Here is a 60,948-nt window from a genome sequence, read left to right as displayed (position 1 = left end):
GCTGCTGGCTATTAACTCTGCTGCATGAAGTACCTTGCTCATCGTGCTGCAGGGAGTGGCAGCTTCTGATCCTTGAAATGAGAGCCATTTGGACGGGATATAGGCTCACCACATTGCCAACATTCAGATAATTAACTGTTCCCTGCTTTGACAGCACTGTAATGTTTTTGCAAGAGACAGTAACAGTATTGTCTAGGGAGCCATAATATGAATATGGACAACAATAATTAAATCTTCTAATGGCTAAGTGTCTTCATTATGCCTTTATACAAGATGTAGGGTGTATTCTTCACCCAGCATTAGACAGCTAGCCTGACTTCTGCTAAAAATAAACTGCACAACAAATGTATACACCAATGACAAAGATCCTTCAATTAGCCTCTCAATTAATTCAGTGTGAACAAAATTTCTCATTATCACCAATAAGCCAGCAGGGTAATAGTCTGGGATCATTTTACAGATTACAGCTCCCATATACGAGGTATCTGTTAACAGGCAGACTTCCATGCCACTATAGTATTCTTCCTATCTTACCTACACATGACCACTTTTGATGAAGTAAAAAACATTCTTATATAGTAGTGGTATATGAGCAGATATTCAGAATATCCACAAATACTCCCGCTATTCATGGAAACAAAAATATCAGGGAAATAAAATGTACAGTTAACAAAAATTTATTCCTTTTAGAAATAATATGTGATGTAGACAAGGGACAATACTAGATCTAATAAGAGTGAGTTTTTCACCAATTTTGCCATAATTTTTAAAGCATGGCTGTCTGAAAGAGGTTTTGAGATGTTTAATATGAAGAAAATCAATTTTGTTGAAGAAAGAGAAGAAACATGTTGTAGTATAAAGATCTGCTATAGGGAGACATTGATAATTAACTTTCCCAAATTTGCATTGCTTTGTGGAAGAGAGCAGGTATGCCAACAAAGCAGATGGCACAAATCAAGCAAATGGATTAGCAGTATTTCTATAGTTTCTTGAGGTGGAACATCATGGATAGCTCAGCTGTAATTATGGAAGAACTCAAAGAGTAGTTAGCTGCATCACCATTGTTATTCGTTATGTATTTCAAATACCATGTTTCTCCAACAATACGGACTCCCCCGATAGGAAGTACCAGCATGCTTTATAGGCATAAAATCAAATTAAGCCCCTCCCCCAAAATTAAGGCCTATATTAAACATGCGAAATGGGGGGGAATGGCAGGGGGGCTGGCCGTTAGGAAGTACTTTTGTTGCATACCCAGATATGGTGCTGCCTGCGTTGACCTCGGCGTTGGTGGGGCACTTCATATTGGGAGACCTTCTGCCATTACTTTCCCTTCTCCCCGTGCTGCCGCGGCATTTAAAGCAACGCCGTGGTGTTTGGCGCAACATGCGTGGCCAGCCAGGGCTCCTCCCTGCAACCGAAGCCCGGCGGAGACACTTGGCTTCAGGCACTCCCGTTGCTGCCTTCCCTTCGCCTTCAAAGGCAAAGCCAATTATTTTAAAAACAATGCCCTACTACCGTTACGACAAAGCCTCCCCTGCCCGAGAGGGCAGCTCAACCCCATGTGGGGAAGCGAATCTCCTGGGGCCATAGCACAGGATCAGCCCACCCTGGCCGAAGTGCCCAGCCACCATCCCTGCTTGGCGCCAGGCAGAGCACCCAGCACAGCTGACAGGTGGGCCGTCCTGCCCGGCGGTGGAGCTCTCGCCAAGGCAGCGAGCGCCTCCCCACTCATCCCGCCTGAGCTGTGCGGGCTGGGCAGAGCCAGGAAAGCGAGCCTCAGGTGCGTGCCCGCCTGCCAACCGAAAGAGCTGGGCCGACCTGAGCTTGGCTTCCTTCCCAAGTCCCTCAAAGCCTGAACCCGAAGGGGAGAGGCTACCTGAGGCAGTGATAGCGCCCACCTGTCCGTGGACAGGGAGGTGAGGTGACAGCAGCACTGCTTCCCTGGCCAGCAGGTCCGGCAGAGAGAGCCCGAAGCCGCCTGTCCTTTCCACCCCTCGCCCAGCCTGTCCCCATCCCCACACATCTCCAAACGCGCCAGCAGCTCCAAACACTGCAGCGGCATAGGCATCAGGCAGAGGAGCTCACATGGCGGGGCTCAGCTCGGAGGAGGATGTGGCGCAGGCCGTCGCCTCACCTCCCTGTCTACGGATGGGTGGGCACTATCACTGCCTCGGGCGGTCTCTCCCAGTGGCTCCTTCGGGTTCGGGCTGGAGGGACTTGGGAAGGAAGCCAAGCTCAGGTCGGCCTGGCTCTTTTGCTTGGCAGGCGGGCGCACACCCGTGGCTCGCTTTCCCGGCTCTGCCCAGCCCGAATGGCTCTGGCAGGATGAGCGGAGGGTCCGGCGGGGAGGCGCTTACTACCTTGGTGAGAGCTCTGCCACCGGGCAGGAGGGCCCACCTGTCAGCTGCGCTGGGTGCTCCAGGTGAAGCTCTTCGTGCTCTGCCTGGCGCCAGGCAGGAATGGTGGCTGGGTGCTTCTCCTGGGGTGGTCCAATCTTGCGCTGCGGCCCCAGGAGATTCGCCTCCCCATGTGGGGTTGGGCTGCCCTCTTGGGCAGGGGAGTCTTTGTCGTGCCGGTAGTAGGGCGTCGTTTTTAAAAGAATTGGCTTTGCCTTTGAAGGCGAAGGGAAGGCGGCAACAGGTGTGCCTGAAGCTGAGTGTCTCCGCCAGGCTCCAGTTGCAGGAAGGAGCCCTGGCTGGCCGCGCATGGCTGCACCAAATGCTGTGGCGTTGCTCTAAACACCGCAGCAGCACGGGGAGAAGGGAAAGCAACAGTGGTGGAAGGTTTCCCGATATGAAGTGCCCCACCAACGCCGAGGTCAACATTCAAGCCGTCGCTGCCTGCCCGCCCGAGGATGCAAGAGGGGGTAATTAAGTCACCCCCAAAAAGATGGCTGAGCCATTTTTTTTGGGGGGTCAAAAAAAAAATAAGGCCCGGCCTTATTTTGTGAGAAACATGGTAGGATGCATAATGAATCCAAGTAGTGTTGAACTAACTTGATTCATATCTCCTAGAACAATGTTTTTTTAATGTGTAGTTCTAGGACCCACCCTCAGGGGTCCACAAAATCAAAATTATTTGCTAGCCTATAGTGAATAAAAATATAATATTATAATACTATCAAACAATAGTGTGAGGTTTTAGCTGCATATTCTCTTGTCGTGCAGTTTTAAAAAAAGTCCCTGGGAACTTTCCCAAATTATACAAACTGGCTAGGAATGTCCTTTAAGCAGTGGTAAAAACAAAATATAATTAAGTGATTAATTGAATTTATATGACTGCTATTGCTATAGTGATACATTGTGATTCACAGCAACCAATAAAAACAGAAAAAAAGTAATGCACAAGAGGTCAACCTTCTCATCCAAGATCAAATATGCCCTTTAACCTTGTTGCTGCCTTCTCAGGTAAGAGCAAAGCTCTATTTATATACTGCCTCTTTCCCAGGGCCATGGATATGCCCACAAAGTCCCCTGACTGTAATCTGTATTCATCCCAAATTTGCCATGCCTTGTCGAACATTGTAAACCAGTCACATTGGTTGAACCTTATTCATGTATATTAAGAGACGGCCAAAAAAATTGCAAGGATAGTGGCTGTAGTGGCTTGCATCACTTTTTTTCTTTAATGGGAGGTCATAAATACACAGACACAGACATGCACACACACTTTGATATAATAACTTGAAAATTGAAATATAGTTTTGAATTCAGTCTGAATCATATGTCTGGGATATGGATTGTTAGAATTTAATTGGAATTCAGTTTGGCACTCTGATTGACTGTAGCATGGCCTGAAGGAAAAACAACAATATACATGAAAGATATATTGTAGTGTGTACACATTTCATATAAGGTCAAGCTGTTGTATTCCCAATGACCATTTTTATTTTTCCTGTTGACCCATCAACAGAGAATATTATGTTTACAGTGCAATTACTGGAAAGATGCCAGACCACAATGAAGGAAAAATTGTCTGAAGAGATTACTTACAATTGCTGTGAAGTTAGGATTTATAACCTCAGCAAGGTGAGGAATGGAAAAATACAAGATTCTGATGTGAAAAGAATTGCTATGTCCAACTATTGCTTCATATAATTTAATGACTATATGATGTGTTTACCTTTGTAATTGTTATATTTATAAAATACTTTGAAATATTATCCCTAATTTAGACAATGGGCCTTTTCAATAAAGGAGAATATATCATCAAACTTTGCTATAATTTCTGTTCTGAATTCAGGCTTACAATGCTTGCTTTGGTTAGTCTTGTACTAACCTTAAAAATCCAAAGTACTTCTTCCACTTTGGATCATAATACAAATAAAGCAACTTTCCCTTCCTGCTGAAATAGTGCAATTACCTACTAGCATCTCATCCTCTTTTCAATTATTCTTATACTGTCAAAATCTGCCTTAACATTTCTTTGTCAGAGTTTTCCTATTCAGAGAAAAACAATTTGATTTTCTATCTTTTTTTCCTGACTGCTGGAGACATGACTGACAGAACATTCACATACAGTTTTATGCCACCTCCTGGCTAAATATAAATTTTCTTGCACGTTTTCTCTGTCAATTTTCATTCAAAGTAGTGAAATAAAATTTGTTTTAGAGGTTTGTCAAAGGAGAAAAGAAATGTTTACAAAATTCTTATATAGTAAATGAGACAGGACATTCTTGAATTTGTTTAGTTACAAGATGGTCTCCACCACCAACTCAGCCACAAACTCAAGGGGCTTGGACAGGGCCACTGCTCTAACACAGGAGAAAGTTTCGTAGAAAGCCCAAATCTCAAGGGCCTCACATCTGTTTGTAAAAATAGCAATAACACTTAGACTTATACAACACTCCATAATGCTTTACAGCCCTCTCTTAGTGGTTTATACAGTCAGCATATTACAATCTGGTTCCTCATTTTACCAACCTCAAAAGGATGAAAGGCTGAGTAAACCTTGAGCTTGTCATTATCAAACTCCAGCATTGGGCAGAGTCAGTCTGCAATATTACATTATAACCACTGTGCCACCCTGAATATGTTGAAGACAGCTTCATAAAAGGCTACAATACTATTGAATGGATGTAAGAAGAATCAATTGCTACTGAAAATATATATATATAGAAATACAGGCAGTCTTCTCCCTTGAGGTAATAATTAACAAACAAAACTGTGTACTTTGGGTGCATAATGTGAGCAGATAATCAACAAGAAGAAAGACTATACTTGAAAAGATTGAAGAAAATAACAGAACAACAAGATTGGATAAAGTGAATAAGCAATATGAGAGATATGAAAATATCCTTGAAGAACGTATTCTGAGGATAGATTAAATAAATTTAGGATGTTCAGTTGGAAATAAAAATGAATTAGGAGAGTCATAATAGTTTTGTTCAGGTACATAAAGAGAAGTGATAGGGAAGATCAATATATTAAAGTGGTAGATCAATTAGCCTTTTAGCATCTATCATCAACAGGATCAAGCAACAAGTAGTCAGAAAATATACATTAGACAGAGTAGCCAGAGTAGCCTTGAATAGCATATTCAGATGCCATGGTATGTCTACAACAGGAGTGTCAAACTCGTGTTGTCATGTCATTGTCATGTGATGGATCATGAGTTTTTTCCCCCTTCGTTAAACTGGGCATGGGCGTGGCTAGCACATGATGCATCTGGCCCACAGGCCACGAGTTTGACAGCCCTGGTCTACACCTACAAAATTCAGAATAGTGTAAGCCAAAGCATTCTCTGTCACAGTCACATGTGTCACAGTCAATGAAAGTGAAAGTTGGACTTTGACAAAGTAGGCTAGGAGGAGCATTGTCATTTTTTAAAATTTTAGCGCTGGAGAAAATAGTCATGACCTATATTCCAAGGCCACAGAAACTAATATCAGAAATAATACAAAAATAATACATTCTAAAAATTAAATAGTAAAATAATGAAAAATACCTTTCCAGGGAATAAAACTTAGAAATTGTCAAATACATTTCTTGTTATTAATAATTCTTAAAAGGATGGAGGATACATTGCAAGTTCCCCAGATTTTATAGGATAATAAACATCACAAACTTTGCAATGTATTTTATTTTATACTAGCTCTATACCCATGCTTCGCTATGAAACTATGTGATCAGGCTTAGTTTTTGGGGAGGAAAATGAGGGGGGGAAATTCTTACTCTGCCTACCAGCATCCATCGGTATCCATCTGGCTAGTGTCCTGTCAGTGTTTGAGAGAATTGAGGGCTGTTTGGAAACTGAAACATGGAAACTGAAACAGTATTTGCTGTGTGAGCAAGGAGACAGCAAGGAGCCTGGGCGTATCTTAACTCAACTGTTCTGCACTAAAGCTGGTTGCTGCTGTTAAACTAAAACTGAAACTCCTCTCCTCTGCTTGTGTTTTGCATTTGGAACAGATTTCTTTTCAGGTGGGGAGGGGGTGTAGAACTCCTTAGGATCAGAACATGTTAATAATACTATAGGAAATATTAATGCTCCGATGGTCATTTTGAAAAATCCTTTCTTAGTGAGCACCTAGGAGCCAAAAGGACATACGTGCCAAATTTCAAGTGTGTAAGCTTTATAAGATGATGCCTGAGTGGAATTTTACTTTTATATATATATAGATAAATAATTTTTTTAAAATACAAATTTAATAATTTTCCATTTGAGATATCATCAGTCACTAATATCAATAATACTCAATAAATGAGGCATAATTAGTGACACAGAATCTATCTATAGGTGTTAGATGAATTCATTCTTAAGATGACAATAGTGTATGGTTACATCACTTGTATTTTTCTTCTGCTAAGTACCCATGTTCAATAAAAGGGGAAAATATAGAAAGGTAAATTATATGTGAACCAAAGTGCTGTAGGTGAAGCCAACTACGTTTGGCTTTTTCCTATCTTTATTTGTTTCCTTATCTTCTCTTGACAATCCAAATATCCTGAGTTATATTAGATAGAATATAACTAAACTGAATCCAAATCTCCAGTTGAGAAATCCAGAAATATTAACAATATCATTGCAATATCTATCTATTTATTTAAAAATCTACACTTCCTATCTAACCTAAGTGTCCCTGGGTGGTTTACAAACAACATTAAGCTTTATCCTACTTTTTTAGTATTTCCTTTTATCCCTTTGTTACAGAATCTGAAATCTAGAACAAATTCTATTTTATTTAAAATACTAATATTCTTTTAATATTGTTAACTGCCTTATCTGTAAATATATTTAATAATAACTATTCTCCATAGCTCAGAACAAAAAGCAGACATAAAAGAGCTTCAAAAATTTTAGCAAAGGGTTCTCTTCCCAGTTGCTGAGTGGGCATGGCCATGATGGGAATGGCCTAGTCAACCTCCTGCATCCCAAGGGAGGGGGGGCATTTTCCTCTCCCTGGGCTCCGGAGGCTTTTCTCGAGCTTCTGGGAGGGCGAAAATGGCTTCTCCGAGCTCCGGAGACTCACTGGAAGCTGGAGACGGTCCCATTTCTGGCCTTCCTGAACTTCCCAGAGACCTACTTTTCAGCCTCCCCAAGCCTCCGTGTGGGCCCTGCACTTACCTGCATGCAAAATGGGCCACGTGGGGACTCCTGGGAGGGGTGAGGTGGGGTGGAAGAGGCCAGCCAGGAGTGGGATTTGGTGGTTCTCCAAACTACACAGAACTTAGCTAGGGCCTCTCCCAAACCCCTGCAACCCCCCAGCATCCCACCCCTGATATAAGCAACAAAACCACAGTAGAGTTACAATGGATGATAAAATTGATATTACCATTGATATTATAAATACCCTTGGGAGTCTGTTTTTTTTTTTTTTGCAAATGATAGAATAAAAAACTCATCATAAAACAACAATAATAAAATAAATAGATAAACACATTAAAAAATTAAATTGGCATAAAATGAAGGAGTAGGAGGAGGGTTTCAAAGGAATGTATAAAGCATGCTGTCTACTATATAACAGAAAGAGGCAGAGTTAATTGATCCATGCAAGAATCTAGCAAGTCACAATTCTTGTCTTTAGTAATCAAGCGATGTTAACCACATTGGATATAAATAAATTGGACCAATCAGCTCTGAGATCCTGACAAGGAAGAGAAAAAGCAAGATTTATACAGTTCATTCTCTGGATAACCCTTTTCTGTTCTGCAATGCAATATCTCTTCAGAAAGTTCATTTTAAATTTCTCATTCTAAATAATAATATAATTAGCTATAACCAATAGTTTGCATCAGCAAGACAAATGGGAATATTTAAAAACAAATAGAAGAAAACTACCAAAGTTTCTGAGTGCAAATGGGGGCTATATTAACATAGAATTATATATTAACATAGGTTATCTTGATTTTTTGCTGACCTTAAATCCAAATGTTCCTCCTAGCAAGTAACTATAAAATGCAAACTATTCTTGGAAAAGTCAATAATCATAATGTTTGTAACATTAATAAAATTAATATTGATAAAATATTCACTCTTATCTATATTTGTTACTTTGTCACCCATAGAATAGAATATTAAGCATCTATTATATAAATTTCATTGTACAGAAATAATATATTAAATTAAATAATATATTAAATTAATTAAAATTGAGAAATGTAACAGTAGATGGTCTCTATTTCTAGGTTTAATAATAGGTTGAAGAACTGAGCTTGTTTTATATTAATACTTCATTATAGGTCACTCATTTAATTACTATTTTGTATGTTCTTTTTTTATTATATTAGTAATGTTGTATTTTGGGTGATGCTTTATCATATCTTCTAGTTGTTAGACTTCACAATAAAATTTTTAAATGTGAAAAACAAAAACTATTCTGAGAAATAGTTACAATTTTTGACACCCCTCCCCCCACAACTTACTTCTTCATCCCTGCCATTCATGTTTTTTTCTCTTTCAATGCTATATGTCAAGTGCTCCTTCCATTTCATGCTAAGAATATCTGATAAACTGAAATGCTTTGTACAGAAATAAACTGTCAGTTATACTGTGGAAGTCCCAAATCAAAATCCCATTTTGTTCCATTATGTGTTACTCTCACCTTAATCCTGTCAGGATTAAGCACCATACATTTAATGTAGATAGTAGGAAGAGTTGCAGCAAGTTCTTCTTTCATAACTTCTTTGTACATATTATTTTAAGCTTGTATGCTCACAGGTCTCTTTAAATCAATGTGAGGCATCTTTGTAATGTGTCATTAAATGGGTAACTGCAGTGTTATGCAAAATGCCTGGAGTCTTTGAATAGAAAACTTTGTGGAAGGATATTATAGTTGTATTCTATAAAATATTTTATGTTTATTTATAAAAATATTCACTTTTCTGTTTTACAGTACATAATTTCATCAAAAATAATCAGAAGATAATTAGAGTTGGGAGAAATTATCATTTTCTCTGCTGAAAGTTGGGACCATGGTTGAACTATTTCACAACTTGGTTGAATCACAAATCCTGTGGAATGGGGCATGGACATTGTTAGGGATAACATTGTTTACCCTAACTGGTTTGGGTAAAAATAATAAATATGGTATCATGGTTTGTTAATTAAAGTGTGTGTAACTTTAACTGCAGGAATGTAATTAAGGGAGTGGTTGTAAAAGCACTATATAAGAAGCGAGGCAATTGCAGCTCTCTCTCTCTCTGGCTTACTGATCCCTAATTACTGGATGGATTGATATCTGCGTTCTTGTAGGAGTGTTGATTTTTCTCAACGGAGAGAAGATAAAGATTGACTGATTTATTGTAAGTGAACTGACATTGGCTATTCAACACGGACTTTGCAAATAGAGTATCCCCGGCAAGACTTGACTGAAATTGATATATGACTAATGGACCATTTATTTTGACTATGCTATAATTCTTAAATGGAATAAATTATATTTTTGATAGCACAAGCGTATCTGTATTTTTACTGCGTGTTAACTAGAAAACTTATCTCACACATTTACCTGTCTTCCTATCTGACTTTGCTGCACGTTCTGTTTAGTTTGTTTTCCTTAACACCCGTTGGGGAATCCAGGCTTAACAGACATCATATCTACTTCCATGTTATAAATGACAGAAGCTAAAAAGTCTGCTGGTGAAGTGCTAAATTTATCCCTGAATATTTGGATCCCGAGACTTGAAAATTTAAGATAGTGCTTCTCCTACATTATATCTGTACTTGGCCATTAGTAAATGAGTAGTATCTGGAAGAATACGTTAATATTTTTCCATAACTTAAAAAGAGGGAACTCAAAACGTATATTTTATGGCTGTAATAATTTCATTGTTCTATATTCAATGATTTGCTAAAACTGGTGATCCCATTCTAGTGAAGCCCATCTTGTTCCACAGAGTAAAAGCAATAGAATTCTTGAATCAATCTTTTCTTAAGTGAAATCAGATTTTGTGGGAAGTAGTCTGCAAGCTACATAAGGATTCAATATTCCAGAACCAGAATTCAATATTCTGCATAACTATGAACTACCTAGACATTCTTGGGACATTCACAGTTTCTCTGTACAATATATTTTTGACACTGCCCTCTAAGACTTGTTGAAAAGGGGCAGGATAAAAATATAATAAAATAATAAAATCTCTGCTGCTTCTTTTCTTTTAGATTTCATGAAGAATAATAATGGTAGAGGTAGACTGGTCCACTTTATTTTTATGTACTGTATATGTATAAATGTGTGTGTGTGTGTGTGTGTGTGTGTGTGTGTGTGTGTGTGTGTAACTGTAATGGATATATTGGTATCTCTCTCTTTCTCTCATCTCTCTATCTTTGTTTTTGTAGTGAAAAGAGAAGGAGGAAGGAATATTATGTACATTCACTGCCTTGAGTTATTTATAAAGAAATAAAGGCAGGAAAGAAATCTAATAAACAAACAAACAAAATGTACTAATTTGCTCTCAGCTTTATAAATGGGAAAGAAATAATATTCAACAGTCTGCACCTAACTCTTCAACATCACTTTATCTCCTTTAATGGAAAAGGGTTTTACTTATTTTTTTCTGATTTTCAGCAAAAGACTTAGTTAAGTAGCTATTTTAGAACTGATGACTAATTTAAAGGATTTAGAAGCATACTTCGTACTCTTTTATGCAAATACATGCCACCCATGCTTGTCTGTGTCATTAACCTGGCAGTCATTTCATGCATGGCTTCCCATCTTATTAAGCTAGCAGTATGTAATATATGATATACTAAATGAGTATAAACTATTTAATGCACTAATCTAAGAATATAACTTTTACATTTCTTGCATAGAGCTGATTTGGGGGAAAATTGATTTGGGGGTGGATGGGGAGAATGGCAGGAACATTAACATTTATTATGACTTGCCTTCTCTTTTAGAAACTCTATATTAGGAAGCTTTGCATGACTAGGAGCAAATGTACCTGCATGAATGAATTATACAATAATTGATTACAAAATCTTAACACTGTAATTAGGAAACTGACACATCAGAAGACTGTTTCCATAGGATGATGCAGATTTCTATGTTATTGTGAATTTGTGGGTCTCTGTGTATGTGTGTGTAAAAGACAGAAAGAGATGGGAAAATAAATGAGCTCTTCTAAACCTGTAGGATGTCACCAGGCCTGCAGTATTATGTGATTCTACCGTACAATTCTTCCAGAACATTTTTTAAAAAAAAGCCCCCCTGGCTTTCCAGGCTTTCGTTGCCATAGCAGCATTCATTGGCCATGGGATTTACTGGGAAGAAAAAAGGAATGTATATTTGTGAAGTTGGTTTGGTGCCAAGCAAAGCTGGAATTGCAGATGGGGGACGCTGTGTTCTTCCTTTAGTGTCCATTTCAGATGGATTCTAATGTCACTCAGATAATTGCACACCGCTTTGTCATCATCCCACCAGCTGCATGCAACAAAACAAAAAGAAATTTAGTATCAAAAGAAAAGAATGACAATTTAACAGGCCTTTAAATGATGTTTTTCTCTGTTTTTCAATCACTGGTACTTAAGAGCTTTTCACTCATTTCCCTTGCATTGGCCTCCCCACACATTGATGTTAGCACTCATTTTATTTTTGAAGCTAAAGCTCTGTGACAATTCTTCTCCTAGTCTGGGTGGGTATCTCCACTCCCATCACCACCACTTTTTTGTGAGCTTTAGCTTTGGGGGAAAGTATCTAAACAGTATATAGTATCATATAGATTTCAGGTGCTACTTTAAAAGAATGGCTGATTCAGATGGAAAAAAAACCCACAACCGAGCTTATGATTATCTTGAAGAAGATGAACCACCAGAGGTGTTATTCAGCAGGTTCTGACCAGTTCTGGAGAACCGGTAGCGGAAATTTTGAGTAGTTCAGAGAACCAGCAAATACCACCTCTGACTGCCCCTCCATCTATTCTCTGCTTCCTGAGTCTCAGCTAATCAGCTGGGTCTTCTTTTGTTGCTCAGGTTAGTGGGGTGGGGAGGGAATGGGATTTTGCAGTATCCCTCCCCTGCCATGCTCACCAAGCCAAGGCCACCAAGTCATGCCCACAGAACCAGTAGTAAATTTTTTTGAATCCCACCACTGATGAACACATACTTTAAGAGTTAACATGATTTGTCAATCAGGCATCAAAGGCGGCCCCCGTGCTGGTGTGATACATGAGGGCCAACTATAGACAAGATAATTGGGTATGAGCAATTTCTGGGACACTGGCTGTATGAGGATTGTAGTTATATAAAAAATAGGCAGAAGAAGTAAAATTAAAGCATCAAACTAATTTTGACCAATGCAGCACTGATAAGAAGTCACATTCACCTATTGTATATAACCTATACACAGTTATACAGTGAAGACCGTGACTGTATAAGACAGTGGTGGCTAACCTTTTTAGGCCCCTGTGCCAAAAATTGTACACGCGGCCCCCCATTCCCCCTGCACATACGCGTGTGATTCTCTCTGCCACCCCCCTTACCTGCACTGCACCTCCCAGCTGATTTTGTCCCATTTAAGGCCTTTTTCAGCCTGCCAGAGGCTCTGCAGGCTTTGCAGGCCAAAAAATGGGCCCGTTTCATCACTTCTGGTATTTCTGGAAATCCAGGCTAAAATCCAGGCTAAAAAAGGCTCAAAAATCAGGTGGAAGGCATGCACATGCGCAGTGAGGTAAGTTTGCCTGGAGCCCGAGTGGCTGCACAAATGGCTCTGCATACCACCTCTGGCACATGTGTCATAAGTTTGCCATCATGGATATAAGCGGTAAAGGTAAAGGTTTCCTCTATCCAGTCATGTCTGACTCTAGATTGCAGTGCTCATCTCTGTTTCCTAGCTGAGGGAGCCAGAGTTGTTTGAAGACACTTCTGTGGCCATGTGACTGACATGGTTATATGCTGAGACACATGCAATACCGTTACCTTCCCACTGAAGTGCTGCTAATTTATCTACTTGCATTTACTGTACATGCTTTCAAATTGCCAGATTGGCAGGAACTGGGAGTAGTAATGGGAGCTCACCCTGGCACATGGTACTTGGATCCTGAAGTGCCAACCTTCCTCTGGCAATGTCCTGCTGAAAACTTGCACTATGTTTGTCACTGACTACTCCTAGATTTTTGGGAAAGAAGTCCAAGTGTGAATGGAGAAAATCAATCTTCAGGGACCTGCTGCACTTCATGGTCTTGTAAGCAATGTTAACCAGCTAAATGTAATTTTGCACTTTGTAGTTGTCAAGATAGTTCTCAATCACATCTTTGAATGTGTGCCTGAATTGTATTTCCATTTCCATACAGTGTCACAAGAAAAAAAACCATTATTTGCATGACTCTGAACTTTATAAGTACAAGCATATCATAGCACCTTAATATGTTTTCCATGACAACTTCCGGATGTCGTTGTGATGAGACCAGAAGCAGCAAACAGAGGTCTCCGTTCCTGCACTGGCTTTTCCCCATTTGTGGATTCCGGACAGAGCTGAAAGCCACCTTGGAGGGATGGTGAAGCTAAGGAGAGGTGCCTGGTGAGTTCTGAACACAACTCCCCTGTGGGAACCCTGAGCTTGCTCTCTATGCCACAAAGGAGACAAGAGCAACCAAGATGGCCACTACAAAGTTGGGACAGTCGAGAACCACCTAAGTGAAGTGCAGAAGGGAATGGAGTACAGAGAAGGGTGAGAAGAATCTATCTTGTTTTATTTACCCCAAAAAGACTATAACAGAGAAGATATATAAAGAATTGTACTAGTAGCAGTTTGGAAGATAGAAGAAGAATTGGGGAATACAAAGAATTTAAAAAGAATTAATTTGGAAGAACATTATTTTGGATTTGGTGATCAGACAGGATTTGGCATGGGAAGGAATTATTTTAAATGCTATTAATAATTGTTTTAAAAGAGAATAACATTTGATTTTTGAAAGAAACAGAAAAAGGGTGGCTGTGAAACTGGATTAAAAGTACCACCGTTGATGACAGAAAAATCCTGCAGATCCCTTCAAGCTAATGATTTACTCAGAAAAGGAATAAAAGGAAGATTTAAGACCTCTGGAAGCTGAAATATATTAAATCTAAATAGCAAGGAATATTAGAGGACATTACCCCTGGAATTATTGGTGACTTTGATTGATTAATATTGGGAAATAAAGATTGGAGGACATTGATATTAAAAGTTAAAAAGATGCTGGTTTAAATAAAATAAAATCTACTGGATATTGGACAATTGGAATAAGAAGTAATATAAAGATGAGTGATATATGCAAAGAAATACAGATGGATTTTTGAGTTATGAGATATATGGAACAGAGCTTTGGACTTATGCAGTAAAATACAGAATATAGAGATTAATTCAGAAATGGCGACGATAGTAGTAGTAGTAGAAGAAGAAAGAACAAAGAAGGGGTGGAGCTAGAAAAAAGAGAAACCAGTGAAACGGAACAAGAGGAACAACAAATAATACAAAAGAAAAAAAAAAGAAATTGAATTTGAGATATTAATGATTGATGAAATAAAGAGGGGTGGGTGTTAAAATTGGATTGCTGATAAATGTAATGGTTAGGAAATTACCAAAAGGAGATCAGAAGAGGGTGGGGACAAATATTGAGAACTGGGAGAAAAAATATCAGGAAATGGAGGAAGGATTAAGAGAAAAAGCCAAAAAACGACAAACTAAGACAGAAAAGAGACTTAGAGGTGATGGTTAGCAATGGAAAAGAGAGGTAATCCACATGAAGAGGTACCTTAGTAGTAAAATAAGAAGGATTAATTAAAATGGAATAGTTATGAAAATAGGACTTTAAAATAGGTTCATTAAGTAAGATAGATAAATGCTTATGGAAGATATAAGTGACTAATACTAAGGTGGGAAAGGGAAGGTTAAGTGGAGTCTGATAGATATAATTATATAGCATAGGATAATATTTCTAATGAATTATATATTTTGTCATTCATATGTATAAGGTAGTGAGTTTACATTATTATAAGTTTAATATTTTTGGCTAAAAATATAAGATGGAAAATATATTTGTGTAAAAATGAGGAATTAAAAGGAAGGGAGCATTTAGAAAATAAAAATACATGCAACAGTGGCAAATGCAACAGTGGAAAGGAATAATACAACTTAAGATGAAATTTTGAATGATTAATGAATTGACATGACTATACCAAACTGTAATTCATTGAATATAAAAATATAAGATCAAGGAAGATAGAAATTGATTTAAATAATAACATTAATCTATGAAAATATAAAGAAGAAAATTTGGTAATAGACAATGATGTGATGTTAGAAAGCTCTAATGATTAATGAATTGACATGGATTGATTCAATAGTAAATATGCTGAATATAAGAATATATGACCAAGGAAGATAGAGATTGATTAAAATAAAGGGACTGATATAAAGTAATGTATGAGAATATAAAGAAGAAAATTTGGTAATAGATAATAGTATTTGTGATTACAGATACGATGGATTTAAAATGTAAAACACCTGGAATCACACTATTTTCTCAAAGATTTATTTAGATAATTAAAAAATAAAAAACTTTGGAAAAAATATGTTTTCCGTGGCTTTCATTAGCACCCTTCTACATTTCCTGCCTACTTTTTCTTTAATGTTGATGCTGTAGTTGATCTTAAAAAGACAAAGCTATCCACCATTTCAACATCTTCATTGTAGATTGTAAGGCTGGTTGCTGTATGTTGTATGACATTGGTCTTCTTTACAGTTAATCTTAATCTCATGTTTTTACTATATTCCTTGACTTTCATTGCTAAAGCTTACAAATCAATTGTATTTTCATCTATCAGAGCAGTGGAGTCTTTGATGCATTTTCATCTATCTACAGCATAGCTCAATTATTGAAGTTTCTACCTCTAGTTTTTACTTCACCCTCATTTTTTCAATTTCTGCAATTTGGCTGGCTGATAGGAACTGATATAAGCTTCCCAATACCTATTTGGGCTTTAGCTGGACAGTGATTTCTTTCATGTTCCTATTATTTTACACGGTTGGAATGCTCAGATATTCAGTGGATTATTCCAGTGAACAGAATATGTGAGCTACTTCAAATTTGTTATTTTGAAATGCTACCAACTCATAATATTCTGAAGGAGTTTTTTGAATTAGCTATTCTTTTCTGAGCTTGAGACAAAACACATATGCCATTTCATATATGGCCCTATATCCTGTCTTTTTATAATTTAGGTTTCTGGTGATTTTGTAAACCTAGAAGACTTGATTTTTATTTTTTTCTTAAAAAAAGAAACCATGGAAAATAGCTTTTTATTTCAGGGTATTTTGTTCAATTTGCTCATAACTGCTGCTCTTCAAGTAGCCACTCATTATTAAGAACAAATTACCTATTTGCCACTATATGTGGATTTATTAAGCTAGTCAAAGAAAGTATCACATCTGTATTTTGAATAAGAAATAACCTACAATAGTTGAATGCATATATAAATGTGTTCAATATTTGAGTATTGATCATTTAATATTTATTATATGTGATTGACTAAGAAAAATATCTGTTAAGTATAAAGAAGAAATATAGTACTTTGGGAAGAGCTTGGAAAATTCCACATATGCAATGAGACTCCAACAAAACATCTGCAGATTTGTACAGGTACAATTAATATTGGCAGCAAATAAACTCAGTCTTCAATTTTATTGAGTAGATGGTCCATATTAAAACATATGGAAAGACTGCTGTAGTACAGAAATTTGCGAAGAATTCTGCAGCTTAGTTGAAAAATACATCAGATTTTATAAAGAATAACATCAGCATTCTGTACATTGAATACTTTAGTAATTTTATACTTGTGAACTAAACTAAGAAACAAATTATAATGGACTTATGTTGTTGCTTGGCAACATTTCAGTTAAAGCCGTTAACTGACTTTGCATCCCAATTGACCCCTACTATTAATCCTTAAAACTTCAAGGAGACATCAATTATTCTTGGATGTGATTCATACCATAGCAAAATAGATGATAATACTTTATATTGTTTTTATCTTCCAAATCACTGAGCTGGCTTTGTGGACCTTTTTATGTCTTTTATTTCATTTGTTTACAATGGATATTTTATTTTATTATACCATAGTGTATTGATTTCTTAATTCTCTGTTTCAGTGGTACATTTTCTTGTTCTTTTAAAAAAATATACCATAAACAGTTTGTTTGATTGCATCAGGTATATATCAAAGAAATCAAAACAAATAATTATTATATTAAATTGATCAGATATTGTTAGAAGTCTGAATATATTCTAAATCAGTACTTCTCATTGCTGAAGTGGAGGGTTAGGAATTTTTAAAATTTAAACTTACAATAAAAAAGAATTATTAGAAAAGTGACATATTTTAAAAAATTGCATACAAAATGTAATTAATTATTAGCTTCAACAAACATAAAATTACACTTCAACAAATATAATTAGAATAAGAATAATATAGGCAAAAATAATTGCTAATATACAGAAACACTATTACAGTTGTAACTTTTTATTGTTTTGTATTTGTAACTAAACAAAATATGCAGTAGTGTGGGAAATAGTGACTCCTCATAGTAGATGCCTATATGCACTTTTTGATTGAACACTGTAAAATTTAATAATTAATAACTTTAATAATTTAATGCAATGGAATATTTTAATAAAGTAACATTGAATTAATATTTTAATGTGACAAGTGAGATTGCTTCTGGTTTCTTAATTTATCTAATCTAGGTTGATGACAATCTACTTGTAGGGGATAATGTATATTTAAAGTGGCTCCAGTAATTTCATAAATTACATTGTTTGGAATTGAAGAAGAGATTTTAAAGCAGTTTTAGCAAGCCCAGGATATTTATTTTTAACTTTTATCTAAGATGGGGCAAGTGATGCTATATTTTAATAATTGATCTTTATTCCTTTATCAGTAGCCGATTCCAATCATTTTTCTTGTAAAATCACAGTTCAATTTAAATTATTTTTGATGACATAAATGGATTCTGAGTACATGAATTCCTTATGATGGATGTTCCTTTACAAATAAAAGCATTATTTTTTGAATGAAGAAATTTCATAAAGTTTTACTAAATTCAGAAGCTTTTTGGTAATAAATTTTCACAGATCTTTAAGACTTCATTGATAATTGTTAAATTTGGAAAAAAAACAATCTCTAGAAATATTGTTGTTCCAAGCCCCTAAATTTAATTTTTGCCATTTCATTTTATCTGTTGTTGAAAAACATATTGCATTTCTTCCTTGTATGTAAGCATTATGATAATAAAGACACCAAAGGTATCCGGCAAATAAGCAAATCTGAATATCGAATTCATATCTGGAAGTAAACTGGTTTCTTATCTTACAGAAACACTAAGAGTTCGTTCATAGTTAAATTTTTAATAGAATTTTTCTCCACATAGACATACCTCAGCATGCAAAACTCCCCTTACCCCTCCTCCTCATTATTACTGTTGTTATTAATTAATTTTTGCATAGGTCACAGTTTTCACTATGTCTCAAGCATACTATTAATTCAGCTGACTTTATATATTTATTAATGGGACTTTCTTGATGAACGAAGCAGAGTATTCATTTATAGTCTGTCCCAATCTTTAATTTAGCATAGTTAAATTAATTTAATTTTTAATTTAGCATAGTTAATTTAGTTTAGTTATAAAAATAGATAAATGTTTATATCCACTCTGATTGCATATACTTTAGTTTAAGTTGACAAAATAGCAACTGTAATGTGCTGTGTTTACATCACTTCTATTGTGCATGACTGTAACACAGCTTGCATCACATGTGATTCAATAGAAGTTTGACAATTGAAACTAAATTTATAAGGAAATCATTGTATGGCCCTTACTACTATTTGTCACTGACAATGATGGTAACTTGCATTTAGGATACAGCTAATATGAATTCCACCCAGCTAAAAATATTAATATAAACCCATGGTATAATTTTAATTGTCTGGGGAAAAATAGATATTTTCCTGGTTCCAGAAGAACATCCGTTGAATTCAAAAACTTGAATTCAAGGGTTTTTTTGGGGGGAGGAGGGGTTTGAGGGATTGTGTTTCACAACTGAGAGATCATTTCTGAGCAGCTTTTTTCTCACAGGCATTTACATTGTAATTTTGCATAGTGTTAGTATGTATGTACTTTACTTGTCAAGTAAAACATTTTGGCAATTTTCCATAAGGGATCTGGTGCAAAGAAAGGGGAAGGAAAGGAAAGGAAAAGAAAAGAAAGGAAATTATTCCCACAAAAAAAAATATGTTAAAATGGTTTCCCTTAATTGAAACATGAGAAAGCAGAGAGGTTTCAGTCTGCTAGAGAAATGATAGTTGTATAAGGGAAGATGGACTTCTGACTGAAGACTCTGCCATCTTTAAATTAACTGAGTATGAAAACTGCTTATGAACACATTTTTTTTCATCAGACTTGAATGAGAATGTAAAAAAAAATACAAAAGATAAAGTCAGCACCAGGATTAGTTAGAAGGAAACTTTATGAAACATCAGAAAATTCAGTAATGGATCTCTTGCAATCATATGGATCTCTTGCAATCATTTGTTTGACCATCAGAGTATCATCTGATGTGTTTTTCAAACACAAACTTGTTTACATGTTTGGGGTTCCTATATGCCACCATGATGGAAAAATTAAACATAATGTCACTCAGCTTCAAAGCAAAAATAATAATAGCAGATCTGTCCAAAAATGTATAGTTGAATCTGCACAAAATTATATTGAAAACATTAAAAACTTAATTTTATGAAAGCCTGATTGCTATTCTTACCAGGCTTTCTTAAAATTAATTTATAATCACTTAAAATTAAGTTTATAACCACTTTTTTATTATGACTGATCGTATTATTTTATGTTTTCAGGAAAACTATTATTTTCTATGGATATAGATTTGAATTTACTATTCTGTAGCTGTGAAAAGGGGTAGATTATTTTAGACGGCAAACACTAGACATTTCTTAAATTGGGAGGAAATAGGAATTTTACTGTTAGCCCATTAAGTTTACAACTTCTTTTTCCTGATTTGACACATGAAACCAAAATGAAATATCTTACTTAGTACTTGGATCATCTCATTTTACAATGCCTCTATGAAACCTTCTGTCATACAGTTAACCGGAAATCATTGTTGCCTCTGGCCATGTTGATGATAGGAAGATATAGGTTGCATTGGGCCTCATTATTTTGCATTTTTTAAACCTCATGATATTACTGTAATAGGTCATTACTGCACTTGTTATAGAGAAATGGATTTGAGTAAGTGATTCACAGCAACTTGTTTTCCAGAGGATTACTGTTTGTACCTAGAAGCTACAATGCCCTGTCACTTCATCAGAGTCTGATCCTGTGAAGGTGGGGGGAAAAAACCCTATTTACTGAAACAGCAGGAGTTGGATGACATATGCTGACAGGTCTGGTTTATACTGTAATATGTTAATGGGATATTAAATAATATCAGGATTACAAAGCAAATTGTCATGCATGCAAGAAATGAAAACTGAATTTGTCCAATGCTTTTTTTTTTGACAGAGTTGAAAAAAGAACTGATAATTTCCTTGCCGCTCAAATACTTTTCCATCTCTTGTGTTTCTCAGAATCAACAAATGATAAAGAAAAGAAATGAATCACAAGTGTTTACTTGGATTATTATTTTGAATTTGCTTGCTTCTGAACCACTGAAGTGTACTTAAATGTCTCACTGCCTCCTTTTTTTCAAAAGGTCCCTTTTGTTTTAAAGCTGCAATTTAGAAATCAAGCATAAAAAGTATCTCAGTGACTATAAAAATGCCTTATAAAAGTGGCATTTTTTTAATGGAAGGATTGCTGTAAGATTGATCTTTGCTGCTCAGAAATTGCACTGTTATAATAAGGGTTAAGGCTCAATTGTTCACTCTACAGAAGCAATAACTTTCTCTCATTGGAATGTGAAAATAAACCCCTGTGAATAATATGACACAGAAGACTTAAGTTGTTTCATTGAGACAGCTAGGCTCTCTCTCTCTCTCTCTCTCTCTCCCTCCCTCCCTCCCTCTCTCCGTCCCTCTTCCAGCCCTCTACCTTCAGCAAAAGCTATTCTGAGGTCTTATAGTGTAGCTCTCTTGAAAAATTACACGAGCTTGCCAAATATCTTAATGACTTTTCTCTCAGCAGTTGGTAATGGTGAAATGTTATTCTAGTAACCATAATGTTTCTCATAAAACAATTGCATACAAGATGTACTGTACTTCTATTTTAGTGAGATCTTCGATCAGCCGTGTCCTGCCAGTAGCCATTTACCATTTTACAGCAAACTGCTTACCAGTCCTTCAAGTGTAATATTGCAGGAACAGTGAAGAAATGTGTGATTAAGAACATTCACTAAGAGTGGACCATTTAGTATATACTTGGCTGCAAAACAAACCGGCCTGCACATATGTAGGCGCTCATCACCCAAATGACAGTTCTATGTGGTCATTTAATTTTATGATCTCAATTCTCGCATATATTGCTAACATAAATATAGTGTCCTCCTGCCGGGAGGTCTGCTGGGTGTGATAAAATCAGTGAGACCTCAATGGGTTCAAATGGACATCTTTTATAATTATTGCTATAAAATTTCTTGACAATGCATTCTTGTTGTCCAATGGGTAAAGAAAACGATTTTCCGAAAGAATGGGTTTCAACAAAGAGGCCAGCATTGCTTGGGCATGCATTCGTGTGATCAGAGCATATTTAAATTGCCTCAGTTACTTTTACCTATTGGATATAAAGATATGTGCCTGAAATAATGTACAAAAATCAGAAAGTTGATTTCTCCCAATCGTCATATTTTAATTTGGCCTATAGCCTGGCAAAACAACTATATAGTTGAGTGGTTGATATTAATTTGTAGCTTAATTCAATTAAGCTCATTTTGCAGAATTTTCTGTCTCTTTCTAATCTGATACAAACCAGAAATACTAATGTGAAAGCAGACTTGGAGAAATTCAAAGCAAATATGCACATCATCAATAATTTTGACATTTTCTTTTGGGACCCAGATCTCTTCTTGATGTAACCAAAATAGAAAGAGAAACTGTTGTTATGCCTGCAAATTTCTAAAGTCCTATCATTCCATTTATTTGGCTACATTGAAGTCCCAGTTAAGATGGCAATGATTATCAGAGGTGGTATTCAGCAGGTTCTGACCAGTTCTGGAGAACCGGTAGTGGAAATTTTGAGTAGTTGAGAGAACTGGTAGCGAAAATTTTGAGTAGTTAGGAATACCACCTCTGACTGGCCTTGCCCCCATCTATTCTCTACCTCCCAAGTCCTAGCTGATCGGCTGGGTCTTCTTTTGTTGCCCTGCACAGGAAAATGGAACTGGAAAGCAGGTTAGTGGAGTGGGGAAGGAATGGGATTTTGCAATAACCTTCTCCCAGGAGTGGGGTGGGAATGGAGATTTTACAGTATCCTTCCCCTGCCATGCCCACAGAACCGGTAGTAAAAAATTTTTGAATCCCACCACTGGATTACATGTGCTGTAGTGAAAATATAAATGCACAATCTTCACTTTTCAATGAACAGGATCAGAATGAAGAGGAAGAAGCAGGAGTAGCAGCTGTGCACTCTGAGATAGAAAAATATTATTATTTTTAAATTAAAATATCCAACTTTTCAGAATCTTTCAGTGTAACATACACCTATCAGTTTATAAATGGCTCAATAAACGAAATCTGAAACCCTAGCAGTCTTCCCAAACTGAGTGCCTAGAGGGATCTTTGAGTATAACTTCCTTCATTCTACTTCTACTTAGACAGTCAGTGCTAAAAAAAAAAATTCCTTAGTTTTAGACCTTGTGATAAAAGTAATCAATTGGGATGACATTCAATATGAGTGGTATATTTTCTCATTACTATACAAGCTGAGGTCATTGAATAAAATATGTCACAGAAGAATCTGAGAAATCTCCTTCATGTACAGTGTTTACTTGCATGAAATAATTTCTGGAGGTATGATAATCTTCTACAACAGTACCAACATCTTGAATTTATCTATCTTCATTGACAAGGGCCAAACAGAGTCATAAACAAGTTTGAATTTTAAACTTATAATTTCATACAAACAAGCAATCTCGTAATAGTAGAAAAGACAGGTATCACTAAAAATGGAGGTGCAATGAAGCCATCTGCACACATAGAGTCATTCATAAAATTAGTACAAAACATGATTAGGAAATAAATAAAACTACAGAGCAGATATAATGTATATCATACTAAAAAATTTCTGTACAGCTTAGCTGTTTATCACACTTGCTGACATAGTAAGTTACTCATTTTTTTGCATGTATATTAGTCCCAGTTGAACAATCTCATCTTACATTAAAGAATGTTGTAAGTGGCCATAACTTTTCTAGGGAACACTTTACCTAATATCTATCCAAATTCTTAAGAGTGGGACATATAGGACTCTGATATTATGAATTGTTTTTCTGGTGATTAAAATTCAAATGCAAAATTTGAAATACTTTCAACAATACTTTGAAATACTTTCAACACCTTGCTCTATAGCGTTGAAAGTAGTAATTAGATGATTCAACTTTTCTTGACACCTCTGGAATACTATCCAATCTCACAGGAGATAAACAAAACTTTATTTTTATTTTTTAAAAAAGAAATGTTAAAAAACCAACTCTTTAAAACTTTTTATGTGAATAGATTCATTATGGAACCAGATACATTACAGAACTTTCACACAAGAAGTTGGCAAATTAGTACAAAAAAAAATCCAAAAGATCGTATATTAGGGTAGATGGATCATAAAGAAACACTTATATGCTAAAAACTAAAGATTCTACTAGAACACCTGAAAAATTTGTGATTTCAAATTATTACTACAAGTCAAAATTTTTGAAAGAGAACTTTAAACAGCACTTCATAAACAGCCTGAAGTATACTTGAAATCCGATATTAAATACACAATATATCAGTGAGCCCAAAGAAGTGAAAAAAGAAAACAAAAATCTAAAACCTAGGCAAATTTCTGGTTATTAAGTTCTACAGAAATACAAGACTCCTGAAGCAAATGCTCTTCCACTTCAATTACATGAACTTTTCCATCTTCTTGAAGATTGCAATACCTTAATAAGAGATTGTTGGGATATCACTTTCCCTTGTGTTTGCTTTCTAGCAGCCTCTCTCCCTGAGCTTTTGAGAGTTGTTTTAAAAGAACTGAACCTTTTTTTTTTTAATAAGTAGGAGGTGAGATTGGATATGTATGTGACAAAGAGATATGTATTGTGCATCTGAGCCTGCAGTCTACATTGGCATGCAGGTAACTTTCACAACAGTATTATACTGTGGGAATGTTAAAGAGAAAAATCTTCATGTAACTTGGAATACATTTAGATACGTTGTTAAATTGTCATCTTCAGAGACAAAATAGCAAATAAGAAGCAAACATATCATTCTTTTTTAACTGCAGGCTATTCATGTTTGAAGATTATGTTACATCAAATAATGTTATAATTTTTCTTGCCTAAAATTGGAATCAAATACTTGCAAAATGCATTTGCTTTGAAATAATTAAAATGACGTATTCACTTACCATAATAAATAGGCATCTATGGACTGCATTATAATGAGGACTGATAAGGTAAAACATTAATCCCAGCAATTTTTTTCCACAAAAAACTGCTATTTATTTTTCCTAAAATGTAAACTGCATCATATTTGATTTTTTTCTACATCTAACAAGATTATGTTGATTCAGTTTTTCTGAATGTATCCCTAAAATATTGATTTATATTCTACCGTGTTTCTCATAAAATAAGGCCGGGTCTTATATTTTTTTGAGCCCCGAAAAAACGGCTTTTCGGGGGTGACTTAATTCCTCCCCTTGCATCCTCATCTAGAGCGCCCCACGGGCAGCCTTGCCACCAGCCACTCCTAATGGGTGATCATGGCGAAGCGCAGAGAGCTCCCTACTCCCACCAAACACCTTTGCTGCAGACCCAAGACCTTTGGCACCACCGCTGTTGCTTCCCCTTCTGCCCATTCCACCACAACGTTTGGAGCTGCCGCTTCCGTGTTTGGAGTGCTGCAGCCATTTGGAGTTCCGCTGCCATTTGGAGCACTGCCCCCTTGTTTGGAGCTGCCGCTTCCGTGTTTGGAGTGCCGCTGCCATTTGGAGCACTGCCGCCACGTTTGGAGCTGCCGCTTCTGTGTTTGGAGTACCGCTGCCATTTGGAGTGCCACTGCCATTTGGAGCACCGCCATCATGTTTGGAGCTGCCACTTCCGCCTTTGGAGCTGCTGCCATTTTTGGAGTGGCGGCGGCGCTCCAAATGGCAGCGGTGCTCCAAACAGCGGCAGTGCTCCAAACGCGGAAGCGGCAGCTCCAAACATGGCGGCAGCTCCAAATGTGGACATGGCAACTCCAAACAGCAGCAGTGCTCCAAACAGCAGTGGGGTTCCAAACGTGGAAGCGGCAGCTCCAAACGTGGCGGCAGCTCCAAATGTGGAAGTGGCAGCTCCAAACAGCAGCAGTGCTCCAAACAGCGGCAGTGCTCCAAATGTGGAAGCGGCAGCTCCAAACGTGGCGGCAGCTCCAAATGCAGAAGTGGCAGCTCCAAACGGCAGCGGTGCTCCAAACAGCAGTGGTGCTCCAAACGTGGAAGTGGCAGCTCCAAACGCAGTGGCGGCATGGGCAGAAGGGAAATCAACAGCGGCGGGCGCTGAAGGTCTTGGGTCTGCCGCAAAGGTGCTTGGCAGGAGTAGGGAGCTCTCCACGCTCTGCCATGATTGCCCATTAGGAGCAGCTGGTGGCAAGGAATTGCTGCCTGTGGGGCGCTCCTAATGGCAAGTCCCCCCGCCCTTCCCCCCATTTTGCATGTTTTAAAATAGGCCTAAATTTGGGGGGAGGAGCTTAATTTCATTTTATGCCTAGAAAACATGCTGGGTCTTCCTATTGGGGGGGTCGTATTGTTGGAGAAACACGCTAATAGTTCCTCATACTTGCAAATCATTTTTATCACATTTAAATATGGCTTTATGAAATGCTTGTAAGTAGCTTACAACCAAGGAAGTATTTAAAAAGAGAACATTAATCCATTATAATATACTGTACATGTAGAACTTGCAGGAAAAAGTATCCCTGCTTTTTTATTTTAGTACTTTTATACCTTACTTCACTCACTGGACTGGCTACTTTGCCTTGCAGCCAAATGAATGTCAATTGACCCATGTCAAACATTTTCATGTGCTCTTCACTTGATGATTGCCCAGAGTCCTGAAAGCAGAGATGATCCACACTATCCATATTTTATTTTATTGTATTTATTTTATTTATTTTGATTTGTCAATTGCTTACAAGATAATAGGTATAAGTATATACATAGTTATGAATACATGAAATGGGTACATGTTATGACTCCCCTTCAAAATTCAAGCGAGCAACACAGAAAGCAGCCATTTCAAAAGTAAATCAAACAAAAAGGAGTCTCACAAGATAACGGCTGCCATAAATCACAGTCCACAGCAACAAGCTTTGCTCTGTTCGGCAAACCAGTCCTGGCAAAAATTCTCAAGCCTCAGAGCGTCGGCTGTAACTTCTCCACACAATCAGTCACTTTGTTCCTGGCAAATTTTACCAGCCCAGCTGTGTCCTTTTATAGTCATTGAGGCAACAGTTAATTTCCTTAATTACTGGCTCGCCCTCCTCCTTCGTTCCAGCTGAGTTTGCCTCCTCAAACGTCATCTGTTCCTGACGTTTAACCATAAGTCTTCCAAGTTCTCATCTCCACTCGAAGACTCTCTCAAAACTTCCCTGTCAGCCATTCCCGGCTGATGATCAGATAAGGAACCAGAGGAGGTCAAAGGTCCTGACAATTCCAATACTTCAGGTCTGTCTTCCTTTGTCACATCCATCTCCTCATCCTGATTACTATTCCCATCACTGAGCAATGCCGGCTCACATTGCCCTGCCATGTCCTCCTCACTTGAACTCAGATCTTCCACAGGAGCTGAATCCAAGCCCGGAACCACAACAGGTACATATAAGAAAAATAAAAGAAACAATACGACAGGGACGGTAGGCACGTTGGTGCGCTTATGCACGCCCCCTACAGACCTCTTAGGAAAGGGGTGAGGTCAATAGCAGACAGTCTAAGGTTAAAGTTTTTGGGGTTTGGGGAAGAAACCACAGAATCAGGTACAGTATCTTAGATCTTTGTTCTTTTATCTGGTCTTTTAACTTGGAAACCCTGAAGAGTCCACAGTCTCCTATCAATCCATCATGACCATCCCAAATCTGCAAAACCTTGTTGATATGCAATCTTTGACATGCAGGTACAATCCACAAAGGCTTATTTGTTTCAGTTCTCTTTAGTACTTCATAGATCTTCTATGAAAAGAGGGAGCAAAAAGCAGAGATTGATGTATAGGTAGGTAGATAGACTGAAAGATAATATGGCTGGCAGTAACACAAGCAGTAGTATACTGTGGAAAGGTTTTGGGTTATTTGCTTTCCTAAATGTGAAAATTCTGGGAGATTTTCTTGAGAAATGAAACTTAGGTAATAATTTTCTTCGATTGGGTGACTGAAGAGTTCCATAGATTTCTATCCTTCCTCTTTCTTGGAGAACCCTGGTTTCAAATTTAGATAGGGCTGAAACCTGACAACTATCACAATAAAGTTTAGTAAATTTATTTATAGTTTTTGAATTGGAGAATAGAATTTTTAGAGTGGCAATCTAGAATTTCCATTTGCTTGTTTGTTTATCTTAGTTTAGACCAACCTGACTCCAACTGATTTGGGCATTTCACAAATAATAAAAATTTTTTAAAAATACAAGCTAGAAAATGTCCAAAATTATCCTGATTATTGAAGGGACTGTTGTATGTTAAGAAACTTTAGGGAGGCAATTTTATTTTAAAATATTTTCCAAGGTTAATATGGAAATTATGACACACATATATATAAAATCTATGGGCTTGGAAGCTGGAGAACTTTAAAAGGGTTTCTAGTGATGCCAATAATTTGCAAAGAGCTCATATGCCAGAAAAATAAGGTTTTTTTCTCCAGTACTAGATTTATATAAGTCAGAAAGTTGTACAATCATCCTACACTATCTCCCCTATTTGTACTCTATGTAATAAGCACAGTAGGTGGTAACTGGTTAGCAAAATGCTTGCCCTAATGCTGTTAGGTGCGCTTTCACTGACCATTTGGAGGCACTCAGGTTTTTCCAAAATGGGTAATTTTATCTTCCTTCCAGATTGGTTCTTATTTTTGTTAATCCAGAAAAAGGTTTAGATGGGAGGGGGAAAGTGTGGGGATGGGGAATAATGGGAATAAAAGTGATATCTGAGTAGAGGGGGGAGAATGAAGCTCCCTATTGTTCATTTCACATGTTTAGATTTCAGCACCATAACATATTAAATAAAATAAATGCAGCAATCTTATTGGGATAATGTATTATCTCCTTTATGAGATTTTCCTAATCCCTTTCTCTGTGTGTGTCATATTCCACATACAGGTTAAACTGTAGTGCAAAAATGCTTCTTTGGTATTTTCCTGGATCGCTTTTAGATATATGTGAAAAGAACATAACATGTCTATTGTTATCAAAGGCTACCTCATCAGTCATTTCTTCTCTCTGCTCCATAGAGTGGTGTCACATGACTTGGACAGTGATATGCAGAAAAAAATTGCCTGGATTTTTGAAAAACTACCAGGTGTCATTCAACTTGATGAAAGAATTTTTTTTACTTTAGAATGTTTTTTTTTTTTTTTTTTTTAGGAAAAGAGAATTTGATGGAGATTCTCAGAGAAGGAATAAGATGTTCTTACATGAACTTAATGATGAGATAGTAAAGGGCTAGGTAAAAATGTCTTGTCTTATGCAATCATCTCACCAGGAGTTCCACCTTTCCTTACTTTGCACGCTTCCATTAAGTCTGAAAGGAAGACATTCTGAAGGAGCTCCTTCCATGGGCCATTTCAGACCAGATAGTGTAGGCAACAAAGGAGAGATTTTGGAATGAGTGAAAGAAGCCTCATGGCAGAATATTTAAAATTAATTTATAAAAATTAATAGAACAGAATAATATGCTTGGGTTTAGTACATTAATATTGACTGTATATTTAGGCTCACCTGTATGTCCCTAGTGCAAGCACTGATTGCATACCACTTCTTCCCTCTCCCCAGGTGATATTGGTACATAACAGTAGTGGGATTCAAATTTTTTTACTACTGGTTCTGTGCATGTGGCTTGGTGGACTTGGCATGGCTTGGTGGGTGTGGCTTAGTGGGTGTGGCAGGGAAGAACACTATAAAATCCCCATTCTCTCCCCACTCCTGGGGGAAGGTTACTGCAAAATCCCATTCCCTCCCCATCTCACTAATCTGCTTTCCAGCTCCATTCTCCTGTGCAGAGCAAACAAAGAAGAACCTGCCATTCAGCGGGGACTCAGGAGCCAGAGAATAGGTAGGGGTGGGGCCAGTCAGAGGTAGTATTTGCCGGTTCTCTGAACTACTCAAAATTTCCGCTACCGGTTCTCCAGAACTGGTCAGAACCTACTGAATACCACCTCTGGTACATAGAAAAGTTTGAAAATTACTCTAAATTTGTTGAATGGAAAAAATGAAATATTTTCATTCAAGGATTATTTTTTTCTACTTTTGCAAAGAAGTAAAATACTATTTGCATGAGAAGATGCATTTTCCACTACACTGTAGCATAAGTGGCAACAATTAACTTGTAAGCAGCAGTCAATGCAGTTGTGTTCTAAAAGGTACCAAGAAGGTTTCTGTGAGATTGGGCCTTTTCAAATTAGAAGTAAAATCATGAATAATTATATTACAATTGATACTATCTCCCACAATGTATAACATCTGATCATACCTAGGTTCTTATTTATGAAAATTGTCCTGGGTGCAAACCTGGGACAAACTTTTCACGTGGAAATTCAAATAAATCAAATCCTTTGAAAATGACAGGAGTTATCATCAAACTATATCTGTATCAGAGTCCAACTCAATCACTTTTTAACTTTGTCTGGGTAGATAAGGAAAGCTATGATGCTAAGAGCCATTGTGATAGAGTGGTTAGAATGCAGTATCGCAGGCTAATTCTGCTGACTACCAGAAGTTTGATTCTCACTGATTCAAGGTTAACTCAGCCTTCTATCCTTCCAAGGTCAGTAAAATGAGGACCCAGGCTGTTGGGGCCAATATGCTGACTCTTTAAACCACTTAACACGGGCTGTAAAGCACTATGAAACAGTATATAAGTCTAGATACTATTGCTATTGTTATTTTAGGTTCTGCAAAGTTCAGCTGAAGTTCATATTACCTATGAAATTTCTCTGCAGTAATTCAAAGCCACTTGATTAGAGGTCTCAAAGTGATTGGAAGATTCAGTTCAAATATCCAGTTTCAAGTGAAGTGGCCACTGAATTTTCTTCAATTTGAAGTATCCCTTTCAAAACTTCACAGCGTCATATTAGTAACGGGCACAGAAGTGAATGTGAACAGAGCAGTTGGAGCTAAGGTTCTCTGTGATGTGTAAACTAAGACAGAAAGTACTTTTAAAACATAGCATGCTCAAAACAAACTTTTCTATAAAATCTCTGCTTCTTCTAGAGGATTAAAACTATGTGATGAGCTAAATTTTTGTACACATCACTCTCCCAGTTGCATCAATCTATGTGAGGAAGGGTCTTTGGAAGAGGGAAGGGAAGGAGGGAGGGAGGGAGGAAGACTTCTGAAGCATTTTGTAAATTTTAAACATGTGATGGTTGTCTGTATCCTTTCACCATGGCAGCGAAATGTGCAAATTTATTATCAATAAAATCATGACAGATTTCTGTTTTAACAACATTCAGGTAGCTAACCAGTTGCAATTTGGGATCAGTCACAACAAAACTTCATGGCTCTTGGTAATACATCATTAGGAGACTGAAAGTGTACTTTAGAAATGCAAACCATCCTCTGAGGAGGCCGGAAGATGGTCTGACCCTTATATCTTTCACTGGTGAGAGATGACTTATGTAGGAGGTTGAACATTGGTAGTGATTATAATTTAAAATGCTGAACTCTTATTAAAGTTTCTGATGTTCTGGTTATATTTATTGCCATCTAGTGGTTCATATCAAAATAGCTAAGCTTTGTTACAGAAAAATAATAAATCATAATAAACTTTAGTAAGAAATAGTATTATGCATAATTATTTAGCTTATAAAAATAAAAAAAAATATTTATTGTGGCATAAGATAAACCACTCATCAAACATACATAATTTTTAAAGATAGATTCAGATTTCAATCACAGAAAAACTTAAGAAATGTATTTTGACCTTAGTACAGAGTGACAGTACATTTGACTTACCATAGTACATTTGACTTAGTACATTTGTAGATCTATTTATAATATATTTGAGTATTATTTCAGCTATAGTCTGGAATACTGGTGTTAATGGATGCTATCATTCATAATGAAACATGATCTTTAACCATTTCAGGCCAAGTATTTTTCCTTTATGATTAAAACAAAGTATTATGAACAAAACCAATTAAAGTTTCTTTCCAATTAAAGAAAGTTAACAAGAATGTGTTCTTCGTGAATTGTGGAATGTGAAATAATTGGAAATTGAAATAAACCAACTGAATAATTGTTCCATAAAGCTAACAAATCAGTAATGATGTGATAATGTTGATTTGAAAATGAAATCAGCCATATTATTGACAATATTGTTACTTTCCACTCTTTCTCTGACTTAAATTGTACCTTCAATTGGAATAAACCTTCTTAAATGCATAATTTTTTAAGCAAATTATATTAGAAGGAAAAAAGATAATTAAATGTGATGACAAAAGAATGAGTGAGAATACCAGTTACAGGATTTCAATTTACCTTCCGCTTGCTGTTCAAATTCCTTTTCTTATTATTACCTATAAATCCATATTTCTTCCACAGAGTTTAGATATCTGTGTTGCATTCAATCTGTCAGGGAGACTAAACTGAAAGATAGTGACTGTTCCAAGAATGACCAATGGCCCTTGGATTAGGAAATCTTCTCCATTATTCTAATTTGACCTGCCACTGCCAATGGTTCTCTAAGCCTAAAGTGTTGAATTCTATGGAAGATTACTTAGACTTGAAATACCTATCCCAAAGAGTTGCTGGAGCAACAATTCATTTATTACATATTTTCTACTCATTTTGAAGCCCTTAAATCTGCAGCTAAGGAATGTATCTATAAAGTATTCAGGAGCCCACTTGAAGAAGACTTCATTTACCTGAATTTCATTTTTGTTTCAAGTAACACGTTTCAGGAAAAAAGTGTCTTTGTGAATTAGTTAATACTGGGCCTGTAAATTCTTCCTTAAACAAGGTCTAGGTGTGCCTTTCTCATTAAAACATATAAAAACTACAACTATTTCTCTAAGTAGATAATCAATCATATTTTTGATGTGACAGTACTTAACTCAAAATGTATTAATTAAATCTACCTCTTAATTTTAGTCTTTAATATGTTTATGCTTTTATTTTTTGCCTACAAACTGAGAAGTACACTTTTAAACCTAAATAATATAATTCTACACTTCTGCACTTCTTACATAATTATTTCATCTTATATCACAACTTTATTTAAATTTGTAGATAGCATCCAAATCCGCATGATCATTATTTTTTAACACCAACTATGCCAAATTCCCCAGGAACCTTCTTATGTCTGCTCTTCAATACAACTGCTATTTTTTTAAACTTATTTTCAAATAGTTAATTTACTTATCACTTTTTACTTTCCAAATTGTTCTTAAATTCTATTAGAATTTAATAGAATATTGATGCTGAATGAATACAGATTTAATAAAAATGTGATTAATCAGTATGAAATAAGGATGGTTTAGTCATACAGAAAGAATGAATGAGGATCAAGATGCAAAAACATATAATGTTGACGTATGATGGAAGAGTGAATCTGTTGAAAGGCAGTGCAAGGCTGGCACAAGTACAGTTGGATGGAGTTGGTGAGGTCTTCAGAAAAAGGGAGACGAGAAGTTCAAACTTCAAAAGGCAATACATAAAATAAGCATATGTATGTGATAAACAGAAATGTATGAAAATATATTGAATAGCATTGGGATATGAATAAACTAGATTTAGCAACATTCATTTTAATTCTTTTGGCTTAATATTTTTTATTTTTTTTTCTTAGATTTTTACATTATTGCTTATTTTTAAAGGGAACAACACAGTGGTGGGATTCAAACTACCAGTTCTGTGGGCGTGGCTTGGTGGGTGTGGCAGGGAAGGATACTGTAAAATCTCCAGTCAGAGCTGGTATTTGCGGGTTCTCTGAACTACTCAAAATTTATGCTACTGGTTCTCCAGAACTGGTCAAAACCTGCTGAATACCATTTCTGGAACAGCATGATGGATATATATATTTGTGGGCATTTTCAATAGTTCTTTGTTGAATATTTTATAACAAATGATGTTGTTTTGATAGGGAGATTTGCCTGTCCCATAGGCAAATTTAATAAAGCTAATTCAGGTTCTTAAGAGCTGTTAGTCTAGCAGCTCATTTCAGGACTTCCATATGTTTTTGATATGGTATACATAGAGAGAGGCAAATCTAAAAAAAAATAAAAAATCAGTGGTCTATATTTTGTCACCTTCCTTTTCTGTCACATTGTACATTATAGTTCTCTAGCAAATTTTGAAAAGTTCCTGATAGCCACACAATCCATGGACTCTCCACTTGCATACTCCTACTGTAAATAAAGAAGACTGTAGGAGAGAAGTAAGAATCACCTGCAACTCTCTTTATAACTGTGGGAACATTAGCTACATAAATTATCCTAACAAATGCCAAATAATTACAAATTGCAATGTTTGTTACATGTTCTGCTAATGTTAGTAATTTAGTATGTGAATGTGATTTATAATTTGAAATATGTATTATGCATTTTAAAAAGCTTTTTTTTATTTTATCCATATATGAATATATGTGCATGCATACCATATACAGTACATGTTTGTGCATTTATGTGTGTGTGTGTGCATGTGCATGCATAAAATCATTAATGTAGATCCAAATTGCTAGCAAATTACAGTGACTTAAGGAATATGTTAATGATCCTACTCCAACAAATAATTATAAAGCAGGTGCACTTGAGATGTGTTCATTTAAATGACAGCCATCAGCTTCTAATCTCCTGAATATCCATGATAATGGTGATGTCATACCAGCTACTTAATATCATCGCTCACATTCTCCATTTAATACACCAGAGAACTCTAGATATAATCTCCATGTAGAGCCATTGCCCTGCCTATTTAAATAGCAGTTAATTTATATACAAATCAAGAAGACAGTATGTATTGTTCTTAGAGCAATATATTTCTAATGAAATACATTATTTGAGATGGGGAAATAAACATTGAGTATAAAAGGCTTTGATGCATTATTGTGACATTAATGATGGAACTAAACATGGAACATTTATGAGAACTTGTACAGCAAAAATAGGAATATTACTTAAATTGTGAACAGTGTATATAGTCTTTCTCTATACCGCAGGCTTCTGTTTTTCCAGATATGTTTGCTATTTTATTTTTCTCTATTCTTAATTCTATTTATGTTTCTGACATCCAATATAACAAATAGTAATAAATGTAGTTAGTAGTGATATAATGTGATATTAACATCTCATGTTTAACCTAACCATGAATAAAATGTATAAAACTTTTTGGCCATTCCCTGTCTTCAACACAATATTTTTGTCAATGAATTTGTTTTGTGCTTTGACATTAGTATCCAAGACAAAGGGAAAGAGGTTATGATCTGCTATTCATTGGATGGATCCAAGCCAAGATAGAACAGCTGTCTGTTAAGGATGTTTTAATTGATTACTGGATAATTTAAAACTATATATTTTGGACAACTTAAAATTATGATCATACCATAAGCCAAACTGAGGAAGGGACAATTTATTTATCCTCTTTTTAAAGAAAATGCCATATTTGCCATGATTTATTTAATGTATTTGGCAGCAGTTTTTTCAAGTTTCAAATCTTAGTTTGTTGCAGTCTTGGTAAGAGATGTTTATAATTAACATGTCAGGAGCAAAGTCTTTGTCATTAAAATATAATAATCTTGCCAGAAAAAGCAGTAATATACTTTTCAAATTAATTTCAAAATTCCACTCCACTCCAAAAATCACCTGTTATTTTGTCCTTTCAATTTCTTATTAGGTCATTAAATATACAGATTCAGACAATTCACTTTTCTTTGAGCTAGCCTGTGAGAGTTGTTGAAGATATCCCTTGATCTTGGAAACATGATTTTGAAGGCACTATAAATAGATATGTAGCTGATTAAAAACTTTATCATTTTAATTAATAATTGCTACATTCACGACACAAAGATATTGCATTTATAACTTGCAACAGAATCAGTTGTAGAAACTTCTGAAAGGACATTTCTGCTTTCTTTTGAAGAAGGGGTTGTTTCTAGAACAATTCTTTTCACAGTATTATGTGTAACATAATTCTTTCAAAGGAATCTGATCCAAAGTTTAATAAAACAGGTGCACCTTAATAGGTCTGCTAGGAATGTTTTAGCTGTTAGCATTTTATAAGTGAATCTGGCTGAAATGTCCTGTTTTCATTACAAGGCTTGTTGTATATTAAACCTGCAATAGTTCTTTCTGGCATTATGATGTTTTGTAAAACAAAGACACACATGCAAACAAATCCTCTTATTTTTTAACAGATTATTCATGCCTTTAGAAAATGTTGCAATCTAAAGATCCCACAGATATCTATGGGAAAAGAAAAGAAATCAGCCTTAGGGTGTATAACCTAGCCTGCACATTGCCAGGACTCCAATCTGTTTTATGACAAAACAGATTCATTTATCTCCAAAATAAATAAATTACTTTTGTGAACATTTAAAAACATTTGCATAATTAGGTTGTAAGATCTGAGCAGTCTTTTTCATAATAATTAAACTAATCTAATCTTGGACAGGGTAAACAGACTTAGTAAGACAAGAACAGCCTTCAGGCAAGGAAGTTACCACATTCTACAGGAACTGTAAGACTGATGATGTTTTTTAATTATGCAGAGATTTTACTCCCTGGTAATAGCAATGTTTGTATGGCCTGAAGCTCAAGTAGTTATTACTCCAGGGCACATAAAATTACACTCTGTTTTTTTGACATCTTTGAAACACGCAACAAATGTAAGCTCTCACAGTGTAGATATTTCAAAATGATTATATGCTTTCAACAGAGAACACATGAACTTGATGTTGATGGATCTGCTATCTGTATCCATTGGCTTATTCCTCAGTCACATGATCTCCTTTATTATCTTTAAATTAGGGATGCTTTCATACCAAACTATACCACATCAGCTAAGGACTGATAAAGCAACAGCAGATAGAAAGGTTTGACTTCCTGTGAATTGCAGTGAAAACTCTAGTGTTAAAAAGGGACGAACGTGGAACTAACTGAAGACATCCTGGGGAAATAATTATGATGATGATAGCAAAAGATTTTTCTGAAGTTTCTCAAACCTGACTCTCAAATAGCAAAAATGTTGTAGGCGTAAAGGATGCTTAATGTTTTGAACTGAATAGTTGAAATCCTGTCAAATTGAACCAGTTTATGTATTAGTTTTTTTAAAAAAATATGTAGCTGATAACATTTTGGAATCTGTGAAATTCATTAAAAATTACAGCTTAAACAACTTCCAGCAGATCAGAAGTACACAATTTTGGGCTAACAGATATCCCTGGATTTGGGTGGCAAGCCAGGACTATGCTGCTAAAGTACGTGTAAGTTAAAGACAACTGACATTAATTTTAAAATTACTTTAAAATTCCAAGTGCCTTACCGCTTTCTCAAGGAAGTTCATTTAGGTTTGCACAATTCTTATAATAAAAATAGAATTAACATTTGGTTTACTAGTCTAATATAGTTTTGTCAACCCTTCAAGGTAGATCATGTCTATGGTCAGTTAAGGTAACTTCCCTTGTGTATTTGTTACCTTTTTATTATATTATATTAAAAATTGTGATGGCAGCTTCTGTAGGTGCCAGATCATGCCAAAATCTTGGGGACACTACAGGAAGGGCACATCTGATATATATGTTGCCCTGCCATTAATGTGAAATAAAATTAATTAAGGCTGAGTAATCGTACATTACCAAGATATATAAGACATCACCAAATTATTTTTCATTCCTGACATTAGCTATATCTTTATTTGTAACATATGAGATTTCTGAAGTAATGTTCAGTTATAAAAAGTAACTATAACAGAGAGTTATGAAAAAAATAACAAAATTTCCCTATTTCTGAATTTGCTGTCTGATCCTGGTATATGAATAGTACCAAGAGAGTTCTGAGCTAAGCCAAAAGCCTGCTGTGGAAAAGCAAACTCAACTAGAAAGTTGTCCTATTATTAACAGATGCAGACCTGTAGGGAAATTGATGTTTACATTAGCATAACTGAACACCATGGTCCACTGTGCTTATGATGAGTCAGTCCCCTCAATTCTGTCTGGATGCAATTGGCAGGTCAGTGGATATTATCAATAAGCAATTGCTTATCAACAAGCAATTAATTAGCAAATAAAATATTTGAGCACTGAATTCGTTTAGCCAGTTGCCTAATATCAGACAAATGAGTTCAAACTAAATATTGCCAGTGCAATACAATGCAAGACATTTCAAGACAATAAAAAATACACTATCAATTGATCTTCATGAAAGTTCAAGAGCATGCTTTGGGCCTTACGTCTAAGACCATATGGGGCTACATCAAGGGTAGCATGTTTTATGCCTTTACCTTTGCAAAGATTATCTAAATTTTTTGCCAATAATTTCAAGATTTTTTGTGTGAAAAAATTTCAAATGTAGAAGAAAGTAAAAGTGTGTCCAACTCTAAATTAAAAGTTGTGGTGTAAAACTCCAAATAAACACCGTTAATCAATGTTCATTTTTTTCTGTGACTATATATAGAATCCTATTCAAAATTTAGCTGTTGTATGAAGATTAAAGGAAGCCTACAGGTAAATGATACAAAATTTCAAGAAAATCATAGATCTGAAATGTATGTTTATTTTATTTATTTATTTTATTTATTCGTCAAAAGCTTACAATACAACAGAAACAAGAATAAACATAAGTTTAAATACAAGAAATAGGAACTAATAATTGAGGACAATAGGACAGAGACAGTAGGCATGATTGTGCACTTATGCACGCCCCTTACAGACCTCTTAGGAATGGGGTGAGGTCAATAGAAGTTAGGTCCTTGACAAAGTGAGGGTTATCAACAAGGTAATATCTGCTTAGCTTGTATTTGGTATATAGATTTTTTTTACCAATGTGTAAGACAGAGCATTTGTTGGTAGAGATTTGAAGTTGCCAACTGTTAGACCATTCAGACACATAATCAAGGTCTTTTTGATGGATGGTAGCATTGATGGTGGTGTTAAATAGTTTTACATCATCAGCGAAGAGGATACAGTTGCTAATAAGGTGATCACAAACAGGAGTGGGTTTCTACTGGTTCTGTCCACCTCTGTAGAACCGGTAGCTCTGAAGAGCAGCAGACATAGAACCGGTTCTATGTCTGCTGATGTTTTTGCCCACTCATTCACCCGGGCTCTTACCTGACCTTTATTTCCTGATTTTTTTTCAACTTCAGCTGCCGTGCGAGGCACAGCTGCAGTTAAAAAAGGAGGAAAAAAGGGCTTTTTGAAAGGCTGCTTTTCTGCATGCAGCATGCTGATGACAATTTACAGGCACGTGCCTGCCGCAGCATGCAGGAAAGCACATCGTAAATCACCAAACCTTGTAAATGACTGAACTGGTAGTTAATCCTGTCAGATTCCACCCCTGATCACAAAGGTCATATAGAGTGTAAAGAGTGTGGGTCCTAGAACACTCCCTTGGCGGATACTGCTGATAACTGGTACAGGGTTGATAGGGTATTTCCTATTTTTATTATTTGTTGCCTGTTTGACAGGAAGGCAGTAATCCACTTGTGAAGGAATCCAGAAATGACATAAGCATTTAATTTTAATATAGTTTGTCATGTACCACTGAGTCAAATGCTTTGCCGAAGTCAATGTAAATTACATCTATTGCTTTACCCTGGTCAAGAAGTCTAGTCCACATGTTTTTGCAGTGTAGAAGTTGCAAATTGCAGGACAATTTTTTTCTGAAACCAAATTGTTTATTGGAGACTAAGTTGTTTGACTCTAGGTAGAAGGTAATGCATTGATTAATAATTGATTCCATAACTTTGCACGTGACACAACACAATGAGATTGGTCTGTAGTTTTCAATCAAGCAGGGGTCACCTTTTTTGAAAATAGGGATGACCATTGCTAAAAACCATAGGTTTGGTAAGGAGCTGGTTCTGAATGATAACTCGTATATTATGCTTAGTGGTTCTGCTATGGTAGTGGAGAGCTTTCCAAAGAAGAATGCACATAAGCCATCAGGGCCAATAGATAAGGATGGTTTATGGTGACTTATTAGATTTTCTACGTTATCTTCAGTAATGTCAATGTGTAGATCATTGCAGTTAGTTGTCGTATGATTAGGAAATGTGGGGCATGAGCCATTACTGTTTACAAAGACTGAGCTGAAAAACATGTTGAAGAGGTTTTGCTTAATGGCTTCATCGCTATCGTCTTTCCCATTAAAACCTTTTAGGGTGGGATGGATTTTGAGTCTTTAAGTTTCGTGTTTACAAAGTTATAGAATGCACGGGTGGATTTTCTGTGTAGAAGATTTTCCTCTTGCTTGTAGTGGTAATAGGTTCATAGTGTCCAATTTATAAGAGGTAAAATGAGGTCACCAAGAAAAATAAGAGAGTGTGGGCAAGAGGCAACTAATGTCAGTAGTGAAGTTAGCTTGTTTGCATGAATTATATCATAGTCGGGCTCGATAGCAAAGTAAGAAGAAGATTGAGGTGTTTAAGGACAGTTTACAGACGATGGTCTTGGAAGAGCAAGCTCTTGTATAATTTGAATCTTTTTTAGATTTAGAGACTTTTTATAGAATATAGCAACACCTCCTCTACGGATTTCGTGATCAGACCGATAAACTTGATATTCTCTTACAGTGGTAATGGAGTCTGGGAAAGATGCATTCAACCATATCTCACAGACAAATATAATGTGGAATGTGGCTGTGCTTAGAAGGATGAGGAATTCATGCATTGTATTTGAGAGGCTTCTTGCATTGAGTAGTTTGCATTTAATATAAGAAGTAGTGGATCTGGAGAAAGTAGCGGGCATGCATTCCTAACTTTGGATATTTGGGTGATGGTTATTGTGACATGGGTTGTGGCTCTTGCTTTTGATACAATCTGCATGGTAAACAATGTATAGATTAATATTACTAATTCATGTAGTCTTTTGAGTTCAGAAAGTAATTCCCGGGATCGTACACATTGCTTTAAGGTTAGATCAGGGTGAGAACAAAGGTTCTTATGGTTGTTGTTGCTCTTTGTGAGTGAATTTATTGAGAAGATGAATTTGCATTTGCTTGATTCATTTTTGCAAACAACCCTGCAGAGGTGTGAGGTCATCAAGCTGTCTTTGTTTATAAGCTCAGGACCGACATAGGAAGTGTCAATTATTTCATCAAAGGAGATGGTTGATGCTTGATATTCTCTGATGATGTTTTGAATGTTAGTGATGTCAGCATTGTCATTGGCCTCTAGACCAAATAAGATGGCATTTGGTTGCTTCTGTTCATGCTTCTTTGATATCAATATTTGTAGGATTTGTGGTTTTTTGTGGATTGGGTTTTGGTTGCAGTTGTTGAGTAGAGATATGGCTTGTAGATGTTTGATGTTCGTTTTTTAGTGCTGTCTCTTTTTTTTCAAGGTTTTTTATGTTCTTGACATAAAATCCTACAATTTCACTAAGTTAGAAATGTAAGGATATTCATCAATTGGAACATTTAAAAATGACTGTCCAGCAGTATTTATTCGTGTATTATCCTAAATATAGATGAGAAAGTGTTCTTTTTCTCTATCTCTCTTCTATGTTCAAGAGCTTCATTCATGTCTTCATGCATGATGCTGCAGTTTCATAGCCCCTAGAGAACAACTTCCTCCATTGCTTTCTAACACCTCTTATCCTTCCATTGATATACACTATTATATAACAGGAATTATCAAACACCTTGAATCAGGCCATATCCTTAATCAAAACTGGAATCAATCTAGCTCTGCTTGAAAGAAATTAATTGAGATAAGTGATCAAGTACGGATCTCTATGAGCTCATCTATCTTGAATTTGGCACTAATATTTTATAAGGACATTACTAAACTTTCCCTTTTGTCCTCTTTTTCAGGGTTCACATGTGTACTTCTGTTGGAGAAATATGTATTCTCTACTTTGATCAACTCTCTTAGCTCTTCTCTCAGCAGAAGACCAATAACACACTGAGTTTTTCTAAATCCTTTTACAATTACAGTTTTATGCAGTTACCTTTGACTTTAGTTTATCTTGGCATATGCCAGGCAGAAAAACTAGCAATCATAAACCTCAAGGCACGTTATTTAGCATTTTTGTCCAAGACTATGATGGATAATAACAAGTATTTGGCAAATATTCTCCTAAAATTCTTATTGGTAGCTGTTTCTGGCACTATAAGCAGAAAAGTGTGGTAAAAGACCTAATGTTTTATCTGGCCAATATTTAAATTAGTAAATATATTTAATTTTTTTTTATAGATCTATCACATTTGTACATGAGATTTCAGAGGTGATTACTAAACCACATCTGTTCTTTATTACTTATTAAAACTGATGTCTGCAAATGTTCTCATCACCCTCATGGTTATAACTATGCCATAGAGCTAAAATAAATTTGTTCCAATAATTTTTCTACAATATTTACCTCTGAGGATTTTGGTGGCCAAAAACATGCTACTTTATATAATGTCTATATTTATCATTTAAAGATTTGTATTAGCAGATGGTATCTGGCAGTTGATTAGCATTATAACCTAGTATGTTATATATAACAATTGGACAAAATTTAAATTATGATATTGTTTACAATTCTGAACATTTTTTACTGTTGGAAATATTTCTGAATTAATTGAATTTAAAATCACTCAGGATTGAAATTATGCACGTTTTTGTTTCATCTCCAATATTGTACAAATTATGTTATAAAAATAAAATCAAGTGCAGGAAAACTTTCATATTTGTGAATTCCATTTAGGAGTTGATCTGCACTGTTCTATGTCATTATCTCCTTGACCAAAGAGCTTACTGGATAATCATCAGTCCACATTACCATCCTTAGATGATTGTTACTATGGGTAATTTCCATTTTATTTTGCACATAAAGATTGACAAATCCAGACACTCCTTAATAAGGAGTCCTTATGTCCAGATCATAGCATACATACATACTGCTCAATGCACCAGCAAAAATATTAATTGTGGCATCAACAAACCTTAAGAAACAGCTGGCAAAACAAGACAAAGGTAGGCAAAAGCGGGAAGACTTAAACAGGCAAGTATTTATGTTTATCTGTTAAAAGACTCAGACTTTTCGAGAACTACTGGAAACAATATTCTACATAATTAACATGCATAGTCCCAGAAGACATGGCCTTTAGTTATTTTAGCATTAACTATTTTATGTATGTAGCCATAGCAGAATAGAGATGGGAAGTAGGGCAGCAAGTCTTTCCTCTTCTTTTCTTTATCTTTAAAGATACAATTTGGTGGTTAGAGAGAGAGTATCTGACACTCACATAGTAAGATATCGTAGAGATAAATGAAAAGAGGTTCTCATGTTGGCCATTTGGAGCTCCAAGGAAACACAGGAAGATATAATGAAATATAATATGAGCAATAGTTGTTACAGTACAAAACTTCATAGTTTAACTTTTTCAAATCATTACATTGTTTAAATAGAATTTAAACCCTATCTTAGGGGAAAGGCTATATAAAATATACATAGAAAATAATAGTTTAGAGAAATATATATTAGCATATAAATTTTAGTGCAATAAATTTTTAATCTCTTGTTCATCTAATCTAATTTCACAAGTGTAAAAAAACAAGAAACTAAGAAAAAACAAAATCATATATTCATTCCTCCATCCATCAATTAAGCTATTACCAATCTCCATAATTTGCAGAATAATTTTTTCTACATTCCTATATTAAAAATTAATTATTTCACGGGAAATTATTTCAGCTATGTCCTCTTATTATAATTTTGTTAGACTGCCTTTTCCTCTCTGAGTGTATATGTATGTTCCTAACTGAAAAATAAGTATTTTGGCAATAAAATTTATACAATAAATCTTGGAAGGATAGTTGATTATGAACTAAGTGCTTTGAAAATGATTTTGACAGATTGGCGAAGGTTCAAAGAAAGGCACAAGGCTGATCACTGGACTAGAAAATCCAGTTGGGCAATGAACATTGGTCTAGAAAGAAAGGTAAAAGGCATTAACTTTGTGAAGATATGGTAGCACTTTTCAAATACCAGAAAGGAGGCCACAGAGAATATGCCCAACATTTGCCCTCTATCATGCCAGAATGCAGAACACAGAGAGCATTTATAGAAGTGTTTCTTTTTAATCTTCAGAAAATGTTAACCACTAAAGACAGTTATCTCAATATGCAGGAAGTTTTCCTTCACTGAACGTAGACAGCCATCTCTCATGGATATTTTAATTAAAATTCCTGTTTAGACCATGGAGTAGGACTAAATAGCTCATTTTTACTCTGTATTCTTATATTGGCTTCTGTAAGCTGATTTTTAAGGCAAAAAGTATCAGGAATAAATTGATTTATCCATCAAGCTTTGGCCCAAAGACTCTAATTAAAGACAAAAGAATGTATTGCTTTAAGGTAAATGTTTTATTTCCACCTACTGCAATACAGTTAGAAACAACTTTGTCTAGCAACAAAGTAGTAGGAAACTGGAATTCTTAATATGTTGCCTTGAAGTTCTCTAACATTTTTAAAGGAAGCTGGTATAACATGCTGATTGAATTATAAAAAGTATTAACATGCAAACACAGATACTTCTTTTCTGAGATTTTAAAATTAGACCATAAAATGTGTAATATAAAGGTATCATTCCCAAATAATCTTTGTACAAGCACTGTCCTATAAAATCAATGGTCCTAGTTCTGTTGCAAGAATGTTTGCCTATATTATATTTCATCCCATCTCTTCTTTCTTATTTCCTTTCTCCTTCCCTTAGGGGAAACTTCTGGGAAAAAGGAAAAGATAGCAGAGGACTACTGAAATTTCTGTGAATGCTCACTACTCCTCTCCATTAAAGTCAGACAGAATGATCACTAATGCATCACTGCAAGAATGAAGAAGCATCATCAAAAGTATAGTTGAAAGATGTAAGAATGTTAGGCCTGTGTAGCACTTTGCATTTGATCTTCAGAAAGTGATTCAGAGTAGATAATCCTGGGAACAGGTAGAGCCATTTAAGTACTAGAGGCTGTTTTTGTAATTTTCTGCACTTTGAAGCATTTTGGGAGGTTGGGGGAAGAAATGGAATCCAAAATTGGATGCTGCAAAACTTTACTAATGATACAGAAAGACTTCAGAAAATTAAGGGTCAGGCACTAGTCCTCTCATAACTCTGAAACTTGCAATTCATTTTGATGGTGAAAGCCTAGTCACTAAATAACACTTTACATACTAATAATTAACAAGTCACTTTGATATGAGAGGAAATAAAGGGGTTGCTTTTTGGGGGGGAGGTAATGCAAAGTTCCATATCTGTTAGTAGAATTATGAGAAGTTAAATAATTATTGGGAAATGTGTTCAGAAACGACAAGTGTTACAAAATTGGAGCATATCCAAGGCTTTTGCCGTAGTGTAAAATTACAGAAAGAATTAAAAATATAAAAAGTAACTAGGATTGTTTGGAAGGGCTAGGAAAATAAAATGTAGATTGCTGATATCAGAAACCTTGATGGATGCCACCTTAATAGAATGTGTGCAGGAGTGTGTGTTTGTAGATGCTATAAAAAAATTTGAAACAAGATCACAAAGGAAAAAACCTGTATTTATCTTTCTTTTGTGGACAGTGAATAACAGCTTCTTCCATAGGTTTCAAACTTGAAATCCTAATACATGGAAACTTGACTCTTATGTGAACAAAACATGTTGATCCTATGAAGAGTTCACTAGGTTATGAGAAAAACTTGATAATTATTATATTTGATAACTATTGTGGTGGGGCTTATTATATCTAAGTTCTACAATCTCAACAGTTATGGCTGTACTCTACAATGAACATAATTTACTGGGCTGTCTATAACTGTGTCAACGTTTCCACCATCATATTGTCAAAATTCAGGAGCTTGGCAAACAGCATGTACTCATGATGGCTGCACCATCTCAACTTCACATGATTGACATTTCTGACCTTCCCAGATTGCTTTTGAAAAGCAAAGTCAATGGGGGAAGCTGGATTCAGTTAATAACTGTATGATTTACTTAACAACTACAGTTATTCATTAACAGCTGTGGCTCATACAAAGATAATTAAATCAGGCATGACTCCCTTAATAACTACCCAACTTAGCCATGGAAATTCTGATCCCAATTTTAGTCATATGTCTACCTTACTAAAGCAAATTTGTTATCATGCAGTGGTGGGTCTACATCCACAGATGTCAAATTGGATTTCTTCAAGGGCTGAATCACATTGTAGTTCTCCTCCATGGGCCAGGAAGGGGCAAAGATGGGACAACACCTCCTGAAGCATCCTCTGGGCCAAAATGGGGCATGCACATCCCCATTTTCAGCCTAGACGGCCTCCTCCAGCACTCTGATGGCGCAGGGGCCATCCAGGAGCCCTGCAGGAGGCTGCCCAGGCTGAAAATGGGGCATGTGGGGGCCGCGCACAGCCCCCCCAACACTCCATTTTGGCTGCCAGATGTACTACAGGCCAGTGATACCCCCAGGCTGGCCCTGTGGACCAGATTTAAGAATACCAGATCTGGCCCATGGGTCTTGAGTTTGACATCCCTGGTCTACATGGATCCTGAGGTAGACCTTTTTTCTGTAGATTCTACTACCTACTTATCCCAATTCCCTATGCTTTTCTGTTGATATAGACAGCATGCTTGGCTATGCATCCTTAAGAGACAAAAACATGAATTGTATAGTTCAGCTTCTTTCCATCCTCCTTTGCTAACTATTTCATTATAGATAGCTATTAGCTATCTTTGTTTTAGTTTTTAACAGGGATGTGTAAGTGTTAAGGAGAGGAAGTATAAATAAATGAATCAAATGTGTAATACTTCTACTATTATTTTTCAGATCTATAGATATGTTCACTTGTGAGAGGCAGTAATGTTGAAAAGATTTTCTTTCTCTCCCTTTCTCCCTCTGTCCTTCCTTCCCTCCCTCCCATCTTCTCCTGGATAAACAAATATTATAAAGTGCTTTTATTTGTGTATGCCTTTCCTGAGGAAAGAGGAGTTACTTTTCTTTTATAATAACATTCTAAAATTGAATTGTTCTTTCACTGAGTTTCTCTATTTTCTTTCAGTTATATTGCATTTCATTAGCAACATAATTCATCATGCCAGTTGATTTTTACATTATAAATCACTATGCTAACATTTTGTACCTGATAGATATTACTTTCAGTGCAGATCTGATTTATAATGGCATTCAACATTTGAAATAGATGGAACACACACCCCCCAACACACACATACTCTGAGAAGCAAGATTTGGAATGGCTTAGAGATTGACTCATCCATGTCTTACTAGAGGATGGCATATGAAAATATGAAAATATCTGCCTGTCCTTCCTCCCCCCAAAAGAAATGAAACTACTCTATGCTGAAAATTTTCTGAGTAATAACTTTGTTAGGGCCTTCTACTGAAGCACAGCTGGAACTAATATAGCCATTTTTAGCATTGTTGAATTTTCAATAGGAAATAATTTAGAGTGTGCATTATATTGGAGGTCACAGAGAGAGAATGGAAATAAAATTAGCTTTACATTTTTAATATTATTCAATAATTTTTTTTTTGAGGAAGTGGTCTTGGGAGAGGTTGAGTTTCAATCTGTAATGCAGGCCAAAAAAGCTATTTACTGGATAATGGGGATTTTTTTTTTTACAAGTAACCCACCTTCACTGAATAGATATTTAACTGTTTGATTTTTGTTTTACTGTTTTCATTGTAAGTTCATGTACCATATTTTGTGAATGATTCAGCATAATACTGGCATTTTTGGTCAACTTTATAGACCTCTATGAAGTAGCACCATTCCATCTCTATGCTTTACTTTCATACACAACATTGCAGCAATTGGATTTGATATGATGGAAAGGGGTTGTTGCACATATCCAGAAACTCCCTAGTTCAAAATGGAATGGCTGCACTGCAATAGCCCTAGATTAGGCCCAATTTCCAGAAGTGATGCATCACCAGAATAACTTAATTCAAAAGGTGACGGATACCCTTTCTTTTTTTTAAAAAGGAACTATATGCAAAAATAAAGTGATGCACATCCAGAAGCTTACTTCTCCAAAATATGACACCTTTTAAAATGAGAATAACAATATTAAAAACAATAATAGAAGATGAAGATGAAGATCAAAATAGAGAATAATACAAATAGGAATGAAAATATATTGCAAACAATGGTGAACCCAATGGTCTTTAATTCTCAGTCATCCAGGTCATGCTTGTCCAAAAGTGCTTTTTCAAAAGGTAATGAGACTTTCTTTTTTTCTTCTTTGAAGACAGTTCTTCAATCAGAACTGAAGAAGCTTCTTGGATGGGAAGCAAACATCTTCAAGGAAAAACAAAGAAAGTCCACTTACCTTTTGAAAAAGAACATTTGGGCCAATTGTTCTTAACTAAACCTATTAGTGAATATAATCACTGATCTTATATCTATCACTGACAATTATATTTCTGCAACAAAGACATTGAGTTGTAGGCTTGTCCTCACATACTTCTCCTTAGTTTATAATAGTTATTTACCAACACTATGTGTTATCTTACAGAGTAAAAACATAGCACAATAATCTATACATCAACTCTGACAAAATAATTACAGTATCTAATAATAATTGTTCTAGTAGAGAAATTTGATGGCATTTTTTCTACCATTGTCATTCAATTTGAATTTCAGAGAAACTATGATGGATTGTTTATAATCTTGCAATTACTTAATTTTTAAATGATCAGGGACCGATCACTATAATAACTATTAACATTCCTCCTGCTATCTTCAGCATTCCTGGGCTTTGTGCATTGCAATTATATTCTATTGGAAGACTTTGTGTGAGAACTGCTTTTATTATAGGTGTCATTCTGTTTTGTTTCCAATAACTTTCATCACAAAATAGGCAACCCTGCTCTTGAAGTATTCCTAAGAAATTCTTTCTTACCCTGAAAAAATTTGGAGAAATTATTCATCCAATCTGTTAGCTCACTTTGCCCTCTAAATTGCATTCTCTGTTCACAAACTTGATGGGGAATTTTGAAAGTCCACTTACAATACATCTATACATATGTGAATAAAGTATTATTTACAATGATAAAAAATGATAATAAAAAGTCAGCAATAGAATGGAAGCAGTCTTCATCATAAATACTTCATATATTAGAGAAAATGCATAGACTTGATTCTGTGACCTTTTGAATTTAGATTAGAAGTTTCCTGCTGGATGCCTTAGGACCATATGCCAGCCCTGGAAGCCACAGGCACACCTTTCAAAAGGTGTTGTCCCTTCAAAAGATCCTGTTGAATTGTAATTTGTAGAAAGTCTGAACAGAAAAGTATGAAATATATATGGTATTAGGTATATGGGAATTTATTACATTAAGTATATTTATTTAATACCTTTCATTTTATTAGCCTAATTTTTGAGTGTTATTCCAAGATAAAATGCAAAGATCAAGTGTAGCTTTCATCTTGAAAAGTTTCTACCTTTCATTTAGAATTGTAGTAGCAGTTATTTCCCCCCAATATATACTTAAAATCTCTGATCCAGCCTCAAACAAGATTTTAAAAGAAATCAAGATTTAGAGTGATGCATGCCTCAGAACCTATTTCTGGTTGGCTTGTTTAATGGATGAGTCTGATCCAGAGCTTTAGGCAGTACTGAATTTTATACATATTGCATGTGTATGTAGCTCTGCCAGCCTTTGCAAAGAGAAGAAGTACAATATCAGAGGAATTACTTCTAGATAGAATTAGGATTGTTATTCCAGTTGAGATGCAATGAGTTACTTTAACACCACTTAGGCTTTATTTAAGGCAGAAAACATGCAAATTAATTTGTTTAGTGGAAATTGCTGAGTCCAGATCATAAAACATCTGTAGCAGGGTATGCTTTTGCTAAAAAAACAAAATCCTTTCAATAGAATAAAACATACTTGCTTATAAGATTATAGGATAATCCATTTTATCACCATAACTCTTGGCTGCTAACAACAGTGGTAAGAATGCAACTTAAAAAAAACAATTAAAAATACCTATAAACAACTTCTGATGCTATAAATTAATACTGCCTAAAAAACCCCCACAATCACTGGGCTCCAGCCTTAGTTGCTCCATTGGTTGGGGAAAAGCCAACTTTTTTTTAGCTTTCTGGAAGGGTGAGAAGAGTGGCTCCATAGGCCTGGGGCTGCTATTAAGAAGGCAAGTAGTCTAAGTTCTACTAGATGACAACATTTGAGAAAAGGACTTGACAGATACCCTTAGGAAGAGTCTAACCTGGCCCTGTGCCTTGAAGACTTTAAAGGTGATATGTTGAATTTCACCCATGAAGTTCATCTAGAAATTGCAACAGGTACACAAAATACCATGGCGTCCTCAGTTTTGCTATTATTAGCTAGTGCAGCTTCTGTAGCAGTCTAATTTTATATTTTATACCAGTTTCATTTTCCATATGGACTTCAAGAGTAGTCTCATGCATTGCAATACACCAACTGGAAAGTGACCTAACCATGAGTGATGTAAGCAAGGCCTCCCATCTAGGAATGGATGAAAGATGAATCTGTGCAAAATCTAAGAAAGTTACTGTGGTCATATTCCTAGGAGCTGCAAATCCAGGATGACACCAATGTACATTATTCATAAAGAATCAAAGATACCATCTCTCAGGATCTAGTCTAGGGGGTCTAGCCAAAAGCCAGAGACACTCTGATTTTTAAGGTTGAATTGGAGACAGTCCTTTTCTATGCTGAATGGCAGCTTCTGCCCAACCACAAATGGAGATGTATAACTGGGTGTCATCAGCATACTGATGTTACTGCACAGTACGTACTGTGCAACCAAATGATCTTGCCCAATGGTTTCATATAACTGTTAGAGGAGTAGAGAGAAATCTGAACCTTGAAAAAACCCTGCAGGGAAAGAAATAGGAATTGTCTGGGGAGTAAAGCTTTCCAGCAGCAAAATCAAGCTAAAGATTGCAACCAACTGAGATAATCTGAGTACGCTATTGCAAATAATTAAAATAGTTTAACAACAACAAGCTTTAGACCATTTTACAAGAATCAATGCATATAATGGTGCATTTCTCTAATGGTGGAAGAAGAAAAAAGTGGCTTGGGATGAAATTATTCAATACTGAAACAGAGAAGGGATATGTTGAATGAAGAGGAACATAATCAAGGCTGAAATAGCAGAATAGAAAATGTGCAAGTGCTTTATCAAAAGCCTTTATGCTGACACAGAACAGTTGGAAAACTGGCAATACATATAAAGGCCCAGAGCATAGGACACAAGGTCTTCAAAGCACATGGTTGACTGTACTGTTAAGCCTCCCAGCCTTTTCCTTTCCTCACCTATTCCAAATGTCTGAATCTATTCCTCATTTATCTGTTTGTACACAAGATTCATGGGAGAAAATAAACAAATATATATTTTTGAAAATACAAAGGCAGAATTTATTAAAATACATTTTTGATATGACATCAACTTTTCCCCATAGAGATAGGCCACATTATGGACTTAAACACCAGTATAAAATAGCATAGAATATGCTTGTTGACACAATCAAATAGAAAATTCTATGTACTTATTTTATTTACATGAATATATGACTAACTTTGATCAGGATCATCCATGTGCACAAACGTGAAATAGCATGAAATTTTCTCAATAATAGAACATTTAAAAGTTGTTTTTTCAAATTTGGTTCTCTCTAGAATGTTCGTGACTTCAATGCTTTGGGAAGGTACCAAGTTGAAAAAAGCTGTTCTAAATTGCAGAATTCCAGAACTAGTTTATACTAGAGGTAAACTGTCTTAAGAATTACAAGTAGTCCTCAATTTACAACAGTTCATTTAGTGACCATTTGAAATTACAATTTCACTGGAAAAAAGTGACATGACCATTTTCACACTTATAACCATTGCAGTATCCCCATGGTTATGTGATTTACATTCACATGCTTGACAATTGACTCACATTTGTGATGGTTGCAGTGTCCCAGAGTCATGTGATCCCCTTTTGCAAACTTTTGTCAAACAAAGTCAACGAAGAAACCAGATTCACTTAACAACTGTATTACTATTTTAACAACTGCAGTGATTTACTTAACAAACAACAAAAAGTCATCAAATGGGGCAAAATTCAATTAACAAATTTTTCACTTAACATAAATTTTGGACTCAATTGTGGTTGTAAATTGAGTTATATTATGAAAGAAATCAAGCATCACTAGACCTACAAACTCAGAAAGACCAAACAATTTATACCTGTTTGTTACTGTTTCTCACCTGCAAGAATCCCAATTAGGCAGAATTACCACCCTAATTAAGCAGCAGTCTTTGCTACTAAGTATCATTAGGCTTAATTTGGTTCCTGGGGAAATGTCCTGCTTAAAACAGATTTCATAACTGAACACTTGTAATTAATATGTTTACTCACATCTACATTTTAAAATGATGTATAGCTGTCTTGGTCATTTTCTGTTCCAGTCTCTTCTGACAATTGACTCTTTCTATTGAATGATTGAATTATTAATTGTTGAGGATTTGCTTTCACTTCCAAATCTTCATTTTGTTAATGGTCTAGAAAACTTATGACAGTCTATCTCTCACTGATCAAAAGCAAAATGTTTATACCAAGAAGGAAAAAAATAATTTTCACTTATTTTCTGGGTAATATAAAGAAGAATAGCAGGAGATCTTACAGGAAATCAATGCAAAGTAACTTTCCTGTCCATTTTTCTCCGGACCTTTAAATAGCACTAAAGAAAAAAATAATTGAACATTGTCAAGTAGTAGAAAATTAAAGAATATCTTTCTTTGGATCAACATTATTGAAATATGTGAGAACAACAATATTAAAAAATCAACACAGCAACAAAAAGTCTTGAAGAATCCTTTAATTAAATATATTCAATTTATATTTGTTTCCTTTTTTGTTGCATCAATGAAGTAATGCTTAGTAGATAGGCTCTTTATTATACATTACCCATGCTAGATTACAGTTTTGTATCTTAAATTCAAAGTACCACTATTTAAACCCTCAGATAATTCAGTTTTTGTTGGTTTTATATGCTTTATTTTCTATATTTTATTGCTATATTTTATTTTATTTTAAGTGGAAAATACAGAGGATTTTAAGCCCCCCAACATGCAAGTTTTACACATATAGCACATTTTGCTATATCACACATATGGAGTACGCCTTGTGCAATAGATGATAAAAATAAATTGGCAAATGGTTTTGACACATTTTTGTGACTATCTATGAGTTCTGTAACTATACTGTACAATTTGCAGTTGATACCATAATAGCAATAGCACTTAGACTTATATACCACTTTATAGTGCTTTAAGTGGTTTACAGAGTCGAAAGGATGGAAGGCTGAGTCAACCTTGAGCCTGGTGAGATTCAATCTGCCAAATTGCAGGCAGCTGGCTGCAGCAGAAGTAGCTTGTAGTACTGCACTCTAACCACTGAACCACTGAGGTTCTTATATAAAATACCTATACAACAAAAAGAAGATTCAGACAATTGCTGAAATTCTCAATTTTCAAGTGTTATAGTTACCAGTGTTTGAGTTCCTAATTGTAATAATAGAAAATCTCAATATGATGTCAAAATAAATTAGTAAATAGATCACAGATGTGTCTACAATACCTATAGACCTAAACTGCAAAGTTAAAATAGTTTTCCAATTTAAAATAAAAGTAAAAAGAATTTAAAAAAAAGAATTTAAGGCAATCCAGTAAATTAAATTAATACCAGAATATCTTAGTTATTAAATACCATTTTAAAATATTCACAGGAATACGAGTATTTTCCTATAAAAGGCAATTAATTGTCCCTAGTTTACCACATCAAAAAATTCTTGAAGTATTTATCATCTAACAATCCAAGACCTTTGTGTAATATATTAGTCTGTACAATGAAATAATTCAAATGGGCTTAGTTTCAGCCCTATCCCAGTCCCTTCCAAAATAACTATAATTTATTTGCATTATGTACAGAATATGACTCTACATATTTGACTATATATCTCTGATACAGTCCATGACTATATTCTTAATTTTTGTGTGTATTCTTAATGTTTCTTCTAATTTTCAGTAGTATTTTTGAAATTTAAGTTTTTTGGGAACCTAAATTTTTTTTCTAGGCCCTTGGAAATATTTAGTCTTGGAAATATGATATTTGTATCTAGTCATAGAACATAGAATCATAAGATTGGAAGGGATCTCAGATGTCTTCTAGTCAACCCCCGCTGTTCAAGACAGCAACCTTTTACAATCCCAGCCACATGGCTGTCTGGTCTGTTTTTGAAAACCTCCAGCGCTGGAGCACCCACAATTCTGGGAGGCAATGATTTAATGCAGAGAAATAGCATGGTTTTGAAAGCTGACTGGAGTCTCTTTACCCATAATGCTACAGTTCTACAAGTAATTTTTGAAAAGAGGTGACATTGGGCTTAATTTAAAACTTATATAAAGTGGGGGGAAAAGTAAAACTGTATTGAAAAACTTGTCCAATCCTGTCATTATCTGGGGGAGGGAAGAACTTCTGCAGCTCAAGCAGTTTTGATGTTATAATGTGCAGTCTAACTTCAATAATACCCCCTTTCTCAAAGAAGAATCTCTTAAATTAGTAATAAACATAACAGTGAAAATAAGTGCCACAAAGAGCATGACTTATATCAGATTTAATGTTTCAGTAAATGTTGGAAATGCAAGTTAAGCTAAATGAATTTAATTTGTGTGTGCAGTCAGGATGTTTAAATATGTTGTTATTTCTGGCAAAAGGTCCAATCCTTTTAAAGAAAAAAAAATGCCAGCAAGAAGATCAGGAGGAGACAATATTAGACACTACAGGTATTCTATATTTACTGAATAAACGTGGATCATAAAAGCTTAATATTGAATATAAGTGAATAAATAAAATTATATGTCATTTGACTATAAAAAACACATATGAGGAAAAAAAAGACAAAAAATATTTGAAATGTAAACATTTGGTACAAAAATGTATTGTTATATGCATAGTGATGGAGAAATATTGAAATATGCACAATGGATTGAAAATATGTCAAATTATACATACATATATACACACATACATACATATGTGTGTGTATGAGTATACATACACATACACTAAAGATAGATAGATAGAGAGATAGATAGAAAGATAGATGATAGATAGATAGATAGATAGATAGATAGATAGATAGATAGATAGATAGATGGCTCAACAGTTAAAGATGCTTAGCTTGTCAGCTGGAAAGCTGCCAGTCAGGTTTGAGACCCAAATCCACACAATGGGATGAGCTCCTGTGCCTTGTCTCACCTCCTGCCCACCTAGCAGTTCGAAAGCATGCAAATGCGAGTAGATTAATAGGTACACCTTCAGTGGGAAGATAATACTGTTCCGTATGCCTTTGGTGTATAGCCATGCTGTCTACATGACTATGGAAATTTATTTATATATTTTTAACCACCTATGTTCCTCACTGAGCGGCTCTAAAATCAGCCGAAGTTGCAAAACTGAGTTGTTTGGTCAGGTGCTAAAACAGTAAGTTCCTTTATTGAAGACTGCAACTATTTGTGGACTTTTTCCTGAAAATTTAAACCACTGAAATGGTGATTTGTCAATTTGCTGATTAAAAAATATGGGGCATAAGAGATCTCTGTAATGTCATATGAAAAAGAGAAGAAGGTTAATAACTTTATTTTTAACAGCTGAAAAGCAGATTGGAAGTCACCTCTTTAACAATCTTTTTTTCTTCCTTTAACTGCATTGCTTTCTTCGTTTTTTCTTAGTCTAATTTTTCTTTATGTGGTTCATGTTGATCTTATATCTATGTAAAATTTTCAATAAAATTTACACACGCACACAAACACACACACAAAACTACAACAATTGCAAATGTCTGTGTTCTTCAGCACTTCCTTGTAAATATCTGTTAAACTGATTGTTTTCTATATTCTTTCTAAATTCATTCATATTCTATTTTAATTGATCATGTTTCATCTTTCTGTTACCCTACTTTTAAAAAGTTGTGATTTCCTCTACATATATTCTACATTTCAGAGTGTAGCATAAGTACATTCAAAGTATACCTTGAGCCAAGTCACTTAGCTATAAATAAGTTAGACTTCTACAATAAAACACTGGAAATAGAAAAGAAAACTTCCTTCTGTTGGACTTAAAGTATGTTTCCAGATGTTAAGGTCAAAGATTGAAGAAAAAAGCATCAGGTTTTGGGCTACACTAACTGGTATTCAGGACCAAGTGTCGGAGCTCCTCCCTGGAGGGGGTTCCCTTTGTACTGGTTTAGTTATCCTCTTTAGACCCTCCAGTAAGAGGCCCTGGTCCATACTGCTGAATTATGATACTTCATGCTTGAAACACTTCAAAACTTATATTTGATTTTTAACATATTTAGGCTGCATATTTATTTCTGCTAATAGTGAGAATTTGAAAAATAAATATGGAAACTAGAAAATCATCTATTTTGTCAAGAAATTTTCCATTTGTGCCAGTAAGGCGAGCAAGTGCAACATATACTCACAATATTCTTTAGATAAGTTAATAAAAAGACAGAAAAATATGCTTGTCTAAAATAGTCACATTTTAACGTAAATTTTCCTCATTTTATAAACAATACATGAAATGAAGTTGTTATCTTTCAAAATAGCCACTTCTACAAAAGTTGCAGTTTAGTTTTCCAGTCAGATTACATATATTGGGTAAAAGAGAAGAATCTTAACACATTATATACTAAAATTTACAGACAAAAGGCTTATATTAAGATGAAAATGCTTCATGAAAATGCATAAATATGTCATGAAATTGCTTCTACCTCACCGCTGATTTTGCTTTCCAAAATCTTAAGAGTTTCTGACCAAACTCTTAAGATCAACAACCATGAAGTGCAGAAAATATACTTTAGCTGATTAGTAGATACTTCAAATGACCAAGAGGGTTGACAAAAATAAAATGACGTCCATTCTAACCAGTGGCTGCTCCTCAACCACTCAGTAGTGCCAAGGACATATACTGTACCACTGAGGCACCTTTCATCTACTTAGTTTATTAACACCAATCATTGACAGCATGGTATTATGACAGCTCAAGCACTATGCAGGTGGACTTGGACTGAATTAAGAATTCCAGAGAGAACATGCCATCACCAAGTTTCATGGAACTTCAACTTGATAATGTTCTGCGTTTCATTTTGAACAGCAGCTAAGCCAGAAATCAGTTGACTCAGTTGCTGAATACAAGTATTGTGGAATGCAGCAGTATGGAGCCATTAAAGAGTGGCATAAGCACCATGTAGGGAAGTGCCCAGATTCCCTACCTGATATGGAAATGACACAAATTTAAAAAAAACAATTTTACCTTGTGCAGACAGATTTTTCACCCTGTATGAATTTCTTGGCAAACTTTCTCAAATGATGTCTGTGATTAAAATGCAATTACCTCTTAAGAGAAAAGTGCTGAGTTACCCCTTATGGAATTTTTTGCTAAAAATAGAGAAAAGGGAACTTGGGGTTTATGGTTTTGAAAATGAAAAAGAGTAGATAATGGAAAGATGAAAATTATGATGTTACCTTAGAACAGGGGTATCAAACTCGATTTCATTGAGGGTTGTTTTTAGGAATGTAAGTCACCTAACAGCTATTTGGGTTGGAAATATATAAACCAGGATAGACATTTTAATACTGTATCTTTAAAAAAATACAAAACTGTAATTGGGCATGGTTTCTCAAATGGCCATAAGATGGAGCCAGAAACCTGGGTTGTCTAGTCTTAGTCTCAAAAGAGTCTCAGAAGAGAGTGTGAGTGAGTCTCTGTTTCCTTCTGTTGGAGAGTATTGCTGTTCCTCCATTTTCCTCCTAATTGAATATTATACTTGGATTTGATGTAAGTCTGTTACTGAACTGTTTTTGATACTGGACTTTGTTATTGGATTATCCCTGGACTGAACACTGACTGATTTTACCTATGAATGACTTTGGACCGTGTTTGAACTTTGCTTAAAAGTTTCTGGAAGTAAAAACCTACATTTACTGTACAATGTATCTGTGTGCTGTGTGTGTATTATTCAAACACTTCTCTCACTACGTCTCCCTGTATGTACTTATTATTCCTAATGGGGAATTACCTCAACAGTTGTGTTCAACCTCAAGGGCCTGGGGTGGGCATGGCTAGAGTAGGCATGGCCAACTTGACATCACTCATTTCAGGGGCGCCTGTGGTGGCCCAAATGCTCTGCCAGAGAAAACAGGCCCCTGAGCTCTATTTTTGGCTGCAACAACGTCCGGTAACCCTCTGCCAGCAAAAACAGAGCTCAAGAGGGTTGAGAGCTCCACTTTTGGCTGTGACAACCTCCTGCAACCCTCTGCCTGTCAAAATGGAGCCTGGGAGGGCCACACACAGCCCTCCTGATCTCTATTTTTGCTGGCAAAAACACAATGGGATGGTCCTTCACTGTTTCCAGGGAGGCCCCATGGGCCAGATCTAAACATTCTACAGGCTGGATCTGGCTTGCAGTCCTTGAGTTTGACACCCCTGAAAAAGAGAGAGAGAGTAAAATATAAATGTATCTACCGGTATAACCACTGTCAGAAAGATTGGAAGTGGCTTCTTTGGAATCTCTCTTCCCCTTTCGTCCTCTCCCTTTTTCCACTCCCCTCCCTTCTCCTGAGAGGAGATGGGAACCAGGGATGTCAATGCTATAGTTTAACAGATAATATAGTTAATGCTATATTGCAATGCTATAGTTTAACAGATAATATACAGTATATTTTCTTTGAGTCAAGGGCCCTTGGGATACATATCTTCTAAGTTATATATCATAGTAAGTTATACATTATAGTAGATGGGGCTATGATGAAAAAGCCATCTAAAGAAATATTGTATCTACCTTTAATAGGATGAGCCTCTGAATTTCAAATGTGCGTTTTTCTGATTACAACTTGAAAAAAATGTTTTCTTTTTAAAAAAACTGTCCTCACACATGGTAGATCAACACATTCATTTTTATGGTGATGATCTCCTGTGTTAATGAGTATATTCTGAAGAAATCAGCATCCATGCATTTATCCTTCTTTTTTTCTAATTTTCCAACTGAAGAATTATATATATAGCATATATATAAAACATCTACTAAATATCTTAAGAAATACAGAAAAAATAGTTGCTCATTTGTTGTCAACTAAGTATTTTTACAGATTGGAGATGTAGTAAAGATATGTGTAACAAACTTCATAGATGTGTGTGTGTGTGTGTGTACATATCTTTTATTTACAAATTAGCTCATCTTCATCATATAGTATGAGTATAAATAAAAACAGGCATGAACATACCACAAACACAGAATGAGAGTCTAGTAGTACCTTTTCAAATTTACACATTTTATGAAAGGCATAATATGTGCTAGTTGGAAAAAGTGTTGCTAAACTCTATGTTATTGGGCTCCGATAAAGTAACATGGCTATCCTTCTACAATGAAACACAACAGACACAGTTACACAGCAGAGCATTATAAGACACAGATTCTGAAGTAAATTAATAATCCATTGACTGGAATCTTAAATTGCTTTTTAACCACTTTTAAAAAGATCTCCACAGGTTGTGGCCATATTTACAATTTACCACCAGCTAGTCTACAATGTACAGTAATAAAGAAGAAATTTAAAGAAGAAGAAGAAATGCACTGCTAAGTTTAATGCAAATTTGCTGTGTCTGGAAAGAACAATATTCTAAATCTGTGGTTTCCTTGTAAGTACAGTATAGATTATCATAGGCTTACATATTACGAATTTTGTGCACAAATGTTTTTTTATTCTCACTCAAGTTCAAGAGACACCTGTGGCCATTGTGCTCAAGATGACAACATTGCTACAGCTAAGAAAAACAATTTGATTAGCATTCTGAAAGAGGACCTTTGGCTTTACAGTAGACTGAGACCAAGTTTAAAAATAGGCACTGTTTATTATGGATGAGCAACCAGGATTCAAACTATTGTGCAATACCAAAGAATTGGCAAAATACATAACATCGAAACTAAAGTTGATAAGGTGTCTTGAGTTACTATACAATCTTTCTAACATAACCATATTTCTCACATTAATAGTGAAATCCTGGCATGAACACAATAGCAATAGGAAAAGCACTTTTACATTGCTCCATAGTGCTTTAGAGTACTCTCTGAGCAGTTTACATGTTGGCATATTGCCCCCAACAATCTGAATGATCCTTTTACTGACTTCAGAAGGATGGCAGGTGGAATCAACCTTGAGCCCATCAGTATCGAACTTCAGACTGTGGACAAAGTTAGTCTGCAGTGCTGCATTTTAAGCAATAGACTCCTGGTGGAACATTATTTCTTATTTGCTTTTCATGTCCTGAGTAAATGATATAATTAACTGATTGAAACTATCCAATCCCAGTCCAACTCAATTTGCTCATGCCTAAGATGTCAATTAGTAGTTGGCCTTCTCATGTCAATGATACATAGTCCAGTAGTTTCTTGCAATCCTGCTAACCTTTAGCCAAGTTATAAATTTAGTACCAGAACCAAACTTCAGTCCAGATAAACCAGCCTATATCCACGATGGCAAACTTATGCCGGAAGTGGAATGCATAGCCATCTCTCTGGGCATGCCAGCCATTGCAGGTAGTCTTCTGAGTCCAGCTGGTCTTCGCACACAGGAGTGCTGGAAACTGGAAGAGCAGCTCCCTGGCACGCATGCGCATACTGGCCAACTGGTCTTTACATGTGCATCTGCATTAGAAAACAGAAGACCAGGTGGCCGGTGAGCATGTGTACACTGGGAAGCTAAGCTTCCGGTTTCTGGCACGCACACACATGCATTCCTCTTCCAGCACTCAGTGCTGAAAAGGTTTGCCACCATTGGCCTATATGATGAAAATATTTAATTCATCAGATTAGACAGAAACTACCATAACTGCCTGCCCTGTATCAGAGGTGGT

The 60,948-nt window shown here is 35.6% G+C and overlaps 1 long non-coding RNA gene across 1 annotated transcript; it reads left to right on the top strand.

Annotated features, from left to right (window-relative positions):
• Positions 1-13,816: 13,816 nt before the first annotated feature.
• LOC148130947 (uncharacterized) lies at positions 13,817-47,451 on the top strand. Its single transcript, XR_015749486.1, has 3 exons — positions 13,817-13,960; positions 44,712-44,862; positions 47,138-47,451. It is a non-coding gene; the product is annotated as an uncharacterized LOC148130947 (long non-coding RNA).
• Positions 47,452-60,948: the final 13,497 nt, after the last annotated feature.

This window comes from Notechis scutatus, chromosome 4 (assembly GCF_049901735.1).
Source record: "Notechis scutatus isolate UNSWTSFEM ecotype Mainland chromosome 4, rNotScu1.2, whole genome shotgun sequence".
NCBI classification, from domain to species: Eukaryota; Metazoa; Chordata; class Lepidosauria; order Squamata; family Elapidae; genus Notechis; species Notechis scutatus.
Note: the sequence above shows the minus strand (reverse complement) of the source record. Positions and strands in the feature narration are given on the sequence as shown.